At 34.2% G+C, this 53,644-nt stretch overlaps 2 protein-coding genes across 2 annotated transcripts; one reads left to right on the top strand and one right to left on the bottom strand.

Moving 5' to 3' along the window:
- The first annotated feature begins 3,155 nt into the window (after window positions 1-3,155).
- LOC120479332 (uncharacterized) lies at window positions 3,156-45,273 on the top strand. The gene is given in 109 exon segments (XM_089119958.1): window positions 3,156-3,345; window positions 3,437-3,541; window positions 4,186-4,281; window positions 4,381-4,485; window positions 4,620-4,736; window positions 4,925-5,029; window positions 5,244-5,354; window positions 5,760-5,879; window positions 5,968-6,087; window positions 6,177-6,206; window positions 6,453-6,479; window positions 7,500-9,155; window positions 10,758-10,823; window positions 10,942-11,109; window positions 11,313-11,396; window positions 11,821-11,868; window positions 12,232-12,270; window positions 12,363-12,404; window positions 12,492-12,539; window positions 12,833-12,871; window positions 13,113-13,160; window positions 13,491-13,538; window positions 13,639-13,677; window positions 14,061-14,108; window positions 14,484-14,531; window positions 14,616-14,663; window positions 14,796-14,843; window positions 15,042-15,089; window positions 15,176-15,223; window positions 16,378-16,425; window positions 16,506-16,553; window positions 16,658-16,702; window positions 16,826-16,867; window positions 16,959-17,000; window positions 17,170-17,211; window positions 17,460-17,498; window positions 17,592-17,639; window positions 17,734-17,781; window positions 17,897-17,944; window positions 18,025-18,081; window positions 18,199-18,243; window positions 18,340-18,387; window positions 18,486-18,533; window positions 18,639-18,686; window positions 18,772-18,816; window positions 18,942-18,989; window positions 19,083-19,130; window positions 19,471-19,518; window positions 19,634-19,681; window positions 19,802-19,849; window positions 19,934-19,981; window positions 22,076-22,123; window positions 22,364-22,408; window positions 22,511-22,558; window positions 24,586-24,630; window positions 25,003-25,050; window positions 25,180-25,227; window positions 25,323-25,367; window positions 25,491-25,538; window positions 25,694-25,732; window positions 25,810-25,854; window positions 26,093-26,137; window positions 26,240-26,287; window positions 26,747-26,794; window positions 27,043-27,090; window positions 27,189-27,236; window positions 27,352-27,399; window positions 27,486-27,530; window positions 29,724-29,768; window positions 29,861-29,908; window positions 29,953-30,066; window positions 30,192-30,239; window positions 30,766-30,810; window positions 30,909-30,956; window positions 31,097-31,144; window positions 31,271-31,318; window positions 32,113-32,157; window positions 32,260-32,307; window positions 32,441-32,488; window positions 32,602-32,646; window positions 32,765-32,812; window positions 32,891-32,938; window positions 33,031-33,075; window positions 33,201-33,248; window positions 33,337-33,384; window positions 33,525-33,572; window positions 33,674-33,721; window positions 34,106-34,153; window positions 34,250-34,297; window positions 34,378-34,434; window positions 34,598-34,642; window positions 34,726-34,770; window positions 34,918-34,974; window positions 35,127-35,174; window positions 35,280-35,327; window positions 35,420-35,467; window positions 35,574-35,621; window positions 36,649-36,813; window positions 36,944-37,003; window positions 37,373-37,420; window positions 37,748-37,795; window positions 38,056-38,103; window positions 38,684-38,707; window positions 38,946-38,993; window positions 39,119-39,163; window positions 39,420-40,956; window positions 41,651-41,678; window positions 42,039-42,677; window positions 43,486-45,273. Coding segments are annotated over 106 exon segments (7,497 nt in total). The 5' UTR covers window positions 3,156-3,242; the 3' UTR covers window positions 39,506-40,956; window positions 41,651-41,678; window positions 42,039-42,677; window positions 43,486-45,273.
- Window positions 45,274-49,232: 3,959 nt separating this feature from the next.
- Window positions 49,233-50,369, bottom strand: fabp7a (fatty acid binding protein 7, brain, a). The gene is made up of 4 exons (XM_039672110.2): window positions 50,219-50,369; window positions 49,911-50,083; window positions 49,659-49,760; window positions 49,233-49,529 (listed from the first exon to the last, which is right to left on the bottom strand). Exons 1-4 carry the CDS (start codon window positions 50,289-50,291, stop codon window positions 49,479-49,481), a joined length of 399 nt encoding a protein of 132 aa, XP_039528044.1. The 5' UTR covers window positions 50,292-50,369; the 3' UTR covers window positions 49,233-49,478.
- Between the last annotated feature and the right edge of the window lie 3,275 nt (window positions 50,370-53,644).

The following is a 53,644-nucleotide window of genomic DNA, read 5'->3' as shown; positions in this document are numbered from 1 at the left end:
GCTTTTTAAGGCTCAACAATATAACGGGCGGTGCCAGGTGAGTCACCAGAGTCACCATGGGCAATAGCTCGCAATGATGGCAGCCACAGTCAGCGAACATGTGAGCCACAAGAACGAGGCTTCTTTCAAAAGACGCTGCTCTTTTATATAGAGAGAGTGGGAGTCAAAAGGATATAAACGGATATAAAGAGTAAAAAGGATATAAACGCCGGAAAGCGTAGCAGGTACAGCGACTGAAGGAGGCGAGATGCAGATGCAAAAGATGCAAAGGCTCGTCCCGCAGAAAGCTTTTCTCGACGGTGTGGCTTCTTCCCTTCACGGATCCAGCGATGCGTGAGCTTCGCTGAAGAGATAAAAAATCTGATTATATCAGCCCATCGAGCTATATTTCTAGGCCCAGGCCCACGACCGTTTTGGTGGGAGGTGACTTAATGTTAGATCCCATTGGATCTAACATAACCAAGGGCCTCTCTCGATAGGTTACTGCAGTTGCTGCAGGACAGCCAATAGGCATGTGAGCACAGTAAAAACAGTACTGTGAAATATTATTATGATGCCTTTACGTGCTGACGGAATTATCATAAGTATTAGTTTCCTAATTTAAATTTTTTTACATGAACCCCCTCAAGTCTAAATTGGAATGTGATGAGCTCGTAAGTACGACATCAGGAGTGGGAAGTAGGCAACTTCCAATACCAGGTGAAAGCAGCATTAGTCTATAGTGTCACATGATCCTTCAGAAATTATTAAGTGCTTTATTATTATAGATGTTGGAAAAAGTTGTGCTGCTTAATATTTTTGTAGAAACTGTTATTAAGCTCAAAATAACCACATTTTCTTTAAATAGTTTTTTTTTTTTTACTTTGAAAGTCACTTTTGATCAATTACACCTAAATGTATCCTTGCTGAATAAAAATATGATTATTATTTTTTCTTTAACTTACCAAAAACTGTTTATCAGTAAAGTACATTTTAAAATGTCTGAATCATTTTCATCAATTAATCAATTGTACGTTTGCAACTGCAAGCAGGCAGCAACATGTCTGTGCTGTATAATGATGCTGCCACCTTCAGCAATGCAATTCTGCAATCCCCTTCATGCCCAGCGGAGGGCCACTGCATTCCAGACAAAACATGTCGATCCGTGCCACAAATCCACAGCAGATCCATATCTCAACTAGTTTGATCCCTATAGGAGTAATGCCTCTCTATTTCAGATCTGTTATTCAAAATCACCAATGAAACTGTATGCAGTGAGATTTAAATAAAGGGTGCTAATTGGAAGCATGAATAATTTTGAATAAAATGTAATATCCCATACCATTTAGTGTAAATTAAATAAACACTTCAGTAAACAAATTATTGGGTAAATTACTGTATAGATGCAATATTACATACTATCCACCAATGTCATTGATGGCACATGCAATAATAACATTATGTTAAATAGCCTACCAAAAACCAATTGACTTTACAGTCTGTGAACATGCAACTGTCAACTTTTCTTTTGCTCCCAGTTGTTCACACCCCCTACCGCCTAAAAAGGCAAGAGAGAGTGCAACTGGTAAACCCTACACTGTCTAAGAATAAACCAGGCTTGCAATGGATAAGGTTACCTTGAAGCACTCCAGCACTTTTCCCGTCCCACACCCATGTGAGGCACCAATAACATGGGCTAAATTATCATCCCCCTGCCTGAGCCTGAACTCCCCTGTTTACGTCCCTGATCTAACATCCCATTTTCCCACAGCCATGATCCCAAATCCGGCACTTTGAAAACCCTCATCCCACTTTTCTCACAAGATTGTGAGGTTTCACCCCAGGATTGGATGGGGACGACAAGGAGGAACATCATTCAATGAGTTGGATTTAACATCAACTGGGTGAAACCAGCTAAATAAGATTACCCAAGCAAAATCAAAGAACATTCAGCCGAAGAACCACCATGGCTCAGGCATCTAAAGGTACTGCAGGTTTTGTACGCATTATTTCTTGCATTAGAATGACAGACAGAGCTTAACAAATAAAAATACACAAAATAAATATTATAATATTTCAGAATAATAAAACACTGAACCACAATAAATGCTGTTGTGATTATATAAAACTGAACTAACAGCTTAGTTGATCTTAATGTTTTGATTTTAATCTGTTGAAAGAAATATGCTGTGGCATTTACTGTAGTGTAGCCAGAACATTTTCAAGACTAATACAGAGAAGTCTATAATTAACTCAAATGTTTTAAAATCCTTTGAAGTGTGTAGATTTATTTAGATTTATGAACTAAGGTTAAGGTTAAAAAAATAAGGTTTTATATTTATAGATATCCTTTTTATGAAGAAATGAATATAATCTATTCAGCAAGGATGTTCAAAAGTGACACAAAGGACACATTTAATACCATCCAATATTTCTGTTTTAAATAAATGCTGCTTTTTTCAAACTTTCTATTTATTAAGGAAATCCTAAAAAAAAAAACCACACACATTCATAACATGATTCCACAAAAATATAAGCTGCACAACTGTTCACAAAATTGATAATAATACCGGTAATAAGTTTCTTCAGCAAAAAATCTGCATATTAGCATGATTTCTGAAGGATCATGTGACACTAAGGTGTGGATCATGACGCTGAAAGAACAGTCATTTAATCATAATATTTCACAATATTAATGATTTTATTGTATTTTTGATTAAATGAATACAGCCTTGGTTAGCGTGAAGATTTCAAAAATCATATACTGACCCCAAACTTTTGAACTTAGTGTGTCATATTTTGATGAATCTAGCACACATAGTTGATATTTGCAATGACAATTACAATATAAAGACTTTTGATTTTGATAGTTTCTTTGTTTAGTTCATGATATCACTAAACTCAAGCAGCAGGGAGAAAATAACACAAGATGGAGAAGTGTCTAGACTGCACTTAAGAGAACAGCTGCTACAATTATCAGTCCGTCATCATGATGGATCAGTATTTATATAGAAATGAAAAACTGCTGAGACATAGGCTAGTCAATAGAATAGATAGGTGCATTTAGCAAGCAACCAAGAAACATTTTCTCCTGTGTGACCTTCAGGAGAAGTATTTCCACATGCTATAGACCATGGTGTATGTGTGAAATTCATGTGACTCCAGGTCCAGTAAAGTCCTCCCCTCCAACTGCTGAAGATGCTCCAGCTAGGGCATTGCATCCAGCCGCTTTAACGGCCCGGAGCCATGGAGTTTTACGAATCATGAATCACCCGGCACAATGGGTTGTCATCCTCACACTTCTGACCTCTTGGACAATAGCAGGTGTTGTCATGTTCGACTTTGTCAGTGACGATCAGATTGCAAGTGAGTTTTAAATAATTTTGACAGTTCTTATTTTATTTACTTGTGCTGGTTTTTGATTTGTTGGCCTCAATCTAAATGTTTTCCTCTATAGGCATCCAGGATTTTGGTTCTGACCCAGTGCTAGCAGTGAACAAGGCCATTGAAGGCATTGGAAACAAGATATACCACATGAATGATATGTTAAATGATGCTCATGGTATGATTTGAACTCTTTTAGTAGCTTTCAGATTTTTAAATTTGGTAATTTGTTACTGAAGGAATAGTATTACTTTTGGTGCAATTACAATGGCTAAAGCATTCAGTTCTCAACAAAAGCTGCAAAACATTTAAAGCTCATCATACAAGTAGTCTAAATGACTAAAGTTTTCTAAAGAATGTAGCTTTGTGTGGAAAACAGGCCGTCATTATTCACACGAGCATCAGATCAATAGGATTCGCGAACGATTCAGACCGTTTCAACCGATTCGCTACTCAAAAGAATGATTCATTCACGAAGCGGCCTTGGGCCTTGTCACGAAATGAAGCGGAAGCCAGAGAATAATGATTTTGATTTTGATCTCTTCCTCACGAAATAATATCATTTTGGCTTGAAATATAACGTGGACTTTTTATTTTTATACTTTTATGGTCATTGTTTGAAAGTCAGTTTCATTGTAATCGCATGCGAACGTGTAAACTTGTTTTGTGGAAGAAAACAATCTGGTTTTGAAGACATGAGGTGAGCGTTAGATAATGATAATTTTGACTATAAGCCAATCCTTTGATAAATATTATTTGTGGATGTTTTTAAAAATTGATTTTTTTTATGCCATTCTCTCTTCTTTTATATTTGGAATACAGAGTACATCACCGAAATAGTATCCAATCCGAAGAAAGCTATTAATTTAGCGGCTGATTCAACTGTTTCTTATCTGACAGGAATATTTACTGCCGACGGTATGTAATATTATGGCTTTGAAAAAATATCCATAAGCAGTTTAAAACACTATTTATTTAGCATAGGCTTATGTTATTTATATAATATGTTGTTTACAGGAGATACAGTAATCACCGAAACAGTGAAATATAGTGGCACTGTATTGGATGAGGTTACAGAATGGATCAGATCGCCAGTGGGCTACTTATTTCACTTATTTGAAGGTAACTTTACTTGCATTACTGATCATGCAATATGTGCCCGACCAAAAAATATTATGGTAAAAATTATTTGTTATATTTGAGCTTGCCAGATGCACCATTCATTGTCTGTCTAATGCTTTCCATGCTGTATATAGACATCCTGGACATATTGCTTGCTCCAGTGAATATGGTCAGTCGAGCTGTTGTGCAAATTTTAAGTTGGATCAAGACCATTACACAGTATCTTTCAACCATGTTCGGGGGCACTGAAGGTATTGCAAAGCATCAACATTGATTCTTCTCATAATTTTATATAGCCTAATCCTATTCACTCATATCTATATCATTAGGTGCATCTTGTCAATATTCCAGTGTGAATTCCCAAAATAAGCACTGATCCTCAGCATTTGGTCGGATTGCTTAAAAAAAAACATTCAGACTTTATTATTATTGTTTTCAGGGGATACCGGCATCACTGAAACAGTGAAATTTGGTGGCACTGTTTTGGATGAGGTTACAGAATGGATCAGATCCCCAGTGGGTTACTTATTCCACTTTTTTGAAGGTACCTACATTGTTGTTGTTGTTGTTCTGAGGGCTGACATGCAATCAAAACCTTATATGATTATGATTTCAGTACATGTTTCAATCAACATTTGAAATTGCCACTGTTTCCATGCATAAAGAAATAATTTGTCATATTTGAGCGTTTCAATGAACCATGATTTCAGCTGCTCATGCCAGACTGATTTCTGTTTAATGCTTTTTATGCTGCATAGACGTCCTGGGTGTGGTGATCATCTATCCAACAGACATGGCGACTGAAGCAGTTCTGCAAGTTTTAAGTTGGAACAGGACCATTTTTTCAACCATATTCAGAAATCTTGAAGGTATTTTCACATTATTTTAGACATTTAGTGATATAATCTACTCTACTGTTTGAAGGTTTGGGGTCAGTAAGATATTTAAAAAAAAAAATTGTGAAAGTGAAATCACAATCAACCGCCCCTTTAAAAGAAGGGGAGTGATTTTCTTCATTGTATGGTGATTGTGTCCACACACTGCAAAGACATATGTAAATGCAAACATATAAACCATATAAAAGTGAATTTTGCATCTGATGACCCCTTTAAAATATACATAAAATTGTAAATTAAAATTGTAATAATATTTTGCAATATTGCAGTTTTTACTGTATTAAAAAAATAAATGAATACAGTCTTGGTGAAAAAAAAAAAAAAAACTCTTTCTGACCCCAAACATTTGAACGGTAGTGCACCTTGTCAATATTTCAGCTTGGTTTCCCAAACTGAGCACTGATCCGACGGAACTGGCTGGAATTGTTGTAAAGGAGGCCACAGACCTAAAGATTACTGTCTCTAATTACCTCTCCAGTTTCTTTGCAGGGGACGAAGGTATTGTTCATTTATCAGCTCAAAACATTTGATCTGTGTTTTTCGCCAACACAATTTTTATTTGTGTCATATTATGTCTTTTTCCCAGGTGGTATTTCTGACATTAGCTTTGATCCCATGAAAGTTGTCACAGACACTGTTGAGGAGTTTACAGACAGGAGGGATGTATTGCTGGCCTACCTCTCAAACATGCTCATGGAAGATAAAGGTATCCATATTATTAAGTATATCACAATTCTATGCTTGTATCTAAAAGATACATTTCTCTTTAAATATCCATATTGTTCTCTGTTTCAGATGAAGCACCACAAGTAATAAGACGAAAAGGTTAGTGTCAGTATTATGAAACGTTGGCGTCTCTATTCCATCTGTTCTGTTGAAACATAAAGTTGCATGTTGCATTACAAGGTTTCTTTGCTTTGACAATGGGTGAGTTCCCAGATGTCAATAAGACTTGCTGTTTAAAATAATAATTGTGTGTGTGTGTGTGTGTGTGTGTGTGTGTGTATATATATATAAATAATAATTATTTATTTTTTTTTAAACAAACAATATTTTTTAAATCTTCTCCAGGAGAATTTCTGCCACCTATGGAAAAAGGTTAGTAACTCCACATTCTTTCATTTACATAAAAGCTATAGATTAACACCGAAACTAACTTAAGTACTAAAACAGAATTGAAAAACTTAATAAACAAGACTTTTAACTTGGAAAGGAACGAGAGCATGTGAAAAGGGTTTTTTTATGTAACCTATGCAAGATCTTGATTTGACTAAAATGATAAAGTTATCCTGACTCGTCGTCATCCCATCTACATTCATCTTTATGCCGAGTTTTGTTGTGTCTTACCATGTCTTACCGTCCATTTATTAGAGCATTTAGAAAACAGTGTTATAAACGTTATGTAATATGGCGCATGCAAAGGTCCTGCATGACTGCATACAGGGAGGATTGTCATTTATATGTTCTGTCTGTACTATAGTCTGAATGTTAATGTCCTGCCCTCTCTCTTACACAGTACTTCATATTATGTATTTTATATTATGAAAAAGTGCTTGCATTTACTTTCTCGAGAATGTTTTAAAAGGATGTGCATGACATCTTTACCAAATACAAAAATAAAAAGTTGTGTCACATGCATTTCTGTTTGATTTCCTGCTCCCTTCTTGCGGTGTAGTGCGACGTCTAACCTTCTGTGATACATTTGTCAGTTGATATTCACAAACATAAAGCATGTAGGAGTTCTTACCACCACAGGTATGGCACATGTTGCAAGAATATTGTGACACTCACAATATTAATCCCCTGAGATTTTAAGCTGAGGTTGTAGAAAGAAATGAGGTTGTAGAAGTCACGTTCGATAAAAGCATCTAAAAAATGCTTTTTCAAAATATTAAAAATAGTCACAAAATAGAAGTAATGAGTTTTGAATGGTTCAACTGAAGTTTTTTGTCAGGGTGCAACATGTGCATACTATCACGGTCATCAATGTGATGTAGTGAGTGTAACCAAGTTTCCAATCGGAACTACCTGTCTCGTACGTAAATTGCTAAATTTTTATCTGCAAATTGAGCTCCATTCTGTCATAAACCTGAATTGAAAAATGACTTCATGAAACAGTTGCAGAAATACTAGGCAAAAAACAGGACCCTGCCTATGCTGCCTACATTGGTATGAGATCCGCGGTGAAGGAGACGGACAGCACGAAACAGGAAATAAAAGAAGTTGAGGAGGAACATGGTGAGATGGAAGCTGCTGAAGATAAAACTGAAAAAGCTCAAGCTATCTTGGACGTAACCGAGGAGGAAGAAACGGCTGAGGACCCCACTGATATCACAGTAGAACGCGCTGAAATGTCCTCCGATGTCACGGAGGAGGGAAAAACTACTGGAACAGTTGAAGATATTGCAGATGTTACAGACGAGAAACCTCCTTATATGCCAGATGTCATAGATGTGGAAACACAATTGGAAAAGTTTGAAGATATTTCTGATTTTGCTGCGGATGAATCAAACGAAATTACCTCTGATGCTTTAGATGTGAAGGACCGTGACATTAACTCAGATGTTGTTACAGTGGAGGAAGAATTTACTGGAACGGTTGAAGAGATTGGAGATGTTACAGACGAGAAACCTTCTGATATGCCAGATGTCATAGATGAGGAAACAGCAACTGAAAAGATTGAAGATATCTCTGATTTTGCAGAGGATGAATCAACTGAAATTAGCTCTGATGCTACAGATGTGAAAGACCTTGATGATACCACAGATGTGAAAGACCTTGGCGATACCTCAGATGTTACAGATGTGAAAGACCTTGACGATACCTCAGATGTTGCAGATCTGAAAGACCTTGATGATGCCACAGATGTGAAAGACCTTGACGATACCTCAGATGTTACAGATCTGAAAGACCTTGACGATACCTCAGATGTGAAAGACCTTGACGATACCTCAGATGTGAAAGACCTTGATGATACCTCAGATGTTGTTACAGTGGATGAAGAATTTAGTGAAACTGTTGAAGAGATTGGAAATGTTACAGACGTGGAACCTTCTTATATCCCAGATGTCATAGATGAGGAAACAGCCCCTGAAAATATTAAAGATATCTCTGATTTTGCAGAGGATGAATCAACTGAAATAACCTCTGATGCTACAAATGTGACTAAAGACATTGATGATTCCTCAGATAATGCAGTTACAGAGGAGAAAGAAACCACTGAAGAACCAGCAATGGTTAAAGATGCTTCTGATTTCATAGATGAGGAAGAAGAACCCGAAACAGTTGAAGAAGTCATCATTATCACAGATGAAAAAGAGGTACAAGAAGATCAGCCACCTGAATTGACTGAAGCTACTCCAGAGACCATAAGTTTGAAGGAAAAGGAGGAAACGGCAGAACTTGATGATCATGACAAAGTCAAAAAGAAGGTTGGTTTAGAAGTGGAAGCCAAGGAGGATGATGCTGAAAAGAGTCGAAAGGACCTAGAGAATGAGGTAGATAAAGATGAGGTTGAGGTTTTAAAGGGTGAGGTTGAAGAGTTTGATCAAACTATCATTGCTGGTCAAGATGACCATGTTGACGAAGAGGAGCTTGTCCTTCTTACTGTCCAACACGGTGTCACTGACAGAGATGATGAAAATAACAATAACAACGACAGGAAGAGAGATGTCGGAAAAAGAGGCCTGAGCACGAGAAGAAAATCTGAAAGTCATTCCATTGCAACAGACGACCAAGAAGCACACAAGGATCTTCATGAAGAGTCTGACAAAGGTATCGAACATTTTTTTATAATTAACAAATACGAAAAAGTGATAGTTGATAGGTGGCAACCAATATCTCAATAGATGGCCTTAAAAACTCATTTTAAATCATTTACCATGGGAAAATTAATCCATAAAATTTAGTTTGTTTAAAAGTCATTGTTAGCTGATAAATAAATAAAATTAATAAAATATCCTAATTATAACTGCACCTTAAAATAATTGACCAACTGCAGTTGTATAAATTATGTGATATTTAAAGGAGTAGGCTAGTTTACCCAGAAATGAAAATTCATCCTCACCCTCAAGTTGGTCCAAACCTGTATGAATTTATTAATCCTGCTGAACACAAAGGAAGAACATTTGAAGAATGTTGGTAACCAGACAGTTGACGGTAGCAATTGACTTACATAGGATTTTTTCCCCCCATAAAGTGAACGGGGCCCATCTACAGTTTGGTTACCCATATCCTTCAAAATATCTACTTTTATGTTCAGTAGAAAAAAGAAACTCATATCGGTTTGGAACAAATTGAGTGTGAGTAGCCTAAATCATGACAGAGTTTTCAGTCGTGTGTGAACTATCCTTTTAAGATAATGGGAAAGTCATCAAAAGCACCAAATTTACAATAGTTCTGGTCCAATAATTTGACTGGCCAAGCATTGTTTGAATTCTATGTTTCACATCATTGTAACTTAACAATTTTTTTGGCCATACAAATTACGGGTTTCCATAATGAATCTAAACATATGAATTACTGTACTCTATATTAACTTCTTTTTTTCTTCAACACAACAGTTGCAATATGTCTATTTTGCAGGGATATTCAGTGCAATTGCACTCTCCAGACTTTGATATTGCATATATTCTGAAAAACACTGTATTCAACCTGCTGGAGGATTCACTAACAGGCTCTGTTGTTATGGATGGATGGATGGATGGATGGATGGATGGATGGATAGAAGGATAGATCAAATTATTAGGAAAAATGAAAACCATACAAAACCCTTTTTTTGCACTGATTTGTAAAAAATTACAGTCTTGTTTATTAAAGTTCACCCAAAAATGAAAATGAAGTCATTATAATGGCACCCTCATGTTGTTCCAAGCCCGTAAGACAACACAGTTTTGAGATATTTTAGATTTAGTCCGAGAGTTTTCTGTCTTTCTTTTGAAAATGTGTACAGTATACTGTCCTTGTCTAGAAAGAAAATAAAGAAATCATCAAAGTAGTTCAAAGTAGTTGAAATTTTCATTTTTGGGTGAGCTAACCCTTCAAATATTGTGTAGAATATATTTTTGTATTAAAGTTGATTAAAGCACAATAATGCAACTGTAACAAAAAATACTTCATATAATTATTGCAAAGCCGTTTATTTTGCTTACCTAAATGGTTCCATTAAGAGAAATAATGATTTAACTCATCCATTATATTCATTTAATTTAGCCATCTAACGCAGTAACATGGCTGACAACCACTTTGCTGCTTTCAAGTACTATTAATGTTGACACACTTACAGTGCACTAATTCATGCACTAATTCTCATTGATCATTAATGATTTGGATGTTAAAAACATGTAACTCTCATTTAACATTTACTCGTGATTTCAGTTCTTGAACAAGTAAAAGAAGCCAAAGAGAAAAAAGCTAGAGAGGAGATATACAAAATCATTCAAGGTGAATGGTTTGTTGTTTTCTTCAGTGCTTGCACACTGTAAAATATAGTGCTTGTGCAGAATGAAAACTGCAATTTTTGAGAAAACGCTGACGCATGATCTTTTCTCTTTTATTCCAGATTTGAGGGAAAAGAAGGGTGAAAGTGAGGAGGAAGAGATAACACTACAACAAATAAACATAACAGTAGAAAAAGTCAGGAAAAAAGAAAAAGAACTTCACAAAAAGGAGATAGAAAAGGTTAAAAGAAAACAAAAATCCAAAGTGGACAAGACTCAAGAACCAACAGGTAAGACTGATAAAACATATTTAACTTATCCATTTCACTCCTCATATGTAGAAAGCTCAACATCCATCTAGATTGTACACAAAGTCTAGATTTTGCTACGATCAAGATGTACTCCAATAGAGTTGCTTTTTATTGATTAGATGTAAAACCCTGCACCTGATCAAAAGATGATGTACTTGAACTATGTATATTATGTGTTATAGGAAAGGACATCAAGAAAAAACTTGACAAAAAGGTCAAGGTGACTAAAGTGGATGAGGAACCCCCTCTAAAAAAGAAAAAAACGGGTACATAAATGATTTACTAACACTAGTAGAACCAGTAGAATGTCTGAGGGTTAATGTAATGTTGAACAGCCAAGAACGAGCTCCCACAGAGGTCAGACATTTTTCACAGCGCTCCATTGACTTTCAACACAGGCGTCTCATATTTTTGTTCTCGGCAAAGTGATGCCAGTGTTCAGTTTAGAAAACTGACTTTTTTTAAAGGGGACATATCATGCGAAATTCACTTTTTCAGCCCTAAATGCATTTTGTTGTATATTTGGAGTGTGTATAAGTACAGAAAAGTTGAAATTATTCTCTTCAGGTGCTTCGTTTATATCTTTATATTCTGTTTTGGTCATATTTTGCAACCTGTTCAGATTTTTCTGTTCTCTATGTACCCTTTAATAATGTAATTATTTTCCACTTCTGTTTTTGTCTTTTGAAGAGGTTGAAGTTGGGAAGGAGAAACCTAAACCACACCCTGAAAAGAAAGGTATTTTCCAGTCTGAAGTATATTCACGTCTTTTAGATTATAGTGATAAACTCTATTAGTGATAAACTATTACAAAAGGAATCATTAACCAGAAATGAGTTGTATGGTATACATTTATGATTATTTTATAGTATTTTGTTTTTAATATGTCAGAAAGATTAGCTTTGACATTTTGCATAACATCATTTTGTGTCAACGAATAAAGTAAATAATATAGGACTGAATCATGATTAAATATTCATTTTTAGGGGAACTATAATGCTTTAAGCAATCACTGTTATAGTTCTGTGTATTGATGGTGTGTTGATGATTGTTTGCTCAGACATCAGTATAACATTTCACTTTTTCTTTCAAAAACTAAAGATATCAAGGAAAAGGCAAAAGCAGCTCCTAAAGAAAAGGGTATGCTTGTCATGTAAAAATCAATCAGTTTATCATTTATAATTAAAAATATTTATTTTGAATTAGAGATTAAACATATTTTGTCTGTATAGTTGCTGAGGCTGTCAAGGAAAAGGCTAAGCCAGTAATGAAAGGTATTTTTTTTTTGTATTGTATGTATTTATATGTTACCATATATAATGTTTTGCTTAAATGAACAGCTTGTTTCACATGCTTCACAGAACCTAAGATTACTAAAGAAATTGTCAAGACCGCACCTTCAAAGAAAGGTAACAACCTTGCATGTTCTTTTGTAAACATGTTTGGCTGAAATGTGTCCTTTAAGTGTTAGAGATCCTTTTCTGTATAACTTTGGGGTTGTTGAGCATGCTGTAACTTTCCTCACCTTACCTATGCTTATTCAATTTTAAAGTCCATCTGGACTACATAGATGATAAAGAAAAGTACATTTACATTCCAAAAAGTACATTCCAAAAGAAAAGTACATTTCTCTAGTAATACATTTTCATTGAATTCATTTCATTGAATTCATTGAGACATATTGTCTTATTTCATATTACAGCTACAGTTCCTGAGGAAAAAGCTAAACCTGTGAAGAAAGGTGTGTTTCTAATTCATTTTTTTTCTGTTTCTCATTGAGTATTTTCTTGATATCAGTTTTATTGTATGATATAACATGTCATTCAGTACTGCAGCCTGAAGTCGCAAAAACAAAACTGTTAAAGCAAAAAGTGTGGTTATTTTTATTTAGCTTTGAAAAATTGTTATATAATTGTTGAAAATAATAGTTGAAATTGTTGATATATATATATATATATATATATATATATATTCGCTTCTAGGAGCTCCCATTGCTGTAGAAGAAGTAAAACCAGCTCCCAAAAAGAAAGGTATGACATTCCAAAGACAATAGATGGCATTCAAAACAAATGCAGTGTTTTTTAATGTGGCATATACTGCTGATCTTGATGCCAGAGTTTTCCAAAGAGAAGGTCAAACCAGAGCCATCGAAAAAAGGTAAAAAGACTAAGGCAAAGCCTATTTTTTGAGAAGTATTTCATTCTCAATCTCATTTCATCACACACCTCTTACTTTCTTCATACTGTAGAGCCTGAGCTTCCAAAACCCGAATCATCAAAGAAAAGTAGTGCTTTTGCAATGTGTAGAAAAATCTTTTTTTTTTTCATTTATTTACGTAGTTTCATATTTATTTCATTCAGATACTGCAGAAGTGAAAGAAAAAGCAGTGCCAGCTCAGGTTAAAAAAGGTATTCATGCTCTTATGTAATTAATTATTGTATTATCTACTATTTCAACTAACATTTGATTTTGAAGAGAACAAGAACTTAATGTATTGATAACCTTTAGCAGCTGAAGAGAAAGAAAAAACTGTCCTTATGAAAAAAGGTATGACTCCTGCTTTTAAATTTTTTTATATTGATAATAGAGATTTTTGTACACATGTACATGTCTATGGTATAATGTGTTGTTTCAGATTGTTCCTACAGCCCTGCTCTTTCGTATATTGATTCACACAAAAATATTATCTAATGTTTTTGTTGAAATGTCACTGTACATCTATGAAAGAATTATGGATTCACAAAGAATGAAAAGCATTGTTTCTGAATGGAAGTTGAAGTGAAAAATGGTTTAAACTTTCTGTTTCAAAAGTAAAGCTGAGACAATTGGTTTATATTTACTTTGTTGCAGTCGATATTTACTTCTCAGAAAGATGTACTTTTTATTTTTATGAATTTTTTAATAATAATGTTTTCTGGTGTTTCCTACAGGTGCTGAAAAAACTGAAGACAAAGTAAAACCAGCACCAGAAAATAAAGGTGATTGATTTTAGATAACTGTGAATTAAAGCTGTTGTCTTCTGAATTCAAATCTTAAAGGCAGGGTAGGCAGTTTGTTTCTACGACACTTTTCCCAAATTAGTTTTTCTCCAAATTTGTGGCTTTATATACCAATACATATCTAAAATGTAAGTACTCTGAAAAGGAGAGTACTCTGAGCATTCATGTGTTTTGGGGGTTCATAAGGGTCGGGAGGTGTTGGGAGTTTCTCTGTTGGATACTTTCAAAATCCAGCAGTTTTCTGCTAGTTTCTCAAACTTATCTACCCAGCCTTTAACAAAACTTAAGTTTCACAGGAACAATACACATCAGCAAGTTTAAATACTTTTCTCTTTCGCTATTTGAAAAATTTAGAGGCAAAAGCTCCCAAGGACAAAACTAAACCAGACCTTTTGAAGAAAGGTATGATGCACTTACAGTTACACAGAATTTCATTTAAAAGTTTTTTTTTTGTGACATTAACTGAGCCTGCAGACTCATTTTCAGAGCCTGTTGTTTCTGAGGAGAAAGAAAAGCCACCTTCTACCAAGAAAGGTAATATGGAAAGACCGATTTTTACTTTATTTCATATATTGTATATAAAAATTAAATGTATTAAATATACACCTGTTATGTTCCTTTCTTAAATTTAAGGATGCTTAACCTTTAGTTTCCCTTGAATTGCAGAGCCTGCTGTTGCAGATGAGAAAGTCAAACCGGTACCTTTAAAGAAAGGTAAAAACACTTAAATATTGCTCAGAGGCTAAATATCCTGAAGACATTATTACTTTACTTTCTAAGGCATGTAATAATAATAATTTAAGCCCAGACATCAGCCCCAGTTAAGAAAGGTGCAGTTTGATTTTGTTGAAATTGTACTTTTTTCTCCCAATGTTTATATGATGCTAACTGCTGACATCCACTGATATACAGAGCCTGAGGTTTCCAAAGAAAAATCTATGCAAGAGCCTTCAAAGAAAGGTAAAATGAATGCAGTTGGTTTTATCGTTCAACATGTATATTATAAATTGGTTGTCATATCAGAAAAATTATTGAATCTTGCACAGAGGTTGAAGCTGTTGAAGAGAAGGTAAAACCAACACCTGCTAAAAAAGGTACAGTACCCTGTATTTAAGAACCAATGTTTTTTCCAGCAACACTTTTCTTAAAGCTCTTATATATAATGCATTATATAAGTATTTTTAATGCATTCATTATTCCTTATAATGCACATTGTAATGCATTGTAGCCAACTGTTCTTCTTCAGTCGGTCAGTCGACGCCGCGTTGAGACCAACGAATAGGAATATCACTAGAGAGGCCAATCTACTTAGAGTGAAACTAAATGAGCCAATGCACATTGGCGTGCAATCATTTGTATCGGCTGTTTAGCCATGCAGCGCGGGTATATAATGAACAACGCGATTGCATCGCGTTAAAGAAAAACATGCTCTCCTTGGTTTGTTTAGATGCTTAAGATATTAAAAAGGCAACACCTGCTCTTCTAAAGAAAGTTACTGACATTCCTTAGGTAGTTTAAATTCCTTAAAAGTGTAATTTACAAAGTATAATATATGTTTTAATTATAGAAATAATAATATAATATTAGTTTAAATGTAAAATGTGCCCTAATTTTATGGGGGGTAATGGTAAAACATCCTGATTGTGTAATAAATTCCACAATACCATTGATTTTCTAAAATATATTTCTTTATTTATGCAAGTTCTTTTGAGAAAAACACTTTATGTTTCTGAATATTTTACATTACTTAAGCACGCACATTAGCTCTTCAACCTGTTGTTGCGGTTGAAAAGGCAACAAAAAGGCATTTTTTTTCCAAACACGTTTCTGAGCCTGAAGCTGCTGTAAAGACATCTATGTATTTGCTCTACTATTTCACAAGATTAAAACTGAAATGTAATTCTGTTTATCGAGACCAAAAATACCAAAAAGAAAGCTAAGCCAGAACATACTAAGAAAGGCATTACATTAGTATGCAGTATATGCTTTGTTACATTTAGTAAACATTTTAAAAATAAATACTTGACAACATGCATGCATATGTCATATTCCAAGATTTTAGTTTAAAAAAAAAATCACATATTTAGCAGAACCGCAAATGTAGACGCAAATGTATAGTGATGACGTATTAGTTAAGTAAATTATTAAAATTTTAGGTACTGTTCAAGGCAAGCTAATGTCTTCTACTCAGTTTTAAGATAATGCTAATATATTTTGCTTTCTTAATGTTTTCATCATCACATTGTAGCGGATAAAGTCAACAAGGAGAAAGCTAAACCAGCCCCTGAGAAAAAAGGTTTGATTCACAGCATTAATAATCATGCTTCAGTAAACCATTTAAAGTATTAAAAACATTTCTCGTCATTGGCATTTCAGAGTCTAAAATCATGAAGGAGAAAGATAAACCAGTTCCTGCAAAGAAAGGTAGGCCAATGTGTATTAATCAACATTTTCCTCATGCAAAATGAAAGAAAATGATTACAAAAAGAATATATATCCCTTTCATTTTTATATTATTATCGTTGCAGAGGCTGAAATCATCAAACAGGTTAAACCAGCCCCTGAGAAGAAAGGTTTTCATATTTTTAATCATTATTTTAGCTTAATGTGTGCTTTCATGTTGTTTTATAATATCAAGTTAAAGAAATTAGCCAAGGACATTGAAACGCAATGCTGAAGCATAATTGCCATTTCAGATGCTGAAGTCATTAAGGAGAAAACAACTCCTGTAAAGAAAGGTATGGATGACAATAAAATCATCCTGCATGTATGCTGTCACTTTTCGCTGTATAATAATTCTTAATGACATAAATAAAAACTATTTTATAGAGATTGAAGTTACTAAAGAAAAGGCACCAAAACCCAAAAGAGGTGAGTTCTTAAATATTTAAAATAATTTACCAAACACTTTACATATTTTATCAGCAGTTATTTTAATTATTCCACAGAGAGACTTTATCCTTCTATTTCAGAATTTGAAGATGTATTGAAGTTGAATTACTTTGCATTATTGAAAGTGAAATATCTGTCTGTTTTATAGAGCCTGATGTTTTCAAAGAGAAACCAGCACCTCCAAAGAAAGGTAGAGAGATATAGTATTTTCTTAATCAGCATTTCCAACAGTGAATATTAGATTAGACCAAATCTCATACAGATAATTTTACATTACATTTTTTTTTCTTAAAAACATAATTTACCATGTAACCTTAAAATAGAAAAGCACTTTTTATTTACTATGAGACAATTATAAAATAGCATATCTGCAAATGCTGACAATACTTTTAAAAAGTTAATTATGACTGACCTTTCAATTACTGCTCTGTTCTCCAGCACCTGAAATAAGCAAAGAAAAACCAAAGCCAAAGAAAGGTTAATTTGTTAATCTGTAATGATAATGCCAAACATTTAAACATTTTAAAACAAAAGCTAATGCTTAAATTAGTTTGGTTTTAATAATTTTAGAGGCTGAAGTCATCAAGGAGAAAGCTAAACCAGCCACTGAGAAGAAAGGTTTGATTTACTTTAACAATCAAATTATTATTATTATCCCATGCAAAAATGATAATGCTAAATTGACCTTTTCTATATATTTTGATAATTTTAGATGCTGAAATAATTAAGAAGAAAACTAAACCAGCCCCTGAGAAGAAAGGTAAGAGTTACTATCTTTATTAACGTTTTATATTTTATCCATTTTATGCATGCTTCTTTAAGTTTCCGCTAATCTCATTTACCTAATTACAATCTCTAAATGTTATTATTGTCAGAGGCTGAAGTCATCAAGGAGAAGGTTAAAGCAGCTCCTGTAAAGAAAGGTATACATTTGAATGAGATGATCATATACTTTTAATTTTTACTGCATTTACATCATTCATCATGTGATATTGTCTCATAGAGTCTGAAGCTGCTAAAGAAAAGGCACCAGAATCAAAACCAGAACCCACTAAGAAAGGTGTTAATATGCTAAAGTTTGTCTTTTAAAATCAATGCATTTGAATGCATGCCTTACAAATATTTCCATATAAGCTTTTAGAAACAAATATCAATCTAACTTGTGATATCTTCCCAGTTGAGGTTCTAAAGGAAAAGGAAAAAACTGTTCCTGAAAAGAAAGGTACATCTCGAATCTTCATTACATCTTATGGAATGTAGTGCCTTGATTTTATCTGTACATCTGCACATTCTAAAGTCAAACCCTCGTGTTTTGCAGCAGCACCACAAATAACCAAAGAAAAACTTAAGCCTGTACCAAAGAGGGGTAAACTTTTTCAATATTAGTGAGAATAATGCTTAAAATGTTTTTTCCCTTTTGTAAGGGAATGCTAATTGTTTGCATTTATTTTATTTACATTTTAGAGGCTGAACTTATTAAAGAGAAAGCTAAACCAGCCCCTGTAAAGAAAGGTTTGAGTCACTGAATTAAGAATTAAATTACTATTTTCTTTAACAACATGATTAAACTAAAAAAAAAAAAAAATCTAAATGTGTTTTGCATTATCATGATCATAGAGGCTGAAGTCATAAAGGAAAAGGTTAAACCAACCTCTGAGAAAAAAGGTGAGTTCATGTTAATATTTTTATCTAGACAAATTCGAAAGTAATATTTCAAATGTCTTTTACAATCACCACATTGCCATTCCAGAGGTTGAAGTCAAGGAGAAAGCAAAACCAGCTCCTGCAAAGAAAGGTATGAATGTCAATAAATGCTTTATTAAATAATAATTATTCATATCATTAAAATTACTTTCTTGTAAGTTATTATTGTTTCATGACTTTGTTTCTATAAATATTTTATATTTTCACATATTTCAGAAGCTGAAGTCAGTAAAGAAAAATCCAAACCAGCTCCTGAGAAGAAAGGTTTGATTTACTGTTTTGAGAAATGTTTTCCACAAGCTCTTAATATTTAAGAAAATCAGTACCTCTAAACATTTTATACTATTACAATTTTAGAGGCTGCAGTCATCAAGGAGAAAGCAAAACCAGCTCCTGTAAAGAAAGGTATGGACGTGAATGATTATTCATCACATGCTGAAGTAATGTATCATAAAATACATTATTTTATCCCACAAATATTTTAGTATATATACACCTTTTTCCAGCCAGCCAGTGTATTCATATAAAAAATAATAATAAAAAAAAGAAAATTTTAAAGATAATAAAGCTTTTAAAATCTTTTAAAGTCATCTAGGAGATAACAGCTCCTGTAAAGAAAGGTATAGATATAAATGAAAGTTAAGGTTTTCTTTTAGCTAGTTTTTAAGATAACACTGATCTTTTTTTTACTGCAAAATAGAATAGAACTGGTTTGTCTTCATATTTTATATTATCATCATTTCAGAGGCTGAAGTCGTCAAAGATAAAGATAAACTAGCCCCTGAGAAGAAAGGTTTGACAAACTTTGTTAATATTTGAAATGTTTCCTCCAAGAAAAAAATGTATATTATGCAAAATTATTTCTTTGGCTTCCTCTAAGTATTTGTATATAATGGTCATCATTTCAGAGGCTGAAGTTGTTAAGGAGAAAGCTAAGCCAGTCCCTGAGAAGAAAGGTAAGAGTTACCATTAACTTAGCTTTATGAGTGATTTCATATTTTGGTATCATATATTTTAAGATAATGCAAAGAAGACATTTACAATGTCTAAAGATTTTTAAACCATTCTCATTTCAGAGGCTGAAGTCATCAAGGAGAAAGTTAAACCAGCTCCTGTGAAGAAAGGTGAATGAAATGAAATCATATCCTACATGCGCGATCGATTTCCGCTATATGATAAATCACATCAATTTTAAACTGTTTTTATAGAGCCTGAAGTTGCAAAAGAAAAGGCTCCTGAACCAAAACCCAAAAAAGGTGAGATGTCTCCCCACATATGTGCATTTATGTGCATTGAACATCTCAGATTATGACTGTAACCTTAGTTCTCTAAAAAAAAGGGAACGAGGCGCTTTGTCGATGACGCTTTGGGAACACCCCTCTATGATTGCGTCTGAAGCACGTATGTCAACTCATGGCGAGATGGCGAGAGTGAGTTTCACGGCGGGCGACGTCACGACCAGGAAAGGATAAAAGCACATTCGGTCTGATCGGCATTAGCTTCAAATTGTCCGAAGCAAGCCAATCAAAGGGATGCAGGAAGTATGGCAGGACGACCTCAGCGTCCCACCTTCTCAGGGAACTAGGGTTAAAGTCGGAACCTGAGATGTTCCCATTCGAGGGAACACACGCTGTGTCGATGAGACTTAGAAAATGATAAATGGTAAATGGACTGCATTTATATAGCGCTTTCATAGACATAATGGCCACCAAAGCGCTTTACATATTGCCTCACATTCACCCATTCACACACACATTCACACACCGACGGCGGTGTCAGCCATGCAAGGCGCCTTCCAGCTCGTCGGGAGCAGCTGGGGTTAGGTGTCTTGCTCACGGACACCTCGACACTTGGTCAGGTGGAACCGGGGATTGAACCACCAACCTTCCGGTTTGTAGACAACCTACATGAACCACTGAGCCGATGCCTCCCCTAAATAAATGACGTTTCACTAAACAAAGTAGGAGCACGTTCAATTAATCAATCCAATTAACTTATTATCAACAATCCCAACACCCCAACATCTCACTCTCGGCTTGTTCCTTCCACTGCCAGAAATATGGGGGAGTACTCTGGGTTCGGGCCAAATACCGCGACCCGGAGGCCTCTCCTCGGACAGCATGGCAAATATGCATACCATTTATTCTATCTGACTTATTTGTTAGTGTGAACTCGTGAATACCCAAACGCAGTACATAACAATTGCCTGTTATGAGAAACCGTTGGCATCTAAGTCGTAAGCACCTGAGATCTTAGGGCAGCAACCAGATCCAGGCTATAAAACCTCACAAATGTGAGCGGGGAAGACCATCCCACTGCATCACACACCTCTTGTAGGGAAACCTCTGAAATTAATGCTTTAGAGGAGCTCTGACCATCAAGGGTGACGCCTGGCCAGAGGACTCATAAGCAAGAGAAATAGCCTAGACTATCCACTTGCTGGTCCTCTGCTTAGAAGCTGGAAGACCTGGTGATCCAAAACAGACAAACAGCTGATCTGATTTTCTCAATGGAGAGAGGAGATTCAGCCTTTCCTGGTCTGGAGTCATGAAAGGAGGAGGACAGAAAGCTTGCTACACAATTAGGCCCCACAGTGTTTGTTGGCACTTTAGAGATGTAGCCCTGTTTAGGATATAAAAATGCCTTGACCATCCGAAGTGCAAACTCAAGGCGAGCTGGAAAAACTGAAAGGGCCTGAAGGTCCCTGAAGGTCAGAAACTTTTCTGAAACTGATTCAAAGGGCTCAAAGGGAGCTGCTGATAGGCCCGCTAGGATTATAGCCAGGTCCCAAGCCGGAACCCGAATACGAGTTGCAGACCTCAGCCTCAAAGTACCACGGAGGAAACTAAAAATCAGGGGGTCTCTACCCAATGGCATATTACCCCCCGGGGCCTGTTTAGCCACTATGGCCGGCACGTAAACCCTTAGGGTGGATGGGCATAACCCTGAAGAAAAGTGGTCTTGCAAGAATTCAAGAACTCTACCAACTCGGCAGTTAACTGGATCCCACTGACGCTATTGACACCAAGAAGCGAAAACTTTCCACTTCAAGGCATAAAGTTTCCTCGTGGCTGGAGCTCTGGAGTGTAAGATGGTCTCTACAACCTCGGTTGAGAGACCAGCATATATGAGTTGGACCCCTCAGAGGCCAAACCCATATGTTCCAAATCTCTGGGTGGGGGTGAGAAAGAAGGTCTCTCCTGATCGGAAGCTTCAAGGGAGAGCCGTCGGACAGGGGCATTCAAGCAGGGGCGTTCCCAAAGCGACATTGATGTGGCGCGAGTTCCCTCGAAAGGGAACTGAATTATTTGACATGATTAAAATTCCTTTCTTTTTGTTTTGTTTTGTAGAGCCCGAAGTTACTAAAGAGAAAGCTAAACCAGTCCCTGAGAAGAAAGGTTTGACTTACTGTGTTGATTGATGATTTGTTATTATCAAAATGTTATTCTTTCTCTAAACATAATTGTAATGTTATCTTTTCAGAGGCTGAATTGTTTGATTGTGATTGTCACTTGTGACTGATATTTCAATTGTTTCTTTGGCTTTTATAAATATGACATAGAACATTATGATTATATCATGAGAGAAGATGCAACAAATGTCTGCTTTTTAACATTAAACTCTTCTTTGTTTTGCAGAACCTGAGATAATTAAAGAAAAACCCAAGCCAACACCAAAGAAAGGTTTTCTTACTTGCATTAATTTGTTAAAATAATGACAATTTCTGTTGTAAGATAATGTTAACCTTATGCTTTCATTTAAAATGTTTTGCCATACAAATATAGAGGCTGAAGTCATCAAGGAGAAAGCTAAACCAGCCCCTGAGAAGAAAGGTGAGTCATTCTCTAATTTAGGGTACATTTCATGTCAGCAAAAAAAGCACAAGAGCACTGTCCTTTCTCAGTGGAATATTAAGTGTCTCAATATAGTATATTAATTCAGTGTTACATATCTGTCATCTGCAGAGCTTAAATATTAACTGTTTTTAATTTTTTTTAATTAAAAACATGTTTTTACTTCAGAGTTTGTCAACTATGTTACGGACAAACAGGGTGTCATACAAACCATTCAATTCAGTCTTGCACTTGGAATTTAATGCAATTTAGAAGGCTCTTGAGTCTATTTCTGCCACACATACAATTGTTATTTAAAATGATTTTCATAATTAACCTTTTTTTAAAGATTAACATGCAATGCATTTATAACGGTCCTTATGGACAAGGATGTTTTTCATCATAAATCTCCATTAAAGTTATTTTTGATAATTAAAAAAGATGTTATAGTAAACTACAACCTATGCAAATAAGTAGAATGCTAAAAAATGTCAGAAACATCAATATTGGCTATTTTAACTTTAAGAATCTAAGTGTAATCTAGGTGACAATGAAAATCACACGGTTGACACAAGTAACCTAGTTGACTGGACATACTGTTAACCATGGACAACATTTTATTTATGAGACAAAATTGAATTAGCAAAGTTGCTTTAGGTTATAACCTCTTTTATTTTAAATGTAGAATTATTAAACTGTACAGAAATGCACATAATTCCACAGAGAATACATGGATTCTGACACATGCTCTTTTGAAGTGCTATTTTATCTTTTTAGTTTCTTGCGAAATTTATCAGATTTTCTTTTTTTGCTTTTCAAGCAAGTCTCTCAGTTTCTGTATTTCTCTTTGTAATTTTGAGTTTCAAATATAAGTTATTTATTTAAATACTTAAAATATATTAATTCATTCGTGTCCACAAAATGTTGGTCAACTATGTTACAAACAAAACCTCCCCCAGCAACTCAAAAATGGTTTGTCCCAAGACCATGTGACCAGCACTATGTGATGTCACACCATGTGAGGTGCACTCTGGGAACAGCCTATTTGTTCAGAAATTTCTTTCTGTGTCTTACCCTCTTAGGGCTCAGTGCTCTACCCTGCCATAGAGCACTGATGTAACTTAGTTGAAAGATAGTTGACCATAACATAGTTGACCATAACTTAGTTGACAATTTCCATATTTTTTCCCCATAACAGAAATGGTGGACCTAGCCTAGCTAACCACATGTTATTTTTTTTAAGCAGGTTAATGTAAGAATTCAACAAAAAATTTCGTTATAATAAATAAAACTGTTTAGCCATGACAATGTACATAACATAGTTGACGGTTAATAATACGGCCGTTGACAATATGCTTTTCTACATCAAATATTGAAAAAACTGATAGGAGAATCACCATGTGTTTGAAATGGCCTCCACAGAGAAAATGACATCACATGGTGCTGGTCACATGGTCTTGGGACAAACCATTTTTGAGTTGCTGGGGGAGGTTTTGTTTGTAACATAGTTGACCAACATTTTGTGGACACGAATAAATTAATATATTTTAAGTATTTAAATAAATAACTTATATTTGAAACTATTATTTTCCTTTAATATTAAGACTTTTGTAAAAGAATGCAAAAAGAATTGATTTATTTATTGATTTTAATGGATATTTTTGGACCCTCATCTTTCTCACATTGAAATCGGACATGGACAAAACTGTACATTTAGGGCCATATTGACACATTTTAAGTAAAATGAAGAATATATTGCACATATTGTCTGTGTGATGTTATTTCAGGAAGCAAGTTTACACATAAAATGCAATTTGTTTGAAGAAATTTGATTGTATAAGTATATTTAACATCAGTGGACATGCAGTGTACCCTAAATTATAGAATCACCCAGGTAAAAAAAAATGTTGTTTTGTTTTTTTACATTGTGTGATTTTTATTCATTGTTAAGGATAAATCTAAGATTCTGTTCTTATGAAATGAAGATATTTTACAATCTCTATATAATATCATTGCCATATCAGAAGCTGAAGTCATCAAAGAAAAAGTAAAACCATCCCCTGTGAAAAAAGGTTTGATTTATTGTTTTATCTGTTAATTTTACTTTATTTGTAAGAAAAAGACTAAAATTATGCTAAACAAATTCTTTTCCCCACAAAATAATTTTACAATATTTTCTTTTCAGAGGCTGAAGTTAAAGAGAAAGTTAAACCAGCCTCTGAGAAGAAAGGTAAAAGTTGCCTTTTTTTCAATGTGTGATTAAAGTTTCATACATTTTAGATTTTTTACATTCTCTAAATAATACTAGTTCAAGATTCACGTTTGTATCTTATATGACCTCTTGAGTTGATTTGACTTGATGCTTATACTGTAGAAAGTTATGCCTATTGTTTGATTGTAGCCACTTGTGACTGATATTTCAATGTTATGCCATACAAATATAGAGGCTGAAGTCATCAAGGAGAAAGCTAAACCAGCCCCTGAGAAGAAAGGTAAAAAAAGTGATGTTGGTTTTTTTTACATTGTGTGATTTTTATTCGGTGTTAAGGATAAATCTAAGATTCTATTCTTATGAATTGAAGATATTTTACAATCTCTATATAATATCATTGCCATATCAGAAGCTGAAGTCATCAAGGAGAAAGTAAAACCATCCCCTGTGAAAAAAGGTTTGATTTATTGTTCTATTTGTAAAAAAGAGACAAAAATTATGCTAAACAAATTATTTTCCCCACAAAATAATTTTACAATATTTTGTTTTCAGAGGCTGAAGTTAAAGAGAAAGTTAAACCAGCCTCTGAGAAGAAAGGTAAAAGTTGCCTCTTTTTTCAATGTGTGATTTTTCTTTTCCTGTGTTAAAGAAGAAGAAGAAGTTGAGATTCATATATTTAAGATTTTTTACAGTCTCTAAATATTACCATTGCCATTTCAGAGGCTGAAGTCATCAAGGAGAAAGTTAAACCAGCTCCTGCAAAGAAAGGTTTGGATGTCAAACAAATCATCCTGCGTATACTGTTGTTTTCCACTGTATGATATATGGTATACAGTGTATATATATATATATATATATATATATATATATATATATATATATATATATATATATGGTATAAACAACACAATCCTGTTTTATAGAGCCTGAAATTTCGAAAGAAAAGGCACCCGAAACAACAGGTATTCATATACTGTACAGCTTTTGCTAAATTCCATATGATAAACAAATCATATTTTTTTGTTCTCATCCCTCTTAGTCGAGGTTGCAAAAGAAAAGGCGAAACCAGTCCCTGAAATAAAAGGTTAAGCATCTAGTTCAAAATTCACGTTTGTATCTTATATGACCTCTTGAGTTGATTTGACTTGATGCATAAACTGTAGAAAGTTATGCCAATTGTTTGATTGTAGCCACTTGTGACTGATATTTCATTTTTTATTGGCTTTTATAAATATTACAAAGAACATTATGATAAATTATGTCATGAGAGAAGATGCAACAAATGTTTTCTTTTTAACATGAAACTCTTCTTTGCTTTGCAGAACCTGAGATAATTAAAGAAAAACCCAAGCCAACACCAAAGAAAGGTTTTGCTACTTGCATTAATTTGTGAAAATAATGACAATTTCTGTTGTAAGATAATGTTAAACTTATGCTTTCACTTCACATGTTATGCCATAAAAATATAGATGCTGAAGTCATCAAGGAGAAAGCTAAACCAGCCCCTGAGAAGAAAGGTTTGATTTACTATTACCTATGAAATTGATAACATTTATAAGTAAAATAAAATGTGATGTTAAAATGTTTTATATTATCAACATTTTAGAGGCTGAAGTTAAGGAAAAAGCTAAACCAGCCACTGAGTAAACGTTACAATTTCATGTGTGCTTAAAAAAAATCTAAAATTGATATTTTGCCAAAAACATAATATACATTTCTACATTTGATATATACATCTCTGAATACCATTCAAAAGTTTAGTTAGATCAGTAAGAGTTTAAAAGAAGTCTCTTCTGCTTACCAAAGCTTGATTTTTTTTAACCTAAATTACAGCAAAAACAGTAATATTGTGAAACATTTTTACAATTTAAAATAAGCTTTTCTATTTGAATATATTTTAAAATGCAATTTATTCCTATTATGTCAAATGTGTATATGCATTCTCTAAATATTTTTTACATGATTACCTGTTTCAGAGGCAGCAGTCATCAAGGAGAAAGTTAAACCAGCTCCTATAAAGAAAGGTATGGATGGAATTACTGATTTTGACATTATTATGGTAATTTATCACATGCAAAAAAATACTGTTTTATAAACCCTGAAGTTTCTAAATAAAAGGCTCCAGAACCAAAACCCAAAAGAGTTTAGGTTTTCCTAATGCCTTCTAGAACATTGTAAATCTAATCATAACAACAACAAAAAAATTGTGAAGAAAAGCTTCATTGTTTTACACAATGAATTGGAGTGAATCTGTCTGTTTTCTGTTTTGTAGAGCCTGAAGCTGTCAAAGAAAAAGCTAAACCAGCCCCTAAGTTGAAAGGTTTGGTTTACTGTGTTAACAATCAAGATAACAATATGCATACATGTTATATTACACTACAGTAATGTTTAAATGTTTTTATTTTATCAACATTTTAGAGGTTGAAGTCATCAAGGAAAAAGCCAAACCAGCACTTAAGAAAAAAGGTAGAAGCTGTAATTTCATGTGTGCTTAACCCTTAAGTTAAAGACCAAATTCATGTTTTCTCACAAAAAAGATAAGCTATAATTTTTCTAAAATTCTCACATAATTTCCTTTCAGAGGATGAAGTCATAAAGGAGAAAGTTAAACCAGCTCCTGTAAAAAAAGGTATACATTGAATTAAATAATCTGCTTATTGTTGCTTTAATAATGTATGACAATCATTTATCACACCAAACTATACGATTTTATAGAGTCGAAGGTTCCTAAAGAAAAGGCACCTGAACCTGCAAAGAGAGGTATTATATGTGTGTGCAATTTTAAATGCCATATATAGGTTTTCATTTTGTAAATTTTGCTCTGAAATATCCTTATTTATCTTCGGATCCCTTTCAGTTCCAAAGGAAAAGACCAAACTAGTCTCCAAAGAAAAAGGTACACATCTAGTAAATTACCTACTATTGCTGATTTATCAGCACCGTAGCAAATGTTGACAACAATGACTTGTTACTGTGCTTCCTTTGCTAAAATTACCTATATTTATTACAAGATATTTGAAAATGTACATGTTAAATGTCCCCTGACATGGAGTTATTTTGTTATTTTATGAAGTTTCCTGGGTTGCCTTTATAATGTTAGTATGTTTTTTAGATAAAATATATTGATAATTTAGAAATAAAAGGCATTTTTCCTAGCCTGATTTGAACGCTCTGTTTGAAGGGGTGTGTCTGCTCTGGGATTCAGTGTAATCGGCCACTGCTGTGATTGGCTAACATGCTTGCATATGAAAAAGCTACATCTTACGTGTGTAACTCTCTTTTACTACAGCTATTATTAGGGCTTGGCGATATGGCTCAAAAAAGTTATAACAATAATTTTTTTATATCAGTCGATATCGATAATTATCATTTGACATTTGTGTTCTTCGCTGAATTCAAGCGCTTCTCACTGGATCTCGTGACCGAGACCGATCAGAGTAAACGCCTCTGCTCTAGTGAGCTCGCGCTGCGCTGCAGTTTGGACTTTGAGCCGAGCGGATAAACGGTCTATCCACAAGTTTCCGAGGGGCGCTCCTGTAAAAAATAAAGTGGGTGAAACTTCCGGTGACGCGGCGGAAGTAGCATTCCAATGGTGTTTTGTGTGTTAGTTAGCGAAGAGGCTAGCTGTTTTTCGGAGAATTATTTTACTATTTAAAGACGCAAATCTTTATGAGAGATGCCGTTACGGAGCTCAGGGACAACATGTGCTGTTCACGGTTGTATGTATAACCGGATTAAACTAATTCAGTGGCTTAAACGTGATTGTTTTGAACATAAGCTGAAAACGAAATCAGAGTGATCCTGCAGAGCCCGTCTCTGTTCCTGCCAACGACTGTAGTTTCCATCACCTCCCAAAAGATGACGAATCTTCCTGTGTACATTTGTTTAAATTCTTAATGTTCTATAAACTCTATCAGCATGTGTTTGGCTGTTCTCTACTGATGTTACACCTAAACTCAGGATCAAAGCCTGTGTTGACAGAATACCAAATGTGCCAGTTAATGTATTCTAGAAGCACATTAATTTATAATTTTGAATAAACTCAGACCAAAGCACAATGACTAAGTGTGTATTTTTTATTTTAATTGTTTGTCAGCTCGCACAACTGTCTGTCACCATGCCTTGATGAGTATTGATTATTAATGTTATTATAATACTCCCAATCAACTACTGCGGAGGGTAAAGGTACTGTTATTTCACCCTTTTTAATTTCGTTGAGGTTGTGTTCCCACATCGTTAGCTAGTTTGGATCGCTATAACTTGAATGACTGTCAACTGTTGAATGAACGAGTGTCAAGCATGTCAAATCGCGCTTTGTTTACTTCCAACCGGAAGACGCACCCACTTTTGACGCAAGGCCTCATGGAGCGTAGGAAACTTGTGGATAAGGCATGCGGTTCAAAAGAGTTTCGTTCCGCTTTTGGCGCATAAACATTATCGAACATTTATCGAACTCTTGATATAATTTTATAGAGAAAAATTATATCGCGATAACTATCGTTATCGTTTTAATGCCCAGCCCAGCTATCATATGTTTTTACTATTACAGCTATCGAGATTAACGAATCATGAAAAGTTTTTAAAGTATTTAGATCTATTCCCATCACATAAAATGTTGCCATTTTGAGCATTGAGCAAGCAGATGACAGTCTGTTGAGACTGTTCACGAGGTTCGCGTTCAGGAATTCAGTGTACCAATAGGCTACACAGTGCTACTGTTCGGACTAGCCCTCGCTCCCCAAACTTTTCCAAAATGTGTGAATTTTATACACCGACTGACATTTATAGTCACTGGGGGACCATATACAGTCTAGGGGAGCTCATATTAATGTTAAAAAAAAAAAAACCCAGAAAGTTAAAATTTCATGTCAGGGGACCTTTAACTTACATTACACAACATTACATCTGCTATTTAAAGTTAAAATTCTAAAGTTAAACTCTCATGTTTTTCAGTACCTGATCAAACTAAAGACAAACCAAAGCCAGCACCAAAGAAAGGTACTCCAATTTATCAATAAGAATAAGACCCAAAAAATCCCTGGTCAGTTTTAAGATCATGCTAATGCTTTGATATAATCATTTCATTTTAGAAGCTGAAGTCGTCAAAGAAAAAGTAAAACCAGCCCTTGTGAAAAAAGGTTTGATTTATTGTTTTATCTGTTAATTTTACTTTATTTGTAAGAAAAAGACTAAAATTATGCTAAACAAATTCTTTTCCCCACAAAATAATTTTGCATTATTTTATTTTCAGAGGCTGAAGTTAAAGAGAAAGTTAAACCAGCCTCTGAGAAGAAAGGTAAAAGTTGCATTTTTTTCAATGTGTGATTTTTCTTTTCCTGTTTTAAAGAAGAAGAAGAAGAAGTTGAGATTCATACATTTAAGAGTTTTTACAGTCTCTAAATATTACCATTGCCATTTCAGAGGCTGAAGTCATCAAGGAGAAAGTTAAACCAGCTCCTGTAAAGAAAGGTATAGATGTCAAACAAATCATCCTGCGTATACTGTTGTTTTCCACTGTATGATATATGGTATACAGTGTATATATATATATATATATATATATATATATGGTATAACACAACACAATCCTATTTTATAGAGCCTGAAATTTCAAAAGAAAAGGCACCCGAAACAACAGGTATTCATATACTGTACAGCTTTTGCTAAATTCCATATGATAGAAACAAATCATGTTTTTTTTGTTGTCATCCCTTTTAGTCGAGGTTGCAAAAGAAAAGGTGAAACCAGTCCCTGAAATAAAAGGTTAAGCATCTAGTTCAAAATTCACATTTGTATCTTATATGACCTCTTGAGTTGATTTGACTTGATGCATATACTGTAGAAAGTTATGCCAATTGTTTGATTGTCACTTGTGACTGATATTTCAATTGTTTCTTGTTTTTTATAAATATGACAAAGAACATGATAAATTATATCATGAGAGAAGATGCAACAAATGTCTGCTTTTAACATTAAACTCTTCTTTGCGTTGCAGAACCTGAGATAATTAAAGAAAAACCCAAGCCAACACCAAAGAAAGGTTTTCTTACTTGCATTATTTGTGAAAATGACAATTTCTGTTGTAAGATAATGTTAAACGTATGCTTTCATTTCATATGTTTTGCCATACAAATATAGAGGCTGAAGTCATCAAGGAGAAAGCTAAACCAGCCCCTGAGAAGAAAGGTAATAAAAAATAAAAAAAAATGTTGTTGTTTTTTTTTACATTGTGTGATTTTTATTCGGTGTTAATGATAAATCTAAGATTCTATTCTTATGAAATGAAGATATTTTACAATCTCTATATAATATCATTGCCATATCAGAAGCTGAAGTCATCAAGGAGAAAGCTAAACCAGCCCCCGAGAAGAAAGGTAAAAAAAAAGTGATGTTGTTTTTTTACATTGTGTGATTTTTATTCAGTGTTAAGGATAAATCTAAGATTCTATTCTTATGAAATGAAGATATTTTACAATCTCTATATAATATTGCCATATCAGAAGCTGAAGTCATCAAGGAGAAAGTAAAACCATCCCCTGTGAAAAAAGGTTTGATTTATTGTTCTATTTGTAAAAAAGAGACAAAAATTATGCTAAACAAATTATTTTCCCCACAAAATAATTTTACAATATTTTCTTTTCAGAGGGTGAAGTTAAAGAGAAAGTTAAACCAGCCTCTGAGAAGAAAGGTAAAAGTTGCCTCTTTTTTCAATGTGTGATTTTTCTTTTCCTGTGTTAAAGAAGAAGAAGAAGTTGAGATTCATATATTTAAGATTTTTTACAGTCTCTAAATATTACCATTGCCATTTCAGAGGCTGAAGTCATCAAGGAGAAAGTTAAACCAGCTCCTGCAAAGAAAGGTTTGGATGTCAAACAAATCATCCTGCGTATACTGTTGTTTTCCACTGTATGATGTTTATTTATAACACAACACAATGCTGTTTTATAGAGCCTGAAATTTCGAAAGAAAAGGCACCCGAAACAACAGGTATTCATATACTGTACAGCTTTTGCCATATTCCATATGATAAACAAATCATATTTTTTTGTTCTCATCCCTTTTAGTTGAGGTGGCAAAAGAAAAGGCGAAACCAGTCCCTGAAATAAAAGGTTAAGCATCTAGTTCAAAATTCACGTTTGTATCTTATATGACCTCTTGAGTTGATTTGACTTGATGTAGAAAGTTATGCCTATTGTTTGTTTGTAGTCACTTGTGACTGATATTTCAATTGTTTCTTGGCCTTTACAGTATAAATATTACAAAGAACATTGTGGTAAATTATATTATGAGAGAAGATGCAACAAATGTCTGCTTTAACATTAAACTCTTCTTTGCTTTGCAGAACCTGAGATAATTAAAGAAAAACCCAAGCCAACACCAAAGAAAGGTTTTGCTACTTGCATTAATTTGTGAAAATAATGACAATTTCTGTTGTAAGATAATGTTAAACTTATGCTTTCATTTCTTATGTTATGCCATACAAATATAGAGGCTGAAGTCATCAAGGAGAAAGCTAAACCAGCCCCTGAGAAGAAAGGTAAAAAAAAAAAATGTTGTTTTGTTTTTTTACATTGTGTGATTTTTATTCGTTGTTAAGGATAAATCTAAGATTCTATTCTTATGAATTGAAGATATTTTACAATCTCTATATAATATCATTGCCATATCAGAAGCTGAAGTCATCAAAGAAAAAGTAAAACCATCCCCTGTGAAAAAAGGTTTGATTTATTGTTATATCTGTTAATTTTACTCTATTTGTAAAAAAGAGACAAATTATGCTAAACAAATTATTTTCCCCACAAAAAAATTTTTTACAATATTTTCTTTTCAGAGGGTGAAGTTAAAGAGAAAGTTAAACCAGCCTCTGAGAAGAAAGGTAAAACTTTACTTTTTTTAATGTGTGATTTTTTTTTTCTCCCTGTGTTAAAGTAGTAGTTAAGATTCATACATTTAAGATTTTTTACAGTTTCTAAATTTTACCATTGCCATTTCAGAGGGTGAACTCATCAAGGAGAAAGTTAAACCAGCTCCTGTAAAGAAAGGTACCGTATGGATGAGAATGAAATCACAATGTGTCTAATGTGTCTAAGTATCACATGGAAAAAAATACTGTTTTATAGAGTCTGAAGTTTCCAAAGGAAAGGCTCTTGAACCACAACCAAAAAGAGGTGAGTTTTTTTTTTCCCAACACCAGCAGATAATACAGTATGTACTTTAAAGAAAGCTAAAAATTTCACAGTAAACTAAATTATATTTTTAGAGGCTGAAGTCAAGGAGAAAGCTAAACCAGCCTCTGAGAAGAAAGGTAAAACAAATGTTGTTGTTTTTTTTACATTGTGTGATTTTATTTGGTGTAAAGGATAATCTAAGTTTCTATTCTTATGAAATGAAGAAATTTACAATCTCTATATAATATTATTGCCATATCAGAAGCTGAAGTCATCAAGGAGAAATCTAAACCAGCTCCTGCAAAGAAAGGTATGGATGTTAATGAAATCACTGTGTGTAATCTTGCCATCCTGCTGTATAGTGATTCAAGTATCACATGAAAAAATACTGTTTATAGAGCCTGAAGTTTCTAAAGAAAAGACTCCTGAACCAAAACCCCAAAGAGGTGGGATTTTTTTCAGATTTTTTTTTTCTAAACACAAGCAGATAATATGCACTTTAGTGTAACTGTGTAAATTGAGTTGTACTTTAATACTCTATTAAATGTATTTAGTTCTAAATATGTAAACATTTTCACAATTTCAGAAGCTGGAGTCACCAAAGACAAAGTAAAACCAGCCCCTGAGAAGAAAGGTTTGATTTACTTTAAAATGTAATAAAAATATTCTTTAGGAAAATACAAGGTAATGCTAAAAAAAAAAAAAACTTTTTATTTCATATCATCAACACTTTAGAAGCTAAAATCATCAAGGAGAGACCTAAGCCGGCTCCTGAGAAGAAAGGTAAGAGTTACAGTTATTTTGGCTTAATGTGTGCTTTCATTCTGAAGATAAAGACGAAACTCAAATTTACTCATATTAGATGATGATGATGATAATTTTTTTCTCTACATATTTTCATTATTTCTGAAGTAATCAAAAAGAAAATTAAACAAACTTCTGTAAAGAAAGGTATAGATATCAATGAAATTGTCCTGTATCTTCATTTAACTGTCGCTTTTATCCAAAGCAACTTACAACTGCTATATATATATCAGAGGTTGCATGCCTGTGAATGTGTTGTTTATTTAAAAAAAAAATTAAAAAAAATGTCAAAAAAATATTTATGTTGTGGATAGTTTTAAGATAATGCTAATATTTTAAATATTTTATATTATCATTATTTAGAGGCTGAAGTCGTCAAAGATAAAGCTAAACCAGCCCCTGAGAAGAAAGGTTTGAGTTACTGTTGTCTGTTATTAAATTGACATTACCCCTAAGCCCAAAGGTGTTCTTCATCTAAAAAAAAAATGTATATTGTCATCACTGTAGAGGCTGAAATCATCAAGGAGAAAGTTAAACCAGCTCCTGTAAAGAAAGGTATAGATGTCAATGAAATCGTCCTGTAATGATGTTGCTTCCCACTTAATTCGAATCAATGAATCAATGCTGTTTTACAGAGCCTGAAGTTCGTAAGGAAAAGGCACCTGAACCAGTGCCAGAACCTACAAAGAAAGGTATCAATATATAGTATAATCTATGCTTATCTTTTAACATTTGCCAATTTGAATACATACCTGAACACCATATGCATGTTAAGACCATATCCATATGCTGAAAAAAAAAAAAAATTTCAAGGTTTTCTCAGAAACAAATCCTTATTTCAAATCTCTTTTTCAGTCAAGGTTCCCAAGGAAGAGGCAAAGCCAGTCCCTGAAGAAAAGGGTACCTATATAGTTGACCTTTTAAATATTTTTTTTCCATTTAGTTAATTTGCTATCATAAAATTCTACTGCCATGTTTTACAGAACCCGAAATAACCAAAGAAAAGCCAAAGCCAGCTCCAAAGAAAGGTATTTTTTTTGTGTGTGTGAGACTGAGATAAATTCCATTTGGATGTTAGAATGAACTACAGCTATTTATAAGCTGTAACAATAACAATTTTCCTTAGTTTTGTGTTTTACATTTTTTAAATATGTTTTTCATCATCACTAATTCAGAAGCTGTAGAAAAAGCTGTCATTAAAGAAAAAGCTAAACCAGCCCTCCTGAAGGAAGGTATGAGTTGCTTCTATTTTTCCTGTATACTGTGATTATTCTAGCAAATCAAGTTTCAGCCTCCTGAAATAAGGTTATATCAGTCATCCATTTTTTTACCAAGCCATAAGGCAAAGAGGTTTTAGCTGTTATTATTATTATTGCTGTTTTAGAGGCTGAAGTCATCAAAGAGAAAGTAAAACCAGCCCCTGAGAAGAAAGGTTTGATTTACTGTAACAATCAAATTAACACAGAGCAGAATTTTATATCATGCTATACTAAGTTTTTTATTTATTCTGAATGTTATTATTTTATCATCATTATAGAGGCTGAAGTCATCAAGGAGAAAGCTAAACCAGCCCCTGAGAAGAAAGGTAAGCGTTACCTTTTTACATTAAAAAAAGAAGTATATTTTACATGAATTTATTTATATTCTCCAAATATTTTTGCATAATTTCCTTTTTAGAGGCTGAAGTCATCAAGGAGAAAGTTAAGCGAGCTCCTGTAAAGAGAGGTATGAATGCAAATGAAATCATCCTGCATATACTGTACGTAGTGTTGCTTTCTGTAATACATTTTTTTATAAAATTATCATCACATGAAACAATACTCTTGTATAGAGCCTACAGTCGCTAAAGAAAAGGCACCAGCACCAGAACCAAAAAAAGGTAAGTCTTTTTTGGAAATGTTGTATACAATTATACTGTTTTTGTAATTATATGTTCAAGTATAATTAATTTTTTTTACAATATTTATTCTCATTAGTAGTGGGAAGTTCGGATCATTTTACTGACTCAGATCTTTGAGTCTCGTTCAGCAAAATTAACTTAACTTGCGTACTATGCAGAAAGCATCCTGCATGATCTAGAAACAGGACCCCCCATTGGAAAATATACCTCAAATCTGAGCAAGCATGTCACGAGACAGTCGAACACGGTTAACCAACGCAGCAAGCCGGTATAGGAATGCGAAACTTACTGAAAAAACCCTGAACCCCCATCTGATATGACCTATGCGGCTGCATGCTTGCTGATGGGATATAACCACTGTTTCACTTCGAAAAAAAATAAAATACGGCATGCAACAGCATTTTCTGTTTTGATCAACTAATTTTTACTCCTCTCTGCACTTTACTGTTAAAAGACGTTAGTGTTAATAATTTGGAATACAGTCAGGAGCGACTTTCATGATTTTATTGCTGTATTTTTATTCAAATGTAGGAATTTTTTATTTTATATGCTGGAGTATGTAGAAATTTAAGTTAACAGTAGAACGACTGTCTTTATTTCATTAACATATGGTGGAATGTGCAGAAAATAGGTTTAAATGTTCAAAAATTTTCTTCTAGTCTGAGACTGTTGCATTTAATTACATTTTTGCTTGATGCAATGTGCATAAAACTAAAATATTAAAGCTAATAAAACAATTTTGAAAAAGAGAATGTTTAATTTGATTACATTTTAGATGATGGAATATGCAGAAAGAATAGAATTAGGCTGAAAGGTCTATGCTTTAGCATATTCAGGTCGTGCATCATGTTTTTGAAAAGTAACTTAGTAAAGTAACTAGTAAAGTAACTAATTACTTTTGAAAGTAAGTAATCAGTAAAGTAATTGGATTACTTTCTTGGAGAAGTAATCAGTAACTAATTACTATTTCCATGTAACTTGACCTACACTGCTTGTGAACACACAGATGATGTTGGTCTTATCGGTCTGGATTTGGAGCTCCTGAACTCCATCAACCAAAAACTGTCTCTTCTGGATTTAATGAGGAAGGACATTGGTGAAATGAAAAGTGATCTGGAGTCGACTCAAAATCAAATTACACTTTTACGGATGGACAACAGAACGATGAAAGGTGTTTCATCCATGCTAGAAATATTTCGAATTTTGACATTATCATACTTGTATTTCCCTCAATTATAATTTAAAGTAAAGCTAACATTACAAGTGATTTCTTGTTTACGTGCTGTTTGTATCTTTTACAGAGCTGGAGACTGTCAGTGTGAAAGTAAAACCAGAGGTCTCCAAGGAAAAAGCTAAAAAAGGTATCAAAATGTCTTAATTTCACAAGCTAGTCGTGAATTATAGTCATCGAACTACAGCTAAACAGGAACCAGACTGTACATACAAGTCTTATGACTATAGTCCTAGACTAAAATTCATGTTTGAGCTGTTTTAACTGAAAGCCACAGATATATCTTTAAATATGTCAGTGCCATTGTTTTGTCTCGGGATGCACACCAGTAATGTTTTTTACTAAGAAATGTTTATAAAAGCCACTTAAATGTCCTAATTGAACTGAAAAGGCCTAATCCTGGCTTAATCTAACCTCAGTCTCACAAGTTTTTATATAAAGTGTGATTCCCTCTTCAATGTTCACATGCTGCGAGTGAGTGAAACTTTTTCTTTTATAGATCGTGATGCTCTGATGAACGTTACTAAGGCAGCACATGTAAAAAAAGGTAATGGGAAATCATTTTATTATCCAACATATTATTTTACTTGTTTATTCTCAGGAATATTTTTTTCTTTTGGAAGTTGACACTTGACAGAGACAATTTTTTAATGAAATCAAAAGCTTCGTTAGAGCAATATCAGAATATTCTACATTTTTTACTTCTACTTTTTATGTAAGTCTGATATTCACTTTTTATCCATATTGTCTTTTTGTCAGCTCTGTACTTTGCATGTGTACAAGATGAGTGAAAGTTATTTCCAGCTCTCTTTGATCAGTTATGAAATGGAAGCTTGCATTCAGCTTAGCAAAGTTTTTCTTCTCTTTAACACAGAACGTGATGCATTGAAAAACGTCACTAAACCACCACCTGCCAAAAAAGGTATGTCAGAAAACTTCAGCAGATCATCATATAATATATATTTATGCTAATTGACAGAATTTCTTTAAGAAAATGTATGAATGCTTTGATTTTGTGGGCAATTAAGACAATAAAAAACTATCAGAAGTGCATTTTTATAAAAAAAAAATATATATATATATATATGTATATACATATATATATGTACATATATATATATATATATATATATATATATATATGTATATCCACATTAAAAATGAGTAACTTTTCTATGCTAGACAAAGAGTCTCCAAAAGCTAAGATCAGACCAGAGCCCGAAATGAAAGGTAAAATGTATTATTTACTCTTAAAAATGTATGTATTTTGTAAAAGCTCATCCTACACATTGACTTTCTCCTAAGGGATAAAGTAAAAAGATACATTGTTGTTTTTGTGTCAGTGTTTATTAAATTTAAATATTTCCTGATGCTAGAAATCATCTGTGAAAAAGTCAAAGTTAGGAACTTTTACAGAAAGATACTATGGCTGATTGCATAGAAAGATTATTTACTAACAGACTTTTAACAATGTTATTCTTCATTTCAGCAATAGTTCTGTATTTTTACACTCCAAGAATAATAATAATTTCATATTTTCACTAACAGAATGTAACATTAATAGTTGATAATATGATAGCCTGCTAATATCAGGAGTATAGAAATCTTTTCATCTACATACATACACGCTAAAAATATATATTTCTTATATATTTCAAATATTGATTGAGAAGAAATATTGAAAGTATTAATTCCACCAAGCAATCCAGCACATAATGAACAGGAATCCGCTTCCTGGTAAAAAGACATGCATGAAGTATGCTTTAGGATACCTTTAATACAGCTATTTTCCTTTTATTTATTTTTTTAGAACCTGAGCATGTCAAAGAAGAAGGTATGTTTTTTTTAGTCATGAGTGAATAAAGGCTTTTTATATTTTTAAAATCCTTGAGCGCCTTGGCCTTGTATGTTTTTAATGTATGCTTTTTTGTATTTGCTCGTTTTTCCAATTTAATTGTTAAGCAGTGGGTATAATGTGAAGTCCACGTATTCTGATTATGGGCAACATATTGTACTATTTACAACCCCTCCCATGTACATTTTAACTGATATTTTGAATGTTCTGTAATCAGTAGTCCAGCCAACTGAGAAGGAAGCTGTCATAGACAAGGAAGTAAAAGGTAAGATATTTTTGTTTGGACAGTATAACAATTATGTCTTTGGAAGGTTTCCATAAAACGTGTGTGTGTGTGTGATGTGTAAAATAAGATTAAAATAAAATATATATATTTTTTTTTTGCTGTAGGAGTAGAACCTGATGTCACCAAAGATATTCCAGAGATAGAGGAGGGTACGTTTTGTTTACGTTTTCACTATATCAAGTTTGTATTTAAGAACATGGTGAAGCTTTATCTGCATTATAATCAAACCATACAGTATGTGCTTGTTGTTTTTTTTAAAGCAATCACATTTTAATTTTATGAACCATCTTGACAAGACACATTTCAAAGTCAGAGACAAAAGTCTGCTCACTTTTTTTTTCCTTTGTATGTGCTATCCCAAAAAAATAATCGTAAAAACAGCCTCTAATTTTATTTCCACTACAGAGGACATTCCCTACTTCCAGTGTTTCTTTGTGGATGAGGATGATACTCAGTATCCGTTCTTCCCCTTTTCACCGCCGCTGTGGTGAGTCCAGCCAAACCTCTGAGTCTGACGTTAAACAACATGGCGAACACAGTGGAGGACAGACCTCTGAAGACTGAGGAACCTGCTAATGTAATGCAGCATAGAGGTTCACAGTAGGTCCTAAAGCATTACACCAACAACAACCTAGAAATGTGAAAGAGATTTGAGTTACTTCCTGGATTTCGAACTTCTTGGAAAACTTATTTCTCCAATTTTTAAAGTCAAGTCACCTTTATTTATACAGCGCTTTTTACAATACAGATTGTTTCAAAGCAGCTTTACAGTGAAAATAATGCAACAAAGTTTGTTGCTACAATAACACAGGTTGCAAACATTGCATTAAGTATAATCTTAAGGCTATCGGTCTTTTTATTGATACTGTACCATGGATGTGAGTATAGTTTGTCCAGACAGCACTGACAGGAAGTAACGAACCAACTTTCCTTTCTGAACACTGCAGTGGGGTTCAGGATACTAAGATCATACAATCTTTTATATACAAGGTACATTACCTCATTTTGATGGGGTGCTAATTCAAAGCATTCCACTGTTTTCTGTCAGAAGGAAGGGAGGAATAGATCAAGATATAATAGATTAAGAAATATGAAACAAATATTTCATGTATATTTTCTTAGTAACAACGTTTACTAAACCGTTTACAGACGTAACAACTGCACTGAGAAATAAGGGCTTTGGACAGTAAGCTCAGTTCCTCTGAATGTATAGATGTTTAGATTTCATAGATTATTTTATTTATTTTTTATTATTTATTTTTATTATTTTTAGTTTTACATACATTTTATTTAACACAGTTTGCCAATTAATCAAATAAGTTTATAAATCTATACTTCAGGCTCTATGAAACAAATGTTTCGTTCAGTGCTCTGTGTGAAGGAACACACTGGATTTTGCATAAAGAAATGAAACTAAACAGTGGTGCTTAATCCAGGAAAAAAAAACATCAAGGAAACTGCACTGTTTTAATCCAAGCGAATGTATTTCTCTTTACATTGCAAATGCTACCGCATTTTTCCACTGAACATTAATAGTTTATGTAGGTGAAAATGTGGGTCTTTTGCAATATTACATGGATAGACCTACCTAATTAACTGGAATTGTTATAAAAAATAGTCTGTATTGCACAGAAGATTTTTTTCAGTATGGGATAATATGATGTGCCAGATGAAATGTATTGCATGTAGGCACAGTGTTTCTCAGCACTGGCTTTGGTGGATCCCTGGCACCTGATTCTCATCAGCTCATTAGTAGAGCTCTCCTTTACTTGATTTAATGATGTTAGTGAATGTTTAATAGTGTGTACTAATGAGACTCCTAAAATGTGCTGTGCCAGTGGGCCACCCCGGAGCCATTTCTTTTATTGCTACTCTTTCCTGCAGGAGTTCAGCATGTGGCTCCATAGAGGATAAACAAATGTCTGTACAAAGATCTTCACAAGTATGTGATATTATTTTTTCTCTGCATATGCATACTATAGCAGTATTCAATTATAATGGAAATATGTCTTTTTTGACTCAGTTGAACCATGGTAGATTATGAATGATTAGCCTTTTCAAACTAGTTCCTTGCATAGAGTTGCTTTTAAATATAATTCAGAATTAATATATGTTCCTCAAAGATAATAGTTTTGCATGATGGTTCTATGTATTGTATCTAATCCAGATCATATTTAATATTATATAATTTATCATGTAATATTGTGTGTGCATCATGTGAGGTTGGGGGGTTGGTGTCTTTTGCATGGTTTTGCGGTCAGATATTCAAAATGACAAAAGTTGTGAAATGCATTATGTACAGTCTCTGTAAAAGTTATAGCCATAAACTGAAAAGATTTATCTATCAAGAGAATCAACAATATGGCCATCGATCAAAAAAGAGCCCTGTATGCAACTGTAAATGCCAATAGAACTGCAATGCAACTCTATCTGTAATAGACTCAAATTTTACTGAAGGTCGGATTTAAGACTTAGAAGAAATAAATGTTTGCAATTATCAGACCAATTGTTATATATATTTTTTTTTACAAAGCTATATAATTATTTTATTATATACAGACTTTTATGCTATTCACGTTTTTTTTTTTTTTTTATTAACAGCATTTCTGTCTTTTCTTTTCTTCAACATCACTCAGGCCATTATGTCAACATCCACTATCACCAGTAGGTGGCATTACTGTAATAGGCTCTCATGTTTACTGACTGGTCCTTTTGTAATTTTCTTATAAAAGTTCAAATGTAAACCTAAAATCAATTGCTAATTAACAACATATTAATCAGTGTATTCACATTCAACTATTTTTCACAATATTAAGTGATGCTACAAACTCCATTTAAATGACTGAAATATAATGTAGAGTGAAATAGCTACATTTAACTAGCTTTTTTTTAAATAATTGAGATGATTTTGAAAGATTAAGGATTCAGAAACATGCATATTTTTGTGATCTATCCTCCAAAAGCTGCCAAAAGTTCAGTGTGTTAACTGCATTGGTATGCTCACTCTGCTTTGTGCTATTCAAGGTTTCTGCCAGACTGCTATTCTGCTATTGAGGAAAAAAAAAACTTAAACATCTCCATGCCAACAGAGGCCATTCCTAACTGAGCATATTCTAAAAGTCCCTCTGCATGGTAAGCTATATATTTTATTATATACACACAGTAATGTTAAAAAGAAACACCCTTTTTGAATTTTATGGTTTTACATATCGGGACAATAAAAAAACCATCTGGTTTGAACAACAAAATAAAAACTATTATGCTATGATAATATGTTTTATTTATTTAACAAGAATAAATCCAAAATAAATAAGCCTTTTTAGGTACACTTTCCTAGTACCGGGTTGGACCCCCTTTTGCCTTCAGAACTGTCTTGGTTCTGGAAACATTCCTCAGAGATTTTGGTCCATTTTTTCATGATATCATCACGCAGTTGCCGCAGATTTGTTCGGCTGCACGTCCATGATGAGAATCTCCAGTTCCACCACATCCCGAAGATGCTCTATTGGATTGAGATCTGGTGACTGTGGAGGCCATTTGAGTACAGCGAACACATTGTCAAGAAACCAATTTGAGATTTGTGACCATGGTGCGTTGAAGACGACAGAAGACGGGTATACCGTGGGCATAAAGGGATGGACATGGCGAAACAACAACACTCAGGTAGGCGCTCTTCTGCAGACCTCATTTGTAACTAGTGGTCATTTGAGTTACTGTTGCCTGTCTATCAGCTTGAACCAGTCTGGCCATTCTCCTCTGACCTCTGGCATCAACAAGACCTTTTTTTGCCCCATTCGGATGCTCAGATTTTCTTGACCATATCTACAGTACTTGCCTAAATTGAGTTGCTGCCATGTGATTGGCTGATTAGATAGTTGTGTTATCAGGCAATCCTTTTTCAAAATGGATTGCATGCTGCTAATACTACCATTACTATTTTTAGGAATACTTATTTCCTCTCCAAGTTTAGACCACTCACCGAGTGGTCTGGGGTGTTCACTGATATGCTCAGACAAAAATCGCTGCAAAAGATGCTTTTCAACAGGTGTTTTACCATTCGTTGTAAAACTGCAGACCTATTTTTCTGAACGCCTTACAACCGTACATTCTTCGGTTGAGAGCTTGAATAATAGACACTCCAGCCCAGTTTATGGCGATAATGCACCTTTGCCAATTGCAATTGTAAAATACCGAACTTGTTCTTTAAGTAACACAGATGGCTGTTGATTTTCAGCAATAGAAGAGTTTGCAGATAGACATCCCTCCATTAATACAAATTTGAAACTGAAACCGAATGAACACGCATTCGTTTGAATCACTCTCTCACACTAAACATTGCTATCCATTATGCAACAAGAAAACTACTCTAAAATTAAAAGCAGTCCCAGAGTGAACCGTGGTCCAGTCCTGGAACAGTGCCTGATTACAATCTGCATTGTGGACTGAAATATTTTCTCTTCTGTGTTAACAGTTCCCATGGCAGACATGGAGGAGTGTCAGGGTTTCCCAGAGCCTCTTTGCCTCTTTTCTTTTCATTGGGGAACAACGGGGAGAGTTTCTTTCATGATGCTTGGCAAGAGCATAATCTGGCAGTGATGTCACTCCCAAACTCATTGGCTATTGGCTACGGAAGAACGGACTACTCTCGGCCCACAAAGAAGAGAGGCAAAATCAGCTTAAAGCTGAACCGTGGTTGGCCTACAGAAGGAAAAAAAAGGGAGAAGATGAAGGCAAGCATTCATGCTTCCTGACAAATGGCCACAGAGACTTGACATAGACTGAGGGGCTGAATAGACCCCCCATATCCTCACGCTTTTTTTCTCTCTCGCTCAGTCAGTTTGCAGACAAAATTAGTCTACACGGTAGTCTAGGCATTTTGGAAACACCTGTGGTGATCTAAAAGAAATGAAAGCTTTATTTTATTATATAGGTTTTACAATTCAGTTCCTACAACTAATGCTACTCAATGTAAATGCAGAGGAATCATTCAATACTCATTACAAATGAACATGAAATACTACAAATTCTTTATTATTCAACAGAAAATGCAAAAGTTACTACTTTTGTGTGAAAATGCCGTTTATATTTAAATATAATTTTTCTTCACATTTCATGTGCTCTATGCTAAAGTGTTACATTGCCCTAGGAACATTTGCAATTCGCTCACAAAAGCACCGAGAAATAGTTTTTCCTCCTACCTCATATCATTTCCATCACAATGATTTTGCAAGCAACTGCAAACATTTTGGGGAATGCAATTGAAATCATTGAATACAATTTTTCTCCTTCCTAATGTTTTTCAAGTGCATGCCAACCTGCTGAAAGAAAGCCTAAACTAAGCTGAAACCAGCCTAAGCAGGTTGTAAGCTGGATCCTGGATGTTCATCCTGACGAGCTAAAACTAGTCTCACCAACCCCTCCAAAACCAGCCAGCTAAACTAGCTATAACTGGTAAGACCAGCCAACCAGTTTTTTTCAGCTTGCAGGGAAAATTTTAGCCCAATAAACAATACCGAGTAACATATGCCAGTTATTACTTGTTCTGATTCAATGATTCATTCATTTCTGAATGACTCACTTATTTGATAGCTATATTGCATGGCTGGTTATAGAATAGTACAGATTACTGGAGCATATTTTGGCATAAATTCATCTGTAAATGGTGGAAGCAGCCAAACTGCACCAACATGAATACTGTAGGTTACATGAACCTCAAAAACTATCCAAATATACATGGTGAAGAAAAATGCAACCCAGTTGCTTTCAATAACGGTCCATTTGTGTCGTTACTTTTTCCAATTGCTCCCAATGCAAAACGGTTCTCATCACATTATTTTATTATATTTAAGTGAAGCTGCCTGTCTCAGTGTTTGCCCTGGCAAAACTGCATTGTGATGAGTGGTTAATCATTTGTTTCATTAATCAGAGCAAGTTGCTCATGAGTCTCGTGCTGTTAGGTCAGCCGTGACTTTGTGAGTGCAGAGAACAATAGCTCATTACTTTCCACTCCAATTACTGCGCTTTTGTGACTGAAACAGTCCATTCACAATCTGCTTCACTGTTAGACTGAAGCTGTCGTGACAACCATGGGTCACGATAAACCGTCACTGTACAAATCTGGAACACACTGAATCGTGCGAAATATAATTATGAGCTTTAGCATCCCCCGACTATTGCATACAGGGTTATTAAAGGAGTAGTTCACTTTAAAAAAAAAAACTTTTGCTGATAATTCACTCACCCTCATGTCATCCAAGATGTCCACGTCTTTCTTTCTTCGGTCGAAAAAAAAATAATGGTTTTGATGAAAACATTCCAGCATTTTTCTCCATATAATGGACTTCATTGGGAACCAAACGGTTGAAGGTCCAAAAGAGAGTTTCAGTGCAGCTTCAAAGGGCTTTAAACGACACCAGACGATGATTAAGGGTCTTATCTAGCACCCTTTGAGTCATGACTCGAAAAAAGATTTGTTCATTTTGCTGAACGAGTTTGAATAGGAGAGTCACGAACGTTCATCACAGAACAGAGCAAGGCGAGCATTTGTGCTTGTAAAACTTAATCTTTTTTATTTATTTTTTAAATGAGCGATCGTTTCGCTTGATAAGACCCTTATTCATCGTCTGGTGTCGTTTAAAGCCCTTTGAAGCTGCACTGAAACTCTCATTTGGACCTTAAACCGTTTGGTTCCCATTGAAGTCCATTATATGGAGAAAATCCTGGAATGTTTTCATCAAAAACCTTAATTTCTTTTCTACTGAAGAAAGAAAGACATGGACATACATGGGGGTGAGTAAATTATCAGCAAAAGTTTTTTTTGAAAAGTGAACTACTCCTTTAACTAATACCATAAAGAAAATGTTGATTGAAATAAAATAAAATAAACATGAACTGCTGTTTATTTTGTAATTATAGCCTCATATTTGAGTGTATACAATTGGTTGTGACAAATTTTGGCCAATAACATCACACTATAGTCTATGAAGGATCTGAACATGGTTGGTCAAATTGATCGAATGATGCTCCTACGTAATGACAACACAGATTATAGGATTAACTTTGACCCAGTTGTGGAGAGTTCAAGTTGTGGAGAGGTTACTGCCGGTCATCTTCATAGGCCTGCACGATCATTCATAGCATTATATCAAACAGACACGGGTTGTTCTTCTCACAGACATTTTCAATACAGATGCAGATATCTCTGGCTTGCACTGAAGGGTCTTTTAAATAGACATTTGCCTGTGTTCAAACTGCTCTAGAAGTAAACAAACAGTCATTCAGGACTTCAGACAGCCTTTTTCTCATGCGCAGCTCTGCAATTCAATGAGTTCTCCATCTGAAGTGGGCGCTTGAAAACGCTAGAACAGTGAAATAGTTCAATAATCTGGAAACAGATTAAGTTCAGTCTTCTCGGATATGACACGAGTGTTGGCCATCCGCTCCGTGGATTAAGGCGGCGTAGCGTCGACTCTTAAAGTCAAAATCTAATCAGACTGGATTATGTGTAATGAAACTAAATTACATGTAAACAAATCAGTATCATGTGGTTATAAAACATAATTTCAATTAATTGAATATGAAAATTAATTGAAAACCAAACTGACTATTATGCATGATACCAATAATGTTTTGAAACGAAGGGCTGGGTTGGTATTAGAGCATGCAGCTAATGTGTAGAAATATTATCAGAGAAAGAAAAACCCTTCGCATCTCAGACTGATTCCTTCAATGCACAAATTACATTTAAATAATAATTAGCACATTTGCAAACTTGCAAGCAATTCCGAATTTTGCAAGCAAACTGTGGATTTTTCACTTTATTTAAATATTCACATCTTTAATTCTATTTGCACTTTCAATTAGTTCAATTATTAAATACCGGTAGTTCTTGAATAGTTTTAAATTATGTTTCTGGAAATTGTGTGTGTGCACGTGCTGTACATGCAATTTAGAGATTTGTTTGAGTGACATACTGTATATCAGAACTATGAAAACTTCAGTTTCAAACCAACACTAAAAAAAAGTTTCTGTTTTAAATTTGTAAGTACAATCAACTTGGATGTTTAACCCCTTAGCTGTCGCCCCCCTTTTTGAGAATGGGGGTTAAAATGCACTATTCAAACTTAAATGGTTGTAATTTAAGAATGCTTTGGAATATATACCCAAGTTTGGTCTTGTTTTAAAGAAAACACTTCAAAAAATGAAAGTATGAAAAAGTTATGGAAGTTTAAATTTACAGTAAATTAAATATACTGTACTATATATTTTTTATTTTATATAAAATATATATTTTATAAAATATTTTTTACTCTAAAATTTCTATAAAATCAAAGCCATACATCTTATCAAGTTATGTTCCAAATTTGAAGTTGATATCACAAAAATTGAAGTTCCCATGAGATTTTGTTTAGGCGTAGTACCAAAAATAGTAGGGGTGTAACGGTACACAAAAATCACGGTTCAGTACGTACCTCGGTTTTAAAGTCACGGTTCGGTACGTTTTCGATACAGCAAAAAGAAAGAAATGCCAGAGAAATTTCCTATTTATTTAAAGAAAAAATATTTTTAAATAAGTGTGAGTTTTCCTAGATCTTGAAACTTTCAGGTTTATAAATGGGGGTCATCTTTGAAGGATGAACAAATAATGTTTTGGTCATCACATTAAAAATAACATTTAAATATATATTTATTTATATAATATTTGAATTTTGAAGTGCTGGAAAAAGATATGTGAAGTACTTGAAAGCATTCCACCATTCCAGCCAAACTGGTTCCAGTTACTATATTAAATCCATGGTGAATGTTGCTGGTCTGTGGATGAAAGTATTACTAGTTCATTCACGGCACAATGTTTCTCCTGGTTTCCATGACAGCGCTGTTTGATCTAATAGAGATCTACGGTTAATAACGGAGAAATGTGAATGCTTCTCACTAGATCTCGCAGCGATGTTATTACCTCAGTGGCGAATTCAAATGTTTTCTTTACCGGATCTCTTAGCGCTGTGTAGTAACAGTGTTGCTTGATCGAGATCGGCTCGCGCTGCAGATGTTGCTGGTCCGAACAGATAAACGATCCATGAAGCACAGTAGCGCAGTTTCGTTCTGCTTTCATTACCCTTGCCATTTAATGTTGCGCAACGTTGTGCACGAATTTTCACCGCGTCAGCACGAATTTTGCCGGCAGTAAAAATGGTCCAAGCAATCGTTCGGTTTGTATGCGTACCGAACCGGAAGCCTCGAACCGAAACGGTTCAATACGAATACATGTACCGTTACACCCCTAAAAAATAGCCACCGGGTGCCATTGAATTCCATTGAATTTAGTTGTATACATTCTGCCTTAACAAATTAATACATTTCTGTCCAAATATCAATTCTGTCACAAAATTTGGAACCTTGAGACTCAGACCTTTCTGACAATATCAGTTTTGTCAAGATTAGAAAAGGTTTTGATCATAAATTATGAAATATAATGATGCCCAAAAGGGGAGGAGCCTGATAAAATAAGTACCGTTTCTATGGTAACGCAACGCTCAATTATAAAACAGTTTTCACACGATGAATTCTGAGTTTATAAGCTTTCAAATGATACCTAATTTATGATAACTACTAAAATATGTGATATAATAAAAAAGGCGATAAAAAATAATATTATATATTATAGAGGATATGAAATATAAATATTATCATTTTTAGAGGGTAATATTGTGCTATATTTTTTTATTATTTATTGAAAAATACTAGATTATATGTTTATTATGAACTTTTAGCATCAAAACAGAAGTTTCAATGATTAAAAGTGGGTTCATCGACTTTTTGTGACAAAGGTCAAAACTCCTGTTATGATGCAGATTTTTTGAGGTGCACTCTTGTCATAAATTCATCAATTACTCTTCCTACATAATTTTTTAACACAAAACAGGGGTAGAATATCTATTTAGAAGTCTTAGACCTTTCCAACAATATATAATTTGTCATAATTAGATTAGGATTTAATAGAAATATAGTGAAGTAAAGTTAGGCGTCCCGGTACCGGTTAAGGGGTTAAGCAATTACAACTACATTAAATCTGGAATTAATGTAAATCTACATTAAATCATTGAATCTGGTTTGACATTTTGATTAGCTAAAGCAATATATAAATGTTGTACAAACAGAAGTTTTTACAGTGAATAAGAATGAAGCATTTGCATTAGAAAGTAAGAAACAAACAAACAATCAGTTTTTGATCAAGTGTATATTTCATTCAATTTGACACAAATGCAGGCCTCAGTTATGTAGTCCACCAACATTAATGACATTCTGCAACATTCAGAAACAATTAACAATGTGCATTTTATATAAAAGGTCTTACAAAAAATGTCTTAAAAAGGGGAAAACTCTCAGTTCAGGATACAATGTAAAAATTCCCTTGTAATATTGTCAAGTTGCCAGGGTTACACTGAAACATCTATCAGACTGACGTTATGCCTTTTCATATGTGCGGACAGCCTGAACGCCCTCAAAGGTCAAGGTCTGCAAACAGCAAAGACGAGGAGAGCACATTTAGGAATGTTAAATATCCATGACACTGATTAAGAAGAAACAACTTCAGAATTACAATTCTAAACACACACACACACACACACAAGTAATGCTGCTTACCATAACCATTTTGCCATCCTTGATTTCTCTGACAAACTTAGTCTCCTTGCCATCCCACTTCTGAACGTGGACAAGATTGTCTCCTTCCAAGGTTACAGTGGACTGAAATGAGAAAAGTTGTGGATGATTTAAACAAAAAGTATTGCCTATCATTTGTGATCAAATTCGTGGAGAGTAAAAAGAGACCCAACCTGCTAAAATACGTCAAATCGCTTTGTAAAACTGATTTTAGATATGCTGTGGAACACAAACCTTTACATGTCTGTCATCTGCTGTGGTTTCGTCAAACTCCTCTCCCAGTTTGAAAGAAATCTCAGTGTTTTTGAAGGTGCTCAGCGTCTTTACCACAACTTTGTCATCCTCATGACTGATGACAATTGTGGGTTTGGTAACATTCCCTACTTGCCTAGTGGCAAAACCAACACCTGTGGAACAAAAGAACAAAACTATTTTAGTATTATATAAACTGTACAGAAAATACAATCCATTGCACAAATAGGCTGCACTAGTGGGATGTTAAAAGGTCCTTCAGGGAAATCAAATCTTATTTTTTTACTTACCCAGTGATTTCATGTATTCATCAAAGTTCTGGCTGTCAACCAGTTTCCAAGTTGCACAAAATGCATCAACCATTATGACAGTTTAGAAGCAGTGATCAAAAACGCTTGGTCCTTGTACAGCCAGAGAGTTCACAGCGTCTGCGGACTGCAAAGCCCAAACTAATTAATACTGTCAGGGAGGCAGGGCTTTAGGGGACGTTTGTGCTGATTGGATGGATTTTTATCTACTCAATCTGTGATTTGTTGAAATACATGGCGAGAAGTGACACTGAATTTTCAATAGACTAATCCAATAATGGGTCTGGGATTTTGCTTTTGAGAAAAGATTACAATGTTAATAATGACTTTTTATCTAATTAATCATCATCTTAATAGTGTCCGAAATAATAAGGGGTAAAAAAAAAAAATGCTTGCAACATGTGGCATATTGCACAGTAGAATATAATGATAAATAATTTTAATGCAATTTCAGGTCAGTGTGCAATGCTTTTATCTTTGAATTATACATGCTTTCAGAGCTAGGCATCTCTGTGGCATTTTTGTGAGAAAAATACATTACGGGGCCTTTCATCAATGCACAAAGAAAATGACTGATCTAACAGTAACTCTCAATCGTTTTGTAGTTCATCACAGTGCACCAATGATCTGTAGTATGGCAAGCTAAATGGACATTTAGCTACATTTCATTTTCCAAAAGGCTACAAAATACAGTATTCAGGGACTGCCCATCCCTGCGTGTATGTTTGTTAAGTCAACTTTATACAGTCAACAAGTGCTCGTTGGATTTTATTTATTATACATTTTGAAAAGACAAGAAGAACAATGCACCAAAAATGTGAAATATAGGTTTGTAGGCTACAAAAACAAAAAAAAAACAAAAAAAAAAACGAATAAGAATAATGCTTCAGAATCAATAATGTATATTGTAACAATAGTTACAATCTGACTTGTAGATATCTTCAATACATGACTAGTACTGTACAGGAAGACAAGGGCATTCAATGCTAATGCGGCTTGCCATAGTAGCCTATAGAGACGCGTATGCACTGTAGAATCCTCTTCACACAATAAATTGCACAGCATTGTAAATCTGTAATAAACTGCTATAAAGTCCCGTCAAATGAATTGCTTGGAACATTTTGTTATTAGCTACATATTGTAACCAAGTTGACTATGTTGGTACAGCATTGGGCGACTCTTCATGATGAAAGATGTCTCCCTCCAGGGGTCACATGAAGGCACAGACAGCATCAGATTTAAAATGTCAGGTTATGTTGCTCTTTCATACAATTAAATTATTTTAGTTTTTAATTGGCTACTTCCTCTTAGGATTGTCTGTAAAAGCCATACACAATAAAAGAAAAGCTCTCCGGCAAACTCTAAAAAAATACTCTATAAATAACGTTTTACTGTGATTGGATCAGCGTAGAGAAAAGTAAAAGCTATCACGTGATCCCTTCATCTGTTGCCTGGGCAGTGGGCACCTGCAAAAAGAATTTAAGAAATTATCATAAGAAAATGAGAAATTAATTACCAGTACCACTAAACCGAAAATAAATGAAAAGAACAAGAAAACTGTTAGGTGTATTTATTGAAACGTCATCGTGACCAATCAGAGGACCCGTCCATTTCATCAACTTTAGTGATGACCGCACTTCTTAAAATTAGCCACTAGATGGCAGTCGTGTTACATTGGGCGCATGCGATTGCATGCAGTTTACCCGAGTTTACCCTATGAGTGTACCGCAGGCTTTCGAGTTCCAGGCAAGTCATTAAGTACATTTTCCGCCAATATTGTACAAATGCTTTATTATACACTTTATTAATGCTTTATTAATATATATTATACAGTTACAAATGCTTTATTTAGAGATTATTTAGTCATTAAACTTTCAGCATTGCCACTCACTGGTGTGTGTCACGTAATAATATGTCATTACACTCTCCTAAATGTATGAATTAAAAGAACAACATAGTGCCATCTCATGACAAATTGCCAATAGGATAGGAAGGACAAAATATCATGAAAGCACCACCCAACAAACAAAACGTTTTTACAACTTTTCACAACGTTGTATTTTGGTTGGAAAAATAGACGTTTAGAAGATGTCAGTTTAACATGCATTCTTAATCATTACATCTTAAAGACATCTTCTAAAAGTCTATTTGACATCTGACAGGAAACACCTTGTGTGAAGACCATCCGAAGGTTAATGACAGAGTTTTAAATCCTGCTACTTTTTAGCCTGATATGCTTATTAAATGTTTGCCCATCACAAAATAGTATAACTTTATGTGTATAAACAATATATTTTATATTTGTATCAAATTCACTAGTGTCCCACATTAGGAAATGTGGTTTCCAAATCCGGGACAGTATCAGCCTAATGTGGTACAGTATTTCAATGAGTCAAAAATGTGTTGTGGGGCATGTTTTAAGCATTTTTTAAATTTTATTTTAATGAAAATATGAATAATGTTTATATTAGACAAATCTTAACTAAAGAAAAAATTTCACCTAAGGCATTGATGAAATGGAAACAGAATTGTCATGACCTTTTTTCTGAATCTGTGGTCAGATATTAAAGGACCCCTGACATGAAATTTTCACTTTCTGAGGTTTTTTTAACATTAATATTAGTTCCCCTAGCCTGTATTTGGTCCCCTCGTGTCTAGAATTTTCAATCGGTGTAAACCGAGCTATTTTTCTCTTCTCTGCAGCTCAGACGTGCTGATCTTGAATCTCCTCGTTATTACGTCATAACGAGGAAAGGTTACCTCCCCTTTCTCTGCTTTGCCCTCCCGGAGAATTTGGCTCGCCCATGAGAAAATGAGCTGGTACAAACACGTGAGCGCGATTTGAGTTTTTCTTAGAGAAATAGCTTTGAGATTTGAGTTTTTCGATATCATGGCTTGCAATACAAATTGAACACAAAAGTATTTTTTAGTTCCTTCATCCGAGCATCTGAAGAAACAATGGGTTAATTTTATTTTCTCTGGATATGCTTTGAAAAAAATAATATCTCCATTTAGTGGTGTTTAGCGGCATCTATACAAACTCAAATCAAAACCAAATACCTGATTATGTAATACGTATGGAAATATGTTTTTAGCTGACACTTAGAAAACAGTAGTTTATTAAAAGGTCCCGTATTATGCCACTTTTCACAAGATGTAAAATAAGTCTATGATGTCCCCAGAATGTGTATGTGAAGTTTCAGCTCAAAATACCCAACAGATCATTTTTACAGCATGTTTAAATTGTCAATTTTGGGGCTCAGAAAAACAGGCTGTTTTAGTGTGTTCCCTTTAAATGCAAATATGCTGCTGCTGCTGCCGACACAGGGGGCGGAGCTTCATGAGCTCACGCACGGAATGATGATAATATCAGAAACTCTCAGTAACGGTGTTCATTTCGAGTCGGGC

This window comes from Pimephales promelas, chromosome 15, assembly GCF_988280905.1.
Source record: "Pimephales promelas chromosome 15, fPimPro1.hap1.1, whole genome shotgun sequence".
NCBI classification, from domain to species: domain Eukaryota; kingdom Metazoa; phylum Chordata; class Actinopteri; order Cypriniformes; family Leuciscidae; genus Pimephales; species Pimephales promelas.
The sequence above is the reverse complement of the archived record's forward strand: the minus strand, read 5'-3'. Positions and strand labels throughout refer to the sequence as shown.

Bases quoted from the DNA above. Each gene is read 5' to 3' on its own strand.
- fabp7a (XM_039672110.2), bottom strand. From the start codon at position 50,291: ATGGTTGATGCATTTTGTGCAACTTGGAAACTGGTTGACAGCCAGAAC. The intron at 50,084-50,218 runs GTAAGTAAAAAA...TTTGTTCCACAG, and splicing joins TGAATACATGAAATCACTGG to GTGTTGGTTTTGCCACTAGG. The intron at 49,530-49,658 runs GTAAGCAGCATT...TGCTGTTTGCAG, and splicing joins AGGATGGCAAAATGGTTATG to ACCTTGACCTTTGAGGGCGT.